The sequence below is a fragment of the Zea mays genome, chromosome 7 (assembly GCF_902167145.1).
Source record: "Zea mays cultivar B73 chromosome 7, Zm-B73-REFERENCE-NAM-5.0, whole genome shotgun sequence".
In the NCBI taxonomy this organism is placed as follows: Eukaryota; Viridiplantae; Streptophyta; class Magnoliopsida; order Poales; family Poaceae; genus Zea; species Zea mays.
Window position 1 is genome coordinate 145,151,044 of NC_050102.1, and position 72,089 is coordinate 145,223,132.

Here is a 72,089-nt window from a genome sequence, read left to right on the forward strand (position 1 = left end):
ATTCAAACTTTTCATTTGATTATTCTCGTATTCCGGTTAACTCCAATGCTCATTTACTTTCAATTCCACTTGGGAAACCTCTGCACTTTGATGGAGAAGACTACTCATTTTGGAGTCACAAAATATGTAGTCACCTATTCTCTCTCCATCCAAGTATCTGGGAGATCATTGAAAACGGAATGCTTTTTGATAGTACTGACAACCCCGTTTTCATTAATGAGCAAATCCATAAAAATGCACAAGCTACCACTGTTTTGCTAGCATCCTTGTGCAGGGACGAGTACCACAAGGTGAGCGGCTTGGATAACGCCAAGCAAATTTGGGACACCCTCAAGATTTCTCATGAGGGGAATGACGCCACCATGATCACCAAGATGGAGTTAGTGGAAGGCGAACTGGGAAGGTTCGTAATGATCAGGGGGAGGAGCCAACCCAAACGTACAACAGGCTCAAGACCCTGGTCAACAAGATCAGGAGCTATGGAAGCACGAGATGGACGGACCACGACGTCGTCCGACTTATGCTCAGGTCCTTCACTGTACTTGATCCTCATCTTGTGAACTCAATCCGTGAGAATCCTAGGTACACCAAGATGACACCCGAGGAAATACTCGGAAAGTTTGTAAGCGGGCGTATGATGATCAAGGAAGCAAGATACGTTGATGAGGCATTGAATGGTCCAATGCCCATCTACGAGCCTCAAACTGTTGCTCTCAAAGCAACAAGTAGCAGGGAGGCGCTACCTAGCAAGGTGGCGCAAGTTGAGGCGGCCGGGCTAAACGAGGATGAAATGGCCCTCATTATCAAGCGCTTCAAGACCGCATTGAAGGGACGCAAGGAGTACTCAAACAAGAACAAGGCAAAAGGAAAGCGTTCCTGCTTCAAGTGCGGTAAGACATGTCATTTTATTGCTCAATGTCCCGATAATGAAAATGACTAGGGAGACAAAAGACATGGGAAGAGGGAGAAAAATAAAGCCTACAAGAAGGCGAAGGGCGAGGCGCACCTTGGCAAAGAGTGGGACTCGGATTGTTCTTCGTCCGACTCCGACGACGAAGGACTCGTCGCCTCGGCCTTCAACAAATCGTCGCTCTTCCCCAACGAGCGCCATACTTGCCTAATGGCAAAGGAGAAGAAGGTAAACGCTCGAGAAACTCCTAAGTACTCTACTTCTAGTGATGAGGACTCTAGTGATGATGAAGTAGATTACACTAGCTTGTTCAAAGGATTAGATAGAGCTAAAGTAGAAAAGATTAATGAGTTGATTGATGCATTGAATGAAAAAGATAGACTGCTAGAGAGGCAAGAGGACATCTTATATGAGGAACATGACAAATTTGTTAGTGTTCAAAAGTCTCTTGCCTTAGAGATTAAAAGGAATGAATTACTATCTTCCGAGTTATCTATTTGCAATGAATCTATTTCTAGCTTGAAGATTTTGAATGATGATTTAAATGCTAAGCTAGAAGTAGTTAACAAATCTAGTCCTTGTGTAGAGCACGTTGTGATTTGTAATAGGTGTAAGGATTTCAATATTGATGCATGTGTTGAGCATCTTACTTCTATTGCAAAATTAAATGATGACGTGGCAAGTCTTAATGCCCAACTTAAGACTTGCAAAGATAACTTTGACAAATTAAAATTTGCTAGGGATGCCTACACCATTGGTAGACATCCCTCAATTAAGGATGGGCTTGGCTTTCGAAGGGAAGCCAAGAACTTAACAAGTCAAAGGGCTCCCATTCTCAACAAGGAGAAAGGGAAGGCTCCTATGGCTAATAGTAGTCAAAAGAATCATGCATTTATTTATGATAGAAATTTTTCTAGGAATGCTCATTATAATAGGAGTTATAATGCTTGTGATTCACATGCCATGATTGTTTCAAGTTATTCCTTTGTGCATGGTAGAAGTAGGCCTAGGAAGGAAAATGCTATTCATCATGTGCCTAATAAAATGCCTAATGAATCTGCTACTGTTTTTCATGCTTGCAACACTAATTTTGTACTTTCATGTAAAAATAGGAAAGTGGTTGCTAAGAAGTTGGGGGGCAAATGCAAGGGAGATAAGACTTGCATTTGGGTCCCAAAGGATATTGTAACTAACCTTGTAGGACCCAACAAGAGTTGGGTACCTAAGACCCAAGCCTAATTTGCCTTGCAGGTTTATGCATCCGGGGGCTCAAGCTGGATTATCGACAGTGGATGCACAAACCACATGACGGGGGAGAAGAAGATGTTCTCCTCCTACGTCAAGAGCAAAGATTCCCAAGATTCGATCATCTTTGGAGATGGGAACCGAGGCAAGGTTAAAGGTCTAGGAAAGATAGCTATTTCATCCGAGCATTCCATGTCTAATGTGTTCTTAGTTGAATCACTAGGATACAACTTATTGTTGGTTAGTCAACTATGTAATATGGGATATAATTGTCTGTTTACCAATATAGATGTGTCTGTCTTTAGATTGAGTGATGGTTCACTAGCTTTTAAGGGTGTACTAGACGGCAAACTCTACTTAGTTGATTTTTCGAAGGAGGAGGCCGATCTAGATGCATGCTTAATTGCTAAGACTAGCATGGGCTGGCTGTGGCATCGTCGTCTAGCACATGTTGGGATGAAGAACCTTCATAAACTTCTAAAGGGAGAACATGTGTTAGGTCTAACCAATGTAACTTTCGAAAAAGATAGACCTTGTGTAGCTTGTCAAGCAGGTAAACAGGTGGGAAGTTCTCATCATAGCAAGAATGTGATGACCACATCAAGACCTTTGGAGCTACTTCACATGGACCTCTTCGGACCCGTCGCCTACCTCAACATCGGGGGAAGTAAGTATGGTCTTGTTATTGTTGACGATTTTTCTCGCTTCACTTGGGTATTCTTTTTGCAGGATAAAACGGAAACCCAAGGGACCCTAAAGCGCTTCCTAAGGAGAGCTCAAAACGAATTTGAACTCAAGGTGAAAAAGGTAAGGAGCGACAACGGGTCCAAGTTCAAGAATCTTCAAGTGGAGGAGTACCTTGAGGAGGAAGGAATCAAGCACGAGTCCTCCGCTCCCTACACACCACAGCAAAAACGGTGTAGTAGAGAGGAAGAACATGACGCTTATAGACATGGCGAGGACGATGCTTGGTGAATTCAAGATGCCCGAACATTTTGGTCGGAAGCTGTGAACACAGCTTGCCACGCCATAAATCGAGTCTACCTTCATCGCCTCCTCAAGAAGACGTCGTATGAACTTCTAACTGGTAACAAACCCAACGTTTCATATTTTCATGTATTTGGGAGTAAATGTTACATTCTAGTGAAGAAAGGTAGGAATTCCAAATTTGCTCCCAAAGTTGTAGAAGGGTTTTTGTTAGGTTATGACTAAAATACAAAGGCGTATAGGGTCTTCAACAAATCATCGGGTTTGGTTGAAGTCTCTAGCGACATTGTATTTGATGAGACTAATGGCTCTCCAAGAGAGCAAGTTGATCTTGATGATGTAGATGAAGATGATGTTCCAACGGCCGCAATACGCACCATGGTGATTGGAGATGTGCGACCACAGGAACAAAAAGAGCAAGATCAACCTTCTTCCTCAACAATGGTGCACCCCCCAACTCAAGATGATGAACAGGTTCATCAAGAAGAGGCGTGTGATCAAGGGGGAGCACAAGATGATCAAGTTATGGAGGAAGAAGCACCACAGGCCCCTCCAACTCAAGTCCGAGCGACGATTCAAAGGAATCACCCCGTCGACCAGATTTTGGGTGATATAAGCAAGGGAGTAACTACTCGCTCTAGATTAGCTAATTTTTGTGAGCATTACTCGTTTGTCTCTTCTATTGAGCCTTTCAGGGTAGAAGAGGCCTTGCTAGATCCGGACTGGGTGTTGGCCATGCAGGAAAAGCTCAATAACTTCAAGCGAAATGAAGTTTGGACCCTGATGCCACGTCCAAAGCAAAACTTTGTGGGAACCAAGTGGGTGTTCCACAACAAGCAAGACGAGCACGGAGTGGTGACAAGAAACAAGGCTCGACTTGTGGCAAAAGGTTATGCCCAAGTCGCAGGTTTGGATTTTGAGGTGACTTTTGCTCCTGTGGCTAGGCTAGAGTCTATTCGCATTTTGTTAGCCTATGCCGCTCACCATTCTTTCAGGTTGTTTCAAATGGACGTGAAGAGCGCTTTCCTCAATGGGCCAATCAAGGAGGAGGTGTATGTGGAACAACCCCTTGGCTTTGAGGATGAACGGTACCCTGACCACGTGTGTAAGCTCTCTAAGGCGCTCTATGGACTTAAGCAAGCCCCAAGAGCATGGTATGAATGCCTTAGAGATTTTCTAATTGCTAATGCTTTCAAGGTTGGGAAAGCTGATCCAACTCTTTTCACTAAGACTTGTGATGGTGATCTATTTGTATGCCAAATTTATGTCGATGACATAATATTTGGTTCTACTAACCAAAAGTCTTGTGAAGAGTTTAGCAGGGTGATGACTCAGAAATTTGAGATGTCGATGATGGACGAGTTAAACTACTTCCTTGGGTTCCAAGTGAAGCAACTCAACGATGGCACCTTCATCTCACAAATGAAGTATACACAAGACTTGCTCAAGCGGTTCGGGATGAAGGATGCCAAGCCCGCAAAGACACCCATGGGAACCGACGGACATATCGACCTCAATAAAGGAGGTAAGTCCGTTGATCAAAAGGCATACCGGTCTATGATAGGTTCTTTGCTTTATTTATGTGCTAGTAGACCGGATATTATGCTAAGCGTATGCATGTGTGCTAGATTTCAATCCGACCCAAGGGAGTGTCACCTTGTGGCCGTTAAGCGAATACTTAGATATTTAGTTGCTACGCCTTGCTTCGGGATCTGGTATCTAAAGGGGTCAACCTTTGACTTGATTGGATACTCAGACTCCGATTATGCTGGATGTAAGGTTGATAGGAAGAGTACATCAGGGACGTGCCAATTCCTAGGAAGGTCCCTGGTGTCTTGGAATTCTAAGAAACAAACTTCTGTTGCCCTATCCACCGCTGAGGCCGAGTATGTTGTCGCAGGACAGTGTTGCACGCAACTACTTTAGATGAGGCAAACCCTCCGGGACTTTGGCTACAATTTGAGCAAAGTCCCACTCCTATGTGATAATGAGAGTGCAATCCGCATGTCGGACAATCCTGTTGAACATAGCCGTACAAAGCACATAGACATCCGGCATCACTTTTTGAGAGACCACCAGCAAAAGGGAGATATCGAAGTTTTTTATGTTAGCACCGAGAACCAGCTAGCCGATATCTTTACCAAGCCTTTAGATGAGAAGACCTTTTGCAGGCTGCGTAGTGAGCTAAATGTCTTAGATTCGCATAACTTGGATTGATCTATAGCATAATTGTGTGTTATGTTTTTGATCATGTTCCTTTATGCATATTATTGCTTACTTATGATGATCAAGTTGTGCAAGCAATCCCCGGATTTCAAGTCCATGTGTGAGTGATGCACATATTTAGGGGGAGATGTGCTACAACTTGATCCTTTGAAACTAACCGTGTGCTTGAGTTTACTCAATCTAGTCTCAAAGGTGGATTGGAAGGGAAAGGTGAACTTGGACCATGCAAGACTTCCACTGCACTCCGATGAGAGGGTAATTTACTCCAAGTTCATCTCCATGCTCTTATTGCCTTCTTACTAGTAATTGACGATTTTGGTGAGGCAATGGGGTTTAAAGGCCAAGATTGATCCCGTTTTGGTGCTTAATGCCAAAGGGGGAGAAAATAAGGCCAAAGCAAACGGATCAGGTACCACTTGTGAATGTTGAAAAATAGTAGAGTAGTGAATTTTGAAAAAAGATTAGAGTAGAACTTCTGATTTGTCAAAATAACTCTTATTATTAAAATTTGGTCTCTTGTGGGGAGAATGTTTGATTATGGGAAAAGGGGGAGTTTTTGGCTCTTAATCATTTTTACTCTTGGATTATCTCTCCTTGTGTCTAAACATGTGTGTTTAACTTAGAGATGGGATAATGAATTCGATTTGCAAAAACAAACCAAGTGGTGGCGAAGAACGATCCAAATATGTCAAATCTTGTCAAAGACTATTTTAGTTCTCAATTGCATTGATGTTGCACTTTCATTTGTTGTTTTTTGATGTGTTGGCATAAATCACCAAAAAGGGGGAGATTGAAAGGGAAATGTGCCCTTAGGCCATTTCGAGTATATTTTGGTGATTAAGTGCCCAACACATATTGAGTGAGTAATTATATGTCAAATGATGGATGAAGTGCAAATCGACAAGAAGGTATGGTTCTAGACTTAGTACATTGGTTTTTGTGTACTAATATATTTGTCTAAGTGCCAGAATCAGGAAAAGAAAAGGATTGGAAAAGAGTTGGCTGTGTACAGCCAACTGCAGCTCAGTCTGGCACACCGGACTGTCTGGTGGAGCACCGGACAGTGTCCGGTGCGCCAGGCTGGACTCCGGCGAACTGTCCACTCTCGGGAAATCTTCTGCGGCGTACGACTATAATTCACCGGACTGTCCGGTGGTGCACCGAACTGTCCGGTGAGCCAACGGTCGGCCGCGCAATCCGCGTGCGACGCGTGGCCCTAGCCAACGGTCGACTGGGGGCACCGGACTGTCCGGTGTGCACCGGACAGTGTCCGGTGCGCCAACGGCTACAATTCTGCAACGGTCGGTTGTGCCATTTTAGGAAGGAGATCCGCACCGGACCATGAACAGTGGATGTCCGGTGGTGCACCGGACTGCCCGGTGAGCCACCCAACAGAAGGCAAGAATTGCCTTCCAGGAATGCCTCCAACGACTCCTAGCTGCCTTGGGGCTATAAAAGGGACCCCTAGGCGCATGGAGGAGACACCCAAGCATACTTTGAGCATTCTAAATCTTCCACACTCCGTCTCCGTGCACTTAATTGACTTTCTTAGTGATTTGAGCTCTGTTCTAGTGGTGAACTTGTTGCGATTCATTCGATCTCAAGTCTTGGCTGTGTGTGTGTATTGCTGCTGATTTGTGTGTGTGCTTCCCTCCCTTACTATCGTTCTTTCACTTTGATCTTTGTTGTAAGGGCGAGAGAATCCAAGTTGTGGAGATTCCTCGCAAACGGGAAAGAGTATAAGAAAGAAAACAAACGTGGTATTCAAGTGGATCATTGGATCACTTGAGAGGGGTTGAGTGCAACCCTCGTCCATTGGGACGCCACAATGTGGAGTAGGCAAGTATTATACTTGGCCGAACCACAGGATAAATCTCCGTGTCTCTTGTTGTCGGCGTTTCGACCCCGGGGGGTCCCTGGACCGACGAGTAAAATTGTCACTGCGTGCCCCAGCCCAGATGGGTTGGCGCGAGATGAAACACAAGGGGGGAAACGTGGCTCGTGTTATCCTGCGCCAGGGGGATGCGCTTGTAGTAGGGGTTACAAGCGTTCGCGAGGGAGAGAGAGAGAGCCTGTTCGTCAGCCCGTCCTCTCGCGCGACCACCCTCCCGCATGAGGGCCCTGGATCTTCCTTTTATAGATGCAAGGAGAGGGTACATGTGTACAATGGGGGCGTAGCTATGCACTAACGTGTCCGGCAGAGAGGTGCCTGAGCCCTGTGTACATGCCAACGTGGCTGTCGGAGAGGTTCTAGAGCCCTGTGCACTCGGTGTCGTGGTCGTCGGAGGAGCGCTTGAGCCCTGTAGAAGCACAGCTGTCGGGGCTGTTGGGACCTTGCTGACGTCTCCTTGATTCCGTAGGGGGCTGAGAACCGCCGTCGTCATGGACGCACGCGGGGAGCCATCATTACTTGTTACCGGGGCGAGCCTGGATGGGACGCCGGTCTTGTTCCCCCGTAGTCTGAGCTAGCTAGGGGTAGGGTAATGATGCATCCCCCGTGGCGTGGTCGGTCCGAGCCCGAGGTCGGGCGAGGCGGAGACTCCTCCTGAGGCCGAGGCCGGGGTCGGGCGAGGGCGCGATTCCTCCCGAGGTCGAGGTTGAGGCTGAGCCCTGGGGTCGGGCGAGGCGAAGCTTCCTGTTGCGCCTGAGGCTGGACTCAGCTGCTGTCAGCCTCACCCTGGCGGGTGGCACAACAGTCGGAGAGGGGCAAGCAGCGCTGTCTTCCTGTCATGTCAGTCAGTGGAAGGGCGAAGTGACTGCGGTCACTTCGACCTTGCCGACTGAGGCACGCGTGTCAGGATAAGGTGTCAGGCGATCCTCGCATTGAATGCGCCTGCGATACGGTCGGTTGGTGAGGCGATTTGGCCAAGGTTGCTTCACAACGAAGCCTGCCCGAGCTGGGCTTCGGGCGAGTCGAGGGTGCGCTCGTTGCTTGAGGAGAACCTCGGGCGAGGCGAGAATTCGTCTGGGATTATTGTTCCTGTCCGAGGCTGGGCTTGGGCGGGGCGAGATCGCGTTCCTTGAGTAGACGAAGCCTTGACCTGAATTGCGCCCATCAGTCTCTGCAGCTTGTGCTAATGGTGGTTACCAGCCATGTTTAGGAGTGTTGGGGGTATGCCTAATTACAGTACCCGACACTTGTGCTTGCTTTCTTTGTGACCATTGTGTTTCACAAGGGCTCGGTCCTTATCCACTTAATTTCATTGTGCTAACACTTAACCAAGTTTTGTGGCTATAAGTTTAAGTTTTTACAGGATCACCTATTCACCCTCCCTCTAGGTGCTCTCAAATACCCCACAACCACCTCCACTCCAGCCATTCAAGCATTTATCACACTCCATTCAATACAAGAGCAAAACACAACACTCCAAGACACAAATCAAAGCCACCGATCCGATCAAAGTCCCCAATTCAATTCTAGTCTTTAGGACTTGTGAGAGGATCATTCCTATGTTTCTTTGTTGCTCTTGTTGCTTAGTTGACTTTCTTCTTCCTCATTCTTGTTCTCTAAGTGACTTGTAATCAAAGCAAGAGACACCAAGTGTGTGGTGGTCCTTGTGGGGTCTAAGTGACCCGTTTGATTAAGGAGAAAGCTCACTCGGTTTAAGTGACCGTTTGAGAGAGGGAAAGGGTTGAAAGAGACCCGGTCTTTGTGACCACCTCAACGGGAACTAGGTTCTTTAGAACCGAACCTCGGTAAAACAAATCACCGTGTCATCCGCTTCATTTTCTTGGTTGATTTGTTTTTCCCTCTCTCTCGAACTTGGATTTTATTCTAACGCTAACCCAGCTTGTAGTGTGTTTAAAGTTGTAAATTTTAGTTTCCGCCTATCCACCCCCTCTAGGCGACTTTCAATCCCGTTACCCATGTATTGGATGTGTCGGGTACCGTAATTAGGGGTCCCCCAACACTCATAAACATGGCTGGTAACCACCATCAGCACAAGCTGCAGAGACTGATGGGCGCAATTCAGGTCAAGGCTTCGTCTACTCAAGGGACGCGATCTCGCCGCGCCCGAGCCAAGCCTCGGGCGGGAATGGTAGTCCCAGGCGAATTCGCGCCTCGTCCGAGGGCCTTTTCAAGCAATGGGCGCACCCTCGACTCGCCCGAAGCCCAGCTCGGGCAGGCTTCGTTGTGAAGCAACCTTGGCCAAATCACCTCAGCAACCGGCCGTATCGCAGGCGCATTCAATGCAAGGATCGCCTGGCACCTTATCCTGACACGCGTGCCTCAGTCGGCAAGGTCGAAGTGACCGCAGTCACTTCGCCCTCCCACTGACTGACCTGACAGGAAAACAACGCCGCTCGCCCCTCTCCGACTGTTGTGCCACCCACCAGGGTGAGGCTGACAGCAGCTGAGTCCAGACTCAAGCGCAACAGGAAGCTCCACCTCGCCTGACCTTGGGCCTCGGCCTCAGGAGGAGGTCTCCGCCTCACCCGACCCTAGGGCTCGGCCCCCGCCTCGGCCTCGGAAGGTGGTCTCCGCCTCGCCCGACCCCAGGGCTCGGCCTCAACCTCAACCTTGGAAGGTGGTCACCGCCTCGCCCGACCCCAGGGCTCGGCCTCAACCTCGACCTTGGGAGGGATCGCGTCCTCGCCTGACCCCGACCTCGGCCTCAGGAGGAGTATCCGCCTCGCCCAACCTTGTGCTCGGACCGACCGCACCACGGAGGATGCATCATTACCCTACCCCTAGCTAGCTCAGGCTACGGGGGAACAAGACCGGCGTCCCATCCAGGCTCGCACCGGTAACAAGTAATGATGGCTCCCCGCGTGCGTCCATGACGACAGCAGTTCTTAGCCCCCTACGGAAGCAAGGAGACGTCAGCAAGGTCCCAACAGCCCCGACAGCTGTGTTTCTACAGGGCTTAAGCGCTCCTCCAACGGCCACGACACCGCGTGCACAGGGCTCTAGTGCCTCTCCGACAGCCACGTTGGCATGTACACAAGGCTCAGGCACCTCTCTGTCGGACACGTTAGCGTATAGCTACGCCCCCATTGTACACCAGGACCCTCTCCTTGCATCTATAAAAGGAAGGTCCAGGGCCCTCATGCGGGAGGGTCGTCACGCGAGAGGACGGGCTGACGAACAGGCTCTCTCTCTCCCTCGCAAACGCTTGTAACCCCTACTGCAAGCGCATCCCCCTGGCGCAGGATAACACGAGCCACGGTTTCCCCCCCCCCTTTGTGTTCCATCTCACGCCAGCCCATCTGTGCTGGGGCACGCAGCGACAATTTTACTCGTCGGTCCAAGGACCCCCCGGGGTCGAAACGCCGACAGTTGCTGCACCAGGTAGGGGCCTGCTGCGTGTTGACGAACAACTTCCCGTTGAGTTCCAGATGGGTAGTCTTTAGCAACCTCTTCAGCCCGAGACGCTGCTCCATTTCGGGAGTCTCGAGTTCATGTCCCTCGACGACAGCTACGACATGGTACTCCTTCCCCCGCAGCGCGACAGCAACAACAACGGCCGTCAGCTCGCCCGGCGGCGGCGAACTCGACGACGTCTTCCCCCCATGGCGGAAGAGCAGCATCCGGGTTTGTCCCACCGCCTTCCTCGTCGCAGGAGGAGGAGGCAGGGCAAACATGGCCAGGCAGGAGACGACACCTCGTCAGCTGTCGAGCGAGTCGACGACGCTGGCACCCTAGCGGGGGACATGTCGGGCATTGTCCTCGCGCCTGAGACAACGACGAGCGTCGTTTCCCCGCAACACGCCAACCCCAAGAGGACAGATGACGCCAACACACTCGCGGAGGGCTTGCTGGGCGTTAGCCTCATGCCTGAGATAACGGTGCAGTCTGTCCCCGACGCGACTTCGTCACCGTCCATCGATCGAGAGGTACCGTCCGTTTTCCATCTTGTGCCTTTTAGATTCAGCTTCAATCCACCAAGCGACCCGCTTCGGTGAGCGCTTTCATAAAGGCATACCCTAACCTTCCGGGGTACTGTATGTGGTCGACCTTCAACCTACGGGCCCCCGGGTTCCGAGGAAGAAGACGAGCCCGACTCTGGTTGGGATTTCTCCAGGCTCGGTAATCCTAGTGCCATGCGAGACTTCATGGCCGCATGTGACTACTGCCTCTCCGATTGCTCCGATGATGGCCACAGCCATGACGACGAGGGTTGTGGCCTAAGTCGCGAATGTTTCCACGTCGATCTAGGGGGGTCACGACGAAGGCAACCACTTTGGTATGCCGGAGGATGACGATCCCCCTGGGACTGCGCCTCGCGTTGACATCCTGCGGGAGCTAGCTGTGGTCCTAGTCCCTGCGGGGGGTCAGGACACACAGCTCGAGCAAATCCGCGAGATGCAGGCCAAGCTCGACGAGGAAGCAGGACAACTTGTGCAGCTCCGACAAAACATCGAGCAGGAGTGGGCAGGCCGAGCACTAGCCGGAGAAGCGTGTCATCAGGCCCAGGACATCCAGCGTTGTATCACTGACGATGCCAGGGCAAGGCTGCCCCCGGCGTCCAGTGGGGTCGGCCAGAACCTAGCTGCAGCAGCAATTCTACTCCGAGCGATGCCGAAGCCATCCACCACCGAGGGGCGGCGTATCCAGGGAGAACTCAAGAATCTCCTGGAGGATGCCGTGGTCCGACAGGCCGAGAGCTCTGCCTCCTGAAGGCAAGGGTGCCCCCGGAGCATCACGCAGCGACTCCCCGATTCATGCGGGAGGCCTCGGTCCACACCGGGCGCACGTGGGACGCGACGCCTGCAGCCCCGGGTCGCCTCGGCAACGAGCACCATCGCCGCGACCGTCGAGCCCGCCTCGACGAGAAGGTGCGCCGAGGCTACCACCCCAGGCGTGGGGGACGCTACGACAGTGGGGAGGATCGAAGCCCCTTGCCTGAACCACCTAGTCCGCAAGCCTTCAGCCGGGCCATACGACGGGCGTCGTTCCCGACCCAGTTCCGAGCCCCGACTACCATCACCAAGTACTCGGGGGAAACAAGGCCGGAATTGTGGCTTGCGGACTACCGGCTGGCCTGCCAGCTAGGTGGAACGGACGATGACAACCTCATCATCCGCAACCTCCCCCTGTTCCTCTCTGACGCCGCCCGAGCCTAGCTGGAGCATCTGCCTCCTGCGCAGATCTCCAACTGGGACGACCTGGTCAAAGCCTTCGCTGGAAACTTCCAGGGCACGTACGTGCGCCCTGGGAACTCTTGGGATCTCCGAAGCTGCCGCCAGCAGCTAGGGGAATCCCTACGGGAGTACATCCGACGATTTTCGAAGCAGCGCACCGAGCTGCCCAACATCACCGACTCGGATGTCATCGGGGCGTTCCTCGCCGGCACCACTTGTCGCGACCTAGTGAGCAAACTGGGTCACAAGACTCCCACCAGGGCAAGCGAGTTGATGAACATGGCCACCAAGTTCGCCTCTGGCCAGAAGGCGGTCGAGGCCATCTTCCGGAAGGACAAGCAGCCTCAGGGACGCCAGCAGGAAGACGTCCCCGAGGCGTCCGCCCTGCGCGGCACGAAGAAGAAAGGCAAGAAGAAGTCGCAAGCGAAACGCGACGCCGCCGACGCAGATCTTGTCGCTGCCGCCAAACACAGGAACCTTCGGAGGCCTCCCGGAGGGGCCAACCTGTTCGATAAGATGCTCAAGGAGTCGTGCCCCTACCACCAGGGTCCCGTCAAGCACACCCTTGAGGAATGTGTCATGCTTCGGCGCCACTTCCATAAGACCGGAACCCCGACGGAAGGTGGCAAAGGCCAAGACAACGACAAGAAGGGGGGCAACAAGGCAGAGGAGTTCCCCGAGGTCCACGGTTGTTTCATGATCTATGGTGGGCAAGTGGCGAACGCCTCGGCTCGGCGCCGCAAGCAGGAGCGCCGGGAGGTCTGCTCGGTAAAGGTGGCGGCGCCAGTCTACCTAGACTGGTTCGACAAGTCCATCACCTTCGACCTAGGCGACCACCCCGACTGCGTGTCGAGCCCAGGAAAGTACCCGCTCGTCGTCGACCCCGTCATCGGCAACACCAGGCTCACCAAGGTCCTCATGGACGGAGGCATCAGCCTCAACATCATCTACGCCGAGACCCTCGGGCTCTTGGAAATCGATCTGTCCACGATCCGGGCCGGTGCGGCGCCCTTTCACGGGATCATCCCCGGGAAGCGCGTCCAGCCCCTTGGACAACTCGATCTGCCTGTCTGCTTCGGAACTCCATCCAACTTCCGTAGGGAAACCCTCACGTTCGAGGTGGTCGGGTTCCGAGGAACCTACCACGCGGTGCTGGGGAGACCGTGCTACGCCAAGTTCATGGCCGTCCCCAACTACACCTACCTCAAGTTCAAGATGTCGGGCCCCAACGGGGTCATCACCGTCGGATCCACGTACCGACACGCGTACGAATGCGACGTGGAGTGCGTGGAGTATGCTAAGGCCCTCGCCGAATCCGGGGCCCTCATCGCCGACCTGGAGTGCCTCTCCAAGGAGGTGCCTGATGCAAAGCGCCACGCCGGCAACTTCGAGCCAGCAGAGGCGGTTAAGTCCATCCCTCTCGACCCCAGCAACGACGCCTGCAAGCAAGTCCGGATCGGCTCCGAGCTCGACCCCAAATAGGAAGCAGTGCTCGTCGACTTTCTCCGCGCGAACGCCGAGGTGTTTGCGTGGAGTACCTCGGACATGCCCGGCATACCGAGGGATGTCGCCGAGCACTCACTGGATATCCGAGCCGGTGCCCGACCCATGAAGCAGCCTCTGCGCCGTTTCGACGAAGAAAAGCACAGAGCCATAGGCGAGGAGATCCACAAGCTGATGGCTGCAGGGTTCATCAAAGAGGTATTCCATCCTGAATGGTTAGCCAACCATGTGCTTGTGAAAAAGAAAGGTGGGAAGTGGAGGATGTGTGTAGACTACACTGGTCTAAACAAAGCATGTCCGAAGGTTCCCTACCCTCTGCCTCGCATCGATCAAATTGTGGACCCCACTGCTGGGTGCGAAACCCTGTCATTCCTCGACGCCTACTCAGGGTATCACCAAATCAAGATGAAAGAGTCCGACCAGCTCGCGACTTCTTTCATCACACCTTTTGGCATGTACTGCTATACTACTATGTCATTTGGTTTGAGGAATGCAGGTGCGACATACCAAAGGTGCATGAACCACGTGTTCGGAGAGCACATCGGCCGAACGGTCGAGGCTTACGTCGATGACATCGTAGTCAAGACGAGGAAAGCCTCCGACCTCCTCTCTGACCTTGAAACGACATTCAAGTGTCTGAGAGCGAAGGGCGTGAAACTCAATCCCGAGAAGTGTGTCTTCGGAGTCCCCCTAGGCATGCTCCTGGGGTTCATCGTCTTCGAGCGAGGCATCGAGGCCAATCCGGAGAAAATCGCGGCCGTCACTAACATGGGGCCTATCAAAGACTTGAAAGGAGTACAAAGGGTCATGGGATGCCTTGCGGCTCTGAGCCGCTTCATCTCGCGCCTCGGCGAAAGAGGCCTACCCTTGTATCGCCTCTTAAGGAAGACCGAGCGCTTCTCTTGGACCCCCGAGGCCAAGGAAGCCCTCGAAAACTTAAAGGCACTCCTTACAAGTGCGCCCATCTTGGTGCCCCCCGCTGCAGGAGAAGCCCTCTTGATCTACATAGCCGCAACCACTCAGGTGGTCAGCATCACGATCATAGTCAAGAGACGAGAAGAAGGGCATGCACTGCTCGTCCAGAGGCCGATCTACTTCATCAGTGAAGTGTTGTCCGAGACTAAGATCCACTACCCGCAAATTCAGAAAGCTGTTATACGCAGTAATCCTGACATGGCGAAAGTTGCGACACTACTTCGAGTCTCATCCGGTGACTATGGTGTCATCCTTCCCCCTGGGGGAGATCATCCAGTGCCGAGAGGCCTCGGGTAGGATAGCAAAGTGGGCGGTGGAGATCATGGGCGAGACAATCTCGTTCGCTCCTTAGAAGGCCATCAAGTCCCAAGTCTTGGCGGACTTCGTGGCTGAATGGGTCGACACCCAGCTACCAATAGCTCCGATCCAACCGGAACTCTGTACCATGTACTTCGATGGGTCGCTCATGAAAACAGGAGCCGACGCGGGCCTGCTCTTCATCTCACCCCTCAGGAAGCACCTCCGCTACGTGCTGCGCCTCCATTTCCCGGTGTCAAACAACATGGCCGAGTACGAGGCTCTGTTTAACGGGTTGCGCATCGCCATCGAGCTAGGGGTTCGACGCCTCGACGCTCGTGGCGACTCGCAGCTTGTCATTGATCAAGTCATGAAGAACTCCCACTGCCGCGACCAGAAGATGGAGGCCTACTGCGACGAAGTTCGGCGCCTGGAAGACAAGTTCCACGGGCTCGAGCTCAACCACATCGCTCGATGGTACAACGAGACTGCGGATGAGCTGGCTAAAATAGCCTCGGGGCGGACAACGGTTTCCCCGGACGTCTTCTCCAGAGACATACATCAACCCTCCGTCAAGACCGATGACACGCCCGAGCCCGAGGAGGCCTCGGCCCAGCCCGAGGCACCCTCGACCGCTGAGGGTGAGGCACTGCGCGTCGAGGGAGAGCGGAATGGGGTCACGCCTAATCGAAACTAGCAGACCCCATACCTGCAATATCTCCACCGAGGAGAGCTCCCCCTCGACAAAGCCGAAGCTCGGCGACTGGCGTGGTGCGCCAAGTCGTTCGTCTTACTGGGTGACGAAAAGGAGCTCTACCACCACAGCCCCTCGGGCATTCTCCAACGATGCATATCCATCACCGAAGGACATGAGCTATTGCAAGAGATACACTCGGGGGCTTGCGGTCACCACGCAGCACCTCGAGCCCTCGTTGGGAACGCCTTCCGACAAGGCTTCTACTGGCCGACCGCGGTGGCCGACGCCACTAGGATTGTACGCTCCTGCCAAGGGTGTCAATTCTATGCGAGACAGACGCACCTGCCCGCTCAGGCCCTGCAGACAATACCCATCACCTGGCCATTTGCTGTGTGGGGTCTGGACCTCGTCGGTCCATTGCAGAAGGCACCCGGGGGCTTCTCGCACCTGCTGGTCGCCATCGACAAATTCTCCAAGTGGATCGAGGTCCGACCCCTAGCCAGCATCAGGTCCGAGCAGGCGGTGGCGTTCTTCACCAACATCATCCATCGCTTTGGGGTCCCGAACTCCATCATCACCGACAATGGCACCCAGTTCACTGGGAAGAAGTTCCTGGACTTCTGCGAGGACCACCACATCCATGTGGACTGGGCCGCCGTGGCTCACCCCATGACGAATGGGCAGGTGGAGCGTGCAAACGGTATCCTTCTGCAGGGACTTAAACCGAGGATCTACAACGACCTCAACAAGTTCAGCAAGCGATGGATGAAGGAACTACCCTCGGTGGTCTGGAGTCTGAGGACGACGCCAAGTCGGGCCACGGGTTTCTCGCCGTTCTTTCTAGTCTATGGGGCTAAGGCTATCTTGCCCACAGACTTAGAACACGGTTCCCCGAGGACAAGGGCGTACGACGACCAAAGCAACCAGACCAGTCGATAAGACTAACTGGACCAGCTGGAAGAGGCTCAGGACATGGCCTTACTACACTCGGCGCGGTATCAGCAGTCTTTGCGACGCTACCACGCCCGAGGGGTTCGGCCCCGAGACTTCCAGGTGGGAGACTTGATACTTCGGCTGCGGCAGGACGCTCGAGGGCGCCACAAGCTTACTCCTCCATGGGAAGGGTCGTTCATCATTGCCAAGATTTTGAAGCCCGGGACATACAAGCTGGCCAACGATCAAGGCGAGGTCTACAGCAACGCTTGGAACATCCGACAGCTACGTCGCTTTTACCCTTAAGATGTTTTCGAGTCGTTCATATGCCTCGTTTCTTTACATACACAAATAGAGTCTAACCGTCAAGGAAGGGTCAGCCTTGCCTCGGCGAAGCTCGACCCTCCCTCGGGGGCTAGAAGGGGGGAACCCCCTCTGCGTCAAAATTTTCCTCATAAAAAGTCTTTCTGCCAGAACGTCTTTCGCGCTTTTCGACTGCTTCGATAGCGAGGTCCTGAAAACGACGGAGTACACGTAAGCGGCAAGGCCGACCGAGCCGAGGGACTCCTACGCCTCCGGGATACGGATACCTCACTCATCCCCTTCCGCGATAAGTAACTCATGCTCGGATAAGCGGTTCTGCTAACCGAACAAGTCTTAACGCTCGAAAACTTTTTTGCCACAACGATTTTCGTGCCTTCTCGACTATATCGATAACAGAATCCTGCGAACGAGTAAGAGTACATGTAAGCGGCAAGGCCGACCGAGTCGAGGGACTCCTACGCCTCCGGGATACGGATACCTCAGTCATCACCTTCCGCGATAAGTAACTCTCGCTCGGATAAGTGATTCTGCTACCGACGAACAAGTCCTGATACTCGAAACAAGAGGAAAGGAAACACAACTTTATAACACGACAATAATATGTTTGGGCCTCGGCGGCCGCGAAAAACATACGCATACTACAGACAAACTGTTCCTGCAGGTTCAGACATCGATAGAGGGAGCAGCAGCACCCTCGGCGTTGTTTCCACCTTCGGCGGAATCTAGCTCGGCCTCGGACGACGACACGGGCGGAAGGATCTCCACCTCGAAGGAAGACGTCAGCACCGCGCTTGGGCCATCGCAGCCAGGGTCTCCTCCAGGGTCCCGGCCCGAGCAGACACCTCGACCGGCCGCCCTGTAGCCTCAGCCAGCTGTCCCCCGAGGACATCAACCCAGCTCACGGCCTCGGCAGCGTGACTTCGAAGTTGGTCCCGTTCACGGATGACCTGGCCAGGCTCCAGCCGCCGCTGCTGCGCCTCCTCGGCCAGGGAAGCCACATGCCCCCGGGGTGACGAAGCCTCTTCTCGAGCCGACTCCGCCTCTATCCACGCTGACACCGCTGCCTCCGGCTCCGGCTCATCACAGAGCAGCAGAGGGTTCCGTAACTGAGCAAGAGAAGCCTTGAGTGGTAAGGCCGACCAAGCCGAGGGACTCCTATGCCTCTGGGATACGGATACCTCACTCGTCACCTTCCGCACAAGGCAACTCACACTCGGTTAAGCGGTTCAGCCAGCCGACAGGCGAGTCCTAGTGCTCGAAATGAGGAAGAAGCACAGCTTCACGCCCGAATACCCAGATGTTCAGGCCCCGACAGTCGCAATGAACATACACCGGCACTCAAGGTGCCATTACAAACGGAACTCCGGTTCCACTCCCGCGGGTATGAACAACCTCCACATCGGAGGGCCTGCGGGACGACAAACTCCGGGTGGCTCGCCGGCCACCACTGCAGCAGCAACGACAACGACCTCCGCCTCGGGCGGCTAAACAGCAGCAGCAATGACCTCAGGGCAAATGCTGTTGTAGGAAGGCCCTCGCCCACGTCCCCACACGAAAGGCGAGGACAAGCCGTCAAAGCCGAAGAGCCGGAGGTATGTCCGCGGGTGGCGCCGACGGTCTCGTCGGCGGAGAAACCTTCTCCGGCTGCCACCACCTCAGCACCGACGACAGCAGCCACCTGTCCACCAACACCGCACCAACAAGCGGCGGCCGCCCCAAAGCGCACCGACAGGTCCTCACTCCCGTTCTCGACACGACAACGAGAACGGGACCATCCCAGAACACGAGTGCCGCCCTCGCGGCGTACGACGTGTTGTGCGACCCCCCCGGTGCAGCCGCCATAGTCGCCCGGATGGAGGACGGAATGCTGCACCCTGGCCAGGCAGCAGCAGTTCGCCTTCCCCCGCATGGCTGGAGGACGCCTCCTCCGCAGAGCTGGAGGATGGTTTCCTCCCCCGGATGCCAGAGGAAGAAGCGGGTCGCCAGCCCGTGCGGAGGCAGGCCCCGGCTCGCCTCGCCCTCCTCCCCAGCAAGGATGATGAAGATCCTTGAAGCTGAGGGCGGGGCAGAGACCACAACCTGACTTGCTTCTCCCCACCATCAAACTGGTGGTCACCATCCTGGGTGACCATTGGTGAGGGAATGCAGCAGGGCTACCTGATGAAAATCCTTGAAGCCGAGCGATGGCTGAAGGGTGCCAACCTCCATGAGGTTGCGCTCCTCCAACAACGAGACGAAGGCAACGCGGGCGCTCCCCATCTGGGGGCTCGGAAGGTGGAAGGGCGCGATGCATGAGGGGAGTGCGAAGGCATGGCTACCACCCGGGGGATCGATCCCTTTTTAAAGGCGGCTCTCCCCACTCGCATCCTCAAGCGTTGCGGGCAAAGTCTTCACCAACGTGCTCCAGGGTCCTCCCCCTACGACACGGGGGCTAGGTCCCACACGTCATGCAAGCTGGCTCGGAACGGAAGAAGCCAAAACCGCCGCACGCGGAGCATGTAACCGCCCCGCGGTTATAAGCACTTCTCCATCCTCGCCGAAACCAGCGGTCGAAAGGGCGGACCGCCATGCAGGTGGCATGCAACCGCACCGCGGAGGCGCACCCCTCCGGCTTCGTCGCGTCCAGCATGGAGGCCCAGGCCCACACGTCATGTAACCGGCGTGCCGGTTACTACGTGCGGGAAACTGCATCGCCACTTGCGCCAATACCGCGCCTCCTCGACTGTGGAACCGGTGCCGCGACTCGAGGCAACCCTCCGCATGGCCCAACAGCGCCAATCGTGTACATCGATCACGGGTCAATCAGCCGCGGGAGGAGGCGCGACGATTGATATGGCCAAAATTGGGCCGGCAGTAATGGCGGCAGCAGGCGAGCGGAAGCAGCAGTCAAATCGTCTGCAGGCTCACGTCCCCTCCTGGAGCAGCAGGGGAGCCCTCTCCCACGGCGTGAAGACGACGCGCCCGTGTTCCGTTCCTCGAACGGCTCACGCACGCGGCCGCCCCGCGAACCACCCGTCTCGTCACATTAACTCCTCGGTAGGGCAAGCGCCACCTTTGGCAGGCGAAGCGGGCGTCGTTTCACCCCCGCCATGATGACCGCGTCAAAAAGGTGCGCCACACCGGTTAAATTCATATCCTTTTCCTCTTCCCCTTTCTCTCTCTTGCTACAGGGACCGGGAAAGGGGAAATTTTGAAAGGGATCCTTCTCCGCGAAAGAAGCGGGCCCCGAGCCCTCCTACTAATTAGGGGTTCGAATGCTGGCCCCTTGGAAGGGTTCGACAGCCGCCCTAGAGCACTCGGGCTTCAGGCTCATTACTAATCAGGGTTCGAAGGCTGGCCCCTCGGAAGGGTTCGACAGCCGCCTCAGAGCACTCAGGCTCCGCGCCCACTACTGATCAGGGGTTCGAAGGCTGGCCCCTCGGAAGGGTTCGACAGTCGCCCCAGAGTACGCAGAGCGAGGGATGACTCTGGGTACGTCTGATACATGGCCGAGGCTCGGGCTACGCTCCCGAGGTACCCTAGGACATTTCCGAGACCAGCAGGAGCGATTTTGTAACGGAATCCCATCAGAGGGAGGCATCGAGCCCTCGGACCCTATTGAACGGGACCGGGTCCGGCAAATCACCTGCAGGTACTTTTGGAGCGCGCCTCTGGGCCACTAGCCGACCCTTATCGAATGGGGCACAGGCGTCCACTCGGATCACCCGTTAGCAACTCACTGGAGACACCATGTTCGGCACCCTCCAAGGGCAACATGGCGCTTTCCCCCCTTCCTCCTTGCGGAAAGGCGACGAAGGGGCGTATGATAAAAGTCGAGACAGTCCTTGATCGTCCTCTCGCTCCGTGCAGAGGCTCGGGGGCTGCTCTCGCAAACCCGGCTACGGCCAAACCGTTGACAGCGTCAACAAACCAGTCTGAAAACTTGAAACCTGACCATGCACCCGAGCTACAATCAGATCGCATGAGGGAACAACCAGACCGACCAAGGCATCACGAAAGGCATTAAGACCTTAGAGGAATCAAACCACTCCTCCGAGGCCTCGGGGGCTACACCTGGCGGGTGCGCTCGCGCGCACCCACCGGAACAAAGTGTAAACGAGAAAGGCCGGTCCCCTCGCAAAAAAGTGCGACAAAGCCTCCAAGCGAGTACCAACACTCCCTTTGAGGCTCGGGGGCTACTGTCGGGTACCGTAATTAGGGGTACCCCCAACACTCCTAAACATGGATGGTAACCACCATCAGCACAAGCTGTAGAGACTGATGGGCGCAATTCAGGTCAAGGCTGCGTCTACTCAAGGGACGCAATCTCGCCTCGCCCGAGCCCAGCCTCGGGCGGGAACGGTAGTCCCAGGCGAATTCACGCCTCGCCCGACGGCCTCCTCAAGCAACGGGCACACCCTCGACTCGCCCGAAGCCTAGCTCGGGCAGGCTTCGTTGTGAAGCAACCTTGGCCAAATCACCTCACCAACCGACCGTATCGCAGGCGCATTCAATGCAATGATCGCCTGGCACCTTATCCTGACACGCGTGCCTCAGTCGGCAAGGTCGAAGTGACCGCAGTCACTTCGCCCTCCCACTGACTGACCTGACAGGAAAACAGCGCCGCTCGCCCCTCTCCGACTGCTGTGCCACCCGCCAGGGTGAGGCTGACAGCAGCTGAGTCCAGCCTCAGGCGCAACAGGAAGCTTCGCCACTTCGACCTTGGGCCTCGGCCTCAGGAGGAGGTCTCCGCCTCGCCCGACCCCAGGGCTCGGCCCCCGCCTCGGCCTCGGAAGGTGGTCTCCGCCTCGCCCGACCCTAGGGCTCGGCCTCAACCTCGACCTCGGAAGGTGGTCACCGCCTCGCCCGACCCCAGGGCTCGGCCTCAACCTCGACCTTGGGAGGGATCGCGTCCTCGCCCGACCCCGACCTCGGCCTCAGGAGGAGTCTCCGCCTCGCCCAACCTTGGGCTCGGACCAACCGCACCACGGAGGATGCATCATTACCCTACCCCTAGCTAGCTCAAGCTATGAGGGAACAAGACTGGCGTCCCATCCAGGCTCGCCCCGGTAACAAGTAATGATGGCTCCCCGCGTGCGTCTATGACGACGGCGGTTCTCAGCCCCCTACGGAAACAAGGAGACGTCAGCAAGGTCCCAACAGCCCCGACAGCTGTGTTTCTACAGGGCTCAAGCGCTCCTCCGACGGCCACAACACCGCGTGCACAGGGCTCTAGCGCCTCTCCGACAGCCATGTTGGCATGTACACAGGGCTCAGGCACCTCTCTGCCGGACACGTTAGCACATAACTACGCCCCCATTGTACACCTGGACCCTCTCCTTGCATCTATAAAAGGAAGGTCCAGGGCCCTCATGCGGGAGGGTCGTCGCGCGGGAGGACGGGCTGACGAACAGGCTCTCTCTCTCCCTCGCGAACGCTTGTAACCCCTACTGCAAGCGCATCCCCCTGGCGCAGGATAACACGAGCCATGTTTTCACCCCTTGTGTTCCATCTCGTGCCAACCCATCTAGGCTGGGGCACGCAGCGACGATTTTAATCGTCGGTCCAGGGACCCCCCCAGGGGTCGAAACGCTGACAGGATGTAATTGGAAAAAAATTAAGAAAGAGTTTAACTTACTTGGGATTTAAACCACCCAATCACACTCAATTTATATGGATTGAGAGCTAACCGAATAAACCCTAACATGACATGGGGCTTTCCATGACTACCGGAAGACCTGAGCTTCCATTACCAACAATGTATATATATATATTATTGTTGCACTATTTTTTCAGTTGTAAGATATTTATTTAGTTATTATGATAAGGTGTTAAATCTTAAAAGCTATACAAATCGAATAGGGTCCCAAATATCAAAATCTTTCACTATCCTAACAGTGCCAAAAAAAAAAGGTTCACTCCAGGCTCTGGCATCCAGCGGCCCTGACCACTGCACCAGCCAGTCAGCCACCCAGCACCAGCAGGCAGCGCAGCTAGGTGGGGTGGGGCCGTGGGGGGCAGCCGGTGGGAACGCTTGCCCCGAACTCCCGATACCCACACCCGTCTTGACTCTGGCCGTCTCTATTCTCCAAGTCCCAATCCACCGACGAATTCCAAACCCTGCCTAGGACCTCGGCGCCACTCGCCGCACGTCGTCCACGTCCGCCTCCACCGTGAGTATCCCGGTGCCCAACCCCCGTCTATTCGCTTTCTCGCATGTCCTCCCATTTGGATTTGACGCCTCGGCACTCCCGGCGTCCACTTCCCTTCACCCCTCTCGGCGGAGGGCAGGATGGCGCCGCGGTACCCGCGCTCGCGCTGTTGCTTATGCGAGCTTGGTTGGTCCTGTGGCGGCTTCTCTGCTTGCTTAAATCTGGTTTTTTTTACCCCGCGCCCTCTCTCTCGCTCTCTCCCGAGTTCCATTGCAAAACCTCGGGCGATTTGTTAGTGTTGGCATAAGGAGAAGGTCTAGCTCTTTCCGGTTTGGACCATGCAACATGTAAGATCTCTTACAATTATGACGATTTACATTCGCTGGGATTGCGATGTGTTCGTGTCCTACTGTCCTATGTTATTCCACTTCCCTTCCTCAATTATACCCTACCGTAGGTAGTGTGGTGAGCAAATCAGGATGGTGCTTGTAATGTTGGTGTTGTGTTTTGTAGGTGTTTTCCAGTTGCCGTCTTGTTTTTTATCCTAGGAGTGGAGCTAGAGAATTATGGTGGGGGTGTGGCTTGCTGTCTAAAGACAGAACACTAATGCAACTTAATAGCACCATAGCCATAATTTTAGCATGAATAGCTTAAAACAAGCAATATTGATGTACATCAACAATGAAGTAGTGGTAATAGTATATTTGTGCTTGCAATTTATCAAATCACAGTAAAAGAATCCCACAATTATAACAACAGAAGATTGTCGTTGTCGGCAAAATGCATTCCTTAACCACAAAATCCTCACTGAAAAAAAATAAACCATTAATTGTGAGCAAACAATTTATATAATGTATCGTTGAAAAATTGAAAAGAGGTGCATTACCTCTTACAGATCAAATCTACGCCCTTTTCTTTCCATGTTCATGAAGCGATGAACCACAGCATCATTGGTATTTTTTAAAATTCTTCTTTCTCCACATAGCAAATAAGTCTATTACTCAAGTGTGGATCACCCATGCGGTCATTAAGAGTTGTTTTTACGATCTTCATCCCCTCAAATATTCTATCCACTGTTGCAGTATCAATTTACAATAGCAGCACAAGTTTCTAAAATCGATAAACCAATGGTTACTTGTCTCCACCATTCTTTGTGAAAGCTCACTGATAGTATTTATGTTGGAGAATTGATTGCCTTCTCTCACATCAGCAATGTTGCTAGCACCATCATATCCTTGGCTAAGATTTCTCAAATCTCCAGAACTAAACTCACCTCGCATGTTGCTAGCACCATCATATCCTTGGCCTCTAACTTGTTTTAAGCCCAGCTTAAATTCCGCAAGTATTTATGTAATCTCTCTTTCGCCATTCTACATTTTTCAATATACCTCAAGACCATGGCCATTTGATCTTTACAAGAAACATCCCTTGACTCATCAACTAAGCAAGCAAAAGACATCGTCCCCAAGTTCTTCAAGAATAAATTGTAGAATTTCATTTGCAAAACAGTCTATAATGTTGGTCTGAGTTTCATGAGCCACCATACAACTGTTACCTGCAAGACCCACTGCCTTTCCCAAATTTGAATCATGCTCTGCTAATCAATCAAAAACCTCCAAAAAATTCCATTTGTTCAAAGACTCCTTCGACTCATCATGGCCATGAAAAGGCAAGCCTTGCTCGAATAGTAGCCTAGCAGTATTAATGGATCCATTCAATCTAGTAAAATAAGCCCTTTTAGATGTTTCACTTTTCTTATGTAAAATAACATCAATGTGCTGATATCTCTATAACAAATCATCAGACTTCTTTATAGGAATAAAGTGTGATCCACCAACATTGCCAACATGTATCTTTAGCCGCTCTTTTCTGTGATAACCATTCCAGCACTCAACAACGAAATCCTTATATCATGTATCCTTCTTTTCTCTGAACAAGAAATAACAAAAAAATATGCTCTATCTTTTGATTCACTATATTCAAGCCAACTTCCAAAATCATCGAACCATTCTTGTTGAAACCTTCTTGGATTGCCTTTTCCCCCAATCTGTGTAGAGGGAAAATTGCAAGTGCGCAGTTGGCATGGCCCATTCTCCAAATATTTCCTTCTCACCCTCAAATTAGGATTAGGATGGTAAGAAATTAAGAATCAATTTCCTTTCTTAAGGTTGGGTCATATTTGATCTCCTCTTCCCAATTAGTAGCATCTGGATGACATGAATTCCTTGCACTACCACTGTCTGGTGCTTTTCTTTTATAAAATCTTTCCATTTCCTAGCACCCATAAAAATATTTAATAGATATCACAGAAAGAACAAAAAAATCGTAACCTAAAATCTGGACAAACAAACAAGAAGCACAAATTAAAATCATTGGACGATTAGGCTAATGGAATTTGAAAAAAGAATGATCAAGTTACTTTTTGAAGGATGACAGAGGAGCAGGCCTGGGAGGCGGGCGGACTTCACCTAGGGGTGGTAATGGGCTCTAAATTTTACACTATAAAATTTAAGGATTGGATTAGGATTGAGCTCTATTTCTAGGCTCAAACGAATTGTGAAGAAACATTTGGATCGTGATCCATTACCGCCTGCTGCCATGCTACTTGCTCTAGTGCGCTCAGCAGCAGCAGCAGCACCTGCTAGCCAGCCAGCAGGGCCGCCTGAATGCCTGATAGCTTTCGCTTGTGCGTAGAGCGGTGGAGGGGAACTGGAGAGACAAATCAATGAGCAGGACGCGGGAGCAGAAGAGATGAAGCCACCAAAGCGTGCAGTTGAAGAGTCGAGTCGAGGACTCTAAGAAGCGACTACAGGCCGGCTTTCCCATATGAGATTGTGGCTGTTTCCTTCATTCCTGCAGGGAGTTGTTGGCTGCTGTGGGCTCTCCGCGCCGGGCTGTGGGTGCTGCTGTTTAGGCCAGGGGAGTGCAAATAGGGTAAAAATGTATATACTATAAGGCTTTTGGTATTTGGGACTGGGTGCGGCCGCACCCAGTTGGCCTATATATGGTGGGTACTGAGATGAGTGAATCATGTTCGAGTTTCATGTGGTGTACTCTGTTTATACTTTTGCATCAAGTCGAGTGCTGACCTTGTTTGTGCGTGATTGTTCTTGTGTGCTTCAGAGATCCTAGCCCTTGTTTCTGATTTCACAGCAGTTGCCTGATGGCTGGTGTGTGACTTTTAGTGCCCTTGCAAATGCTAACAAGTTTTTCCCCTGGTGCAATAAATATCTGTGCTATGGATGGATGAAAATGAAGTGGGCTCATGTTTTAATGTCATTTTTTTGTTTTAAACTTTTAATAGCCAATCCGATGGGGTATGAAGAGAGCAAAAAACATCTCCTCAGTCTCAGCTACCCTGAGCTGCAATGTTTGTGCAAAAGGTATAACCTTCCTGCTAAGAAGACCCACTCTCAGTTAGCAAGTTCGCTCGCCTCGCTGCTTGAGGTAAGCATATATGTTATGTTTGGATTATAACTTTTACTTCAGAGTTCGCCACAAGTATGAGCTAGTTTCATCATCTATTTAAATTCAGAATCTGGAAGGATGTAACTGTTTTATTCTACACAGGCATCTCCATCTCCTGCTCCTCCTCCTGTCCAATTAGCAAATATGAAAGAAGCATCCACATGTATGTACAGAAACTTTTTATGTTAAACTTAGTTGGCTGATTGTTTATGCTTGCACAATGGCTTATTTTTTCAGACTCTTTTGCTTTGAAAGATGATGCTTTAGGAATAATTGGCAACCTAATTAACTGCAGGCAATCATGCTAACAACAAAAGAGGCCCATACAATGGCAGGGATGATGGTAAACCACTTGTGCATGCGAAACATCAAAAAGGAGATCAGACACCTGTTGATGAAACATCTAAAAAGGTAAGAAATTTCAACCATTGTTTTCTTTTATTGTTTCCCATGAAAAATTAATACCCGTTACTACTAATGGGCTCATCTGTTATCCATAACTTTTTGCATGAACCCTACAAGTATATTGTTCCTTATTGATTTATTATTTTCTACTCAAGTTGTCTGATATTGGAAAGTTAAGAGAATTATAACTACCCCCCCCCCCCCCCCCCCCCCCCAAAAAAAAAAACACATACACACAAAAGCACACAAACACAACCAAAAAACAAACAAAGAAGAAATAAAAAAGAATTCTTCCTAGTAAAACACAAGGATTCTAGTTTTAATATTTTTCCAGGATCCTTTCATATGATTTTATGCAAACTGCCAATGCCTATTTAGGAATCATTTACACACTTCCTGTTAATCTGGATTGCACCTGACCGTCCTAAATATGAGAGTGGCACTTCTTCTGCAGATGCCTTTTGGATTCTGTTTTTCTATTTGTACTCTGTTTTGTGCCACCCAATTGTTGCTATGGATTATACTAGTATTTTTTTCTGTTTGCCGCAGTAGTAATTTGTTGCTTTATTTTCACTTGAAATGTAAGTCTGTTTCATCATGTATCTGTGAATTGCTTTGCTCATTTGTATGTGTACTGGTTAAATGGATGTCTTTATAATCCATTTTTCATCTATCCTGTAGCAGGGGATTGACACTGGTACGAGTATACCTCCAGTTTCTATGAACCATGGAAGACCAGAATATCATGGCCATCTATCTTCTGACCTGAGAACTGCTCATAATTTACAGTCCCAATGTGACGTGGGAATTGCAACTAATACAACAAATCTAGAATTTGTTGGCAAACATGATTGTTCACCTGCTAACGTAATTGATCAAATCTGTCCCCCTATTATTCAAAAATATCCTTCTAATGGTAATGGTCAGGCTTCCACTAAGTTCGGCCGTATGAATGATAACACAGAAAAGGGTTGTCGGCTGTCTGATAAGATATCAGCAAATGCTGCTGCTGTTCAATTTTCTGTAATGTCAGATGAGGGCATTGATCTTCTTGTTGATCTGAACTCCAGTTCAGCAACATGGGCCAAGAACTTCATGGCAGAAATGCACATTACCCCTCCGTCTGAACATGGGAATTTCTCTAGCTTCATTAGCAGTTTGTCAACTAAGGATGATCATAGCACTGCGTCACCATCTGGAAATATCATTGTTGACATTCAGAACAAGGGAGCTGAGAACATTGTTCCTTCCACTGATTCATCACTTGCTTCAGATGTTGGTGAGAGCTCCCGTTCAGTGCTCTATCCAGTTGATACGACTACTGTGAACTCAGTGTCATCCACGTCTACAGTGGCTGGTACCCCAGTTGAACTTTCTGGGTATCAGGAGGGTGCTCCAGTGGTATGTTCTTCATGTTTAACAGCTGATGTTCAGAACAATGTGACATCTGATATGCCAGGTGCTTCGGATAACGAGGTGCTTCCTCCAGAACCTGCTGATGTCTTTTTGCAGTCTGAAAGAATCACTGCACCAGCTGTATGTGGTTCAGTGCAACCAATTGGCAATAAATGCACAATGAGTTCTGGTAAAACCAAAGTTTTTGCAAGATTTGTTGCACTCGAAAATTTTTAGTTGCTGATACAGACAATATATCTACCTTTTTGTCAGGGGATGAGGTTAGAAGTGGCTCCAATGAAGACTCCTGTCCAAAATCTTCAGGAAAACAAACTGGAGATGAAACCCTAATGGAAAATGAACCTGTGAAGGCAGTAGCAGTGGAAGAAAATATAGGTCGTGATGACAGTTTGTCCATTTCTTATCAACTAGCCTGTAAGACAGTAGCAGAACTGCCTGTTACAGATGCCCAGTCGCCTGCTAGTTCTTCTGGTCATTTTATTGCTGGAAATTTTGACAACACACATCCAACATCTTCCGCCACTTCGGTAATTTCTTATACTTGACTTGATATAGTTACATAATTTGATATGCCTCTTAATACTTTGGCTAAGGAAAATGTGTTTGTATTGGATGTTTCAAATGCTATGATGTGTTTCTTAACCAGCCATGCTTTAGCTTGTTCTCATGGTTTTCTGGGGGCATGTTATGTACTTACGTCTTCAGCTTCATGTCATGGAAATATTTTTGAAATAACCTTTTGACATATATCAGCAGATGATGCAGTGGAACCTGCTATTTTATTCTGCCAGTACTTCTTGCTTCTAGGTCTTCTATTCTACTTAGCAGTTCTTTTTGCATCTATCATTTGAGCTTGTTTTCTCTGTTACCGATCTTCACACAATATTGGTATTGGATGTAGTTTACCTGGATGGCTTATCAGTTCAACCTATATCCCTTATGGCTTCAGTCTGTTTCTAGTTTCTTCTGACAGCCATCAAGTGGCCAAGTTGGCGATTTTATATTGTTTCATAAGTTAAGGTTCAGTCATCGTATTTCACTGTATATATGGTTGGATGCAGGTCTCATGATTCTATTCTAGTACATATTTCAGTTCAGGTTCCCTGCTGTAATGTTTGAAGATGTTTTGGAGTTTGGACAAATAGCTATGGGCCATTGTTTGTTACGCTTGAATCAAATGCCAATATGCCATCCTTTGCACTGGGTCCTCTCAGATTTGACCCAACTGTGCAATTATGTGATCTCTGATGGACAACGTCAGATTGAAGACTATGGATGTCAGGGTACTGCTTCGTTGCAGGAAGATTGTAGCGAAGTTGGTAATAGGCTAGGGGAGGAATGTTGTCGGCAACCTGTTGTCGCCGACGAGGAAAGTGATGTCGTGCACAGACAGCAGGGAGGTGGCTGCACTAGGGAGAGAGATGGAGGAGCACAAGACCAGAAGAATGGGCAGCAGGCACAAAAAAAACTTGACCCTAAACAAGCCTATAGATGGAACCTTATGGATTGCCAATCCTTTCCTACACAAAACTCAACTTTATTGCTGATTTCCAAACCTGTCTTAAAGTTCCTAAACCAATCCCAATTTTTCTAAAACAAATCACCGGTCTACATGGCATGGGAGGGGGGAGGGGGGAGGGGGTCGGTACTAACTTGTGGCAATGTGGACATGACAGCACTGGGTTGGTTCTGCTGAGGTGGCCCATGCCCATTGGCCATAACACTACAGGACATGTTCGTTGCAGCAGGAAGTTTGTCTTATTTGAAAGGAAAAAAAATGGGGAAGAGTAATAGACAAATTTCCCATGTATAGGATTGAAAAAACTAATCTGGATGGTTTAATTAATAAAACAATAGTATTAACATTTCAGCAGACATTATATTTATAATCTCAAAGTACAAAAAAATAAGTGGGCTTCAAAGTACTAAAATAACATGGAATCCATAAGTAAGATTTGTTTGGATTCTGCCATGTGCCAGCCCTGCCAAGGAGCCGCCCGAACAAAATTTGGTGTTTGGTTTGCCTGGCCGAAAAAATGGTGTTTGATTTGGTCGCCCACGAATAGGCCAAGCTTTGGGGGGGGGGGATGCGACTGCTATCCAAATGACACCCTTACCCATCGCCAACCGCTGAATTTTGTCCCAACACCCATCCAAACGCACTTATGCTTGCTGATTATGGATTGGAGATCTACTGTCTTCCAAGATCCCGCATGTATGTTTAATTAGAAAGTAGGATGAAAGAGCAAAAAAGGTAAACTGGATTAAGCACCTTAGGCAAGCTTCCATCAGGGGATTTCATAAATTGGTAAATTGGTGATTAGTCAAAAGCTATGGGTCCGTTTGGTTGGGCTGTGGCTGTGAAAAAAGCTGCTGTGGGCTGTGAGCTGTGAAAAAAGCTGCTGTGGGCTGTGAGCTGTTAAAAAGCTAAAAACCGTTTGGTGGAAACCACTAAAAGCTGTTAAAATTTCTTCGATATATGTTTTCACAGTTCCATCCGAAAGCCACTAAAAGCAGGTCCAGAGGTGCTTTCAGTTTTGCACTGCGAGAAAGTCGGCTTTTAGAAAAAGCTGCTTCCTGGATCCATCCCTTTGGTTTGACTTTTGGCTTTTATGGGACAAAAGTCAAAGTCAAAAGCCAAACCAAACACACCCTATATTTGGTTGGGCTTTTTTCAGCTTTTGGCCACCAAAAGCTGTTGCGGACTGCCAAACGCCCCAACTTTTCAGCCTGTTTTTATAAGAATCGTTTTGGTAAAAACTTGTCCAAAATCAACATGAACACAAAATCGGTCGAGTCGTCACGATAGTAGAAATCCATCGCTTTCTAGATCCTGGACCCTTTGAACCACTTCATCTTCCTCCGCACGTAATCCCCACGATACTCAGATTCTTCCCATAGCCAGATTCTCTTCACAGCCAGATTTTTAGAAAAGCTGATCAGAAAAAAGCTGAATCAAACAACCTTAGATGGGATCAACTCTATGCTACCTTAGATCCCAAATGTAAGTACATTTAGGTTTTCTTTTAAGTCAACCTTTTGGGCTTTGATCATTATAACAGCCTAAAAACATTCTCTATAACTTGTCATAAGGTTGATGTTACTAAATTCATAATATGTAGTTCATTCTATTTGAGATAATCAGATAATAGATTTTTATGTATAATATTAGTCAAAGTGCCACATATGTTTGTTTTCCTCAAACAGTAAAAAAGTGTCGTATTGGAGGCCTGTCAATGTTCCTAATGTACTCTATATTTACAATTAGAGGTTTGGTTGCACAATTTATGAATAAAAATATGAATTCGAAAAATGAATGGACGGACTTCAAATATGTAACATAATTGAGCTCCAAGATTGACAATGTCCTTTTGTTAACTACATCAGCCTTGCATGCACTCTTATTTTGAGCCGTAATCTTTAACTTTGTTGACTTGTGGAAAATGACTGTCATCCGAGCACTCGGTGCAGTGAGTTCCTCCAGTTTAGCTAAATCACCTATGTCACATATGTAATTATTTCACTTTTCCCTATACCTTTTAGAAACAAATAGGTCACTATATGCTTGCTTATATTCAACTAACCTTAAGATGTTTTTGTCTGTTTTCTGTAGTCATGGACGCGAGGGTCACTTTCTACTAGTTATAGTGTCTGCTCTTACGAAAATAGTAAATGCATGGCTGACTAATTTTACTGGTTTGCACTTTGTAGTAAAAGGGGAAGAGAATGAAAGCTGCTAAACGTATTATTTTGGTCAATGGCAAAGTCTACGTGTCTCACTTTTAGCTCCGCAACTGCAAACCTGCTTATTTGGTAATTGATATTTCACTGACCTCCTTAGCTGGCATTTCTGGTACTAGTCACCAATGCCTTTGTGTACTCTGACTGGCAAAACTTACAGGTCATTATATATTCCAGTCACTAGGTGCGAGTGAGCTTCCCGATCCGTTAGATCATATTATCCAACCATAGATGCAACCGTGGTTTGTTAGGTTTTTTTAAGCTAGTCAAGCTGCTGGTGGAAGGATTTAAGTGTTAAATGTGATATACGACTAGATTATGATATAACGGACCAGGAGGTTCGCTTGCACCTAGTGACTGCTTGCATAGCCGTCGTTGCCAGATTTATGAGCCCCAAGTGCCGACTTTTATTTTGTTAAATTATCTTGTACTGACTAAAATAGGGTAGACTGAGTGCCGGTGCCGGAGGCTCCAACATGAGTGGGTCAGGCGAAGGGATAAACCAAGGCAAGTCTCCCCCGCAAATGCGGAGAGGCTGCTTTAAACCCGCGACCTAGTGTTGTACTATGTTTGGAAAACAATCTCCATTTTTGATTTGGCATTCGGTTTATGATGGCGTGATGCTTTCTGTGCATGATGAAAGGTGTTTTATTATCGGAATGCTTTGTTGTGCCTAGTTTATGGTGTTTTGGTTGATTTATCTTTGCCAGTTTATAATGATGTATAGATCTTGGTGTACCCAGAGCAGTTCACTAACTTACTTCTATCATTCTGAAGGACAATGCTATTAATTCTCTGACTTCAAAGTTCGGTGCAGAGTATGTTTCTATAAACACTGTTCATACTTCTGATCTCCAATACTAGCTGCATGCCTAAAGGGTTCCTTTCTTCTGTAGGCTAGCACAAAGTCATGATTCTACGGACAAAAAGGGACAGAATGATGCTGAGGAGGTTGAGGAGTTAGAGAGTATGACACCAGCAGCCTATAGTGAACCTCCCAGAAATATACAACTTAGCTTACGAAGTGCTTCCGCTAAGGTCAAGCCTTCTACACTACCAAGACGATCAGCGAGGCTTCTTCCTAAGGTTTGTGTTCATTGTCATTTACTGTAATCACCAATACTATAGTATAAGCTCATGCTACCATTCTCATTGAAAGGATGGTAGACTGATTAAGGAAATCAATGTGTGCTGAATAATGTGCTTATTTTGGCCTTTTTTAGGTTCATAGCTTTTGCTATGCACTTAGATACATGTTATGTCTAGATACATCTAAAAATCAAAATGACATATAATTTGGAATGTGGGTAGTATATAGTTTTAATTCCTGTAAATAACATAACATTTTCTGGGGTTTAATCAACATACTTTGTTTTCTTGACATGCAGTAACCGCCGTAAATGATACAGATGAGATCCAGTGTGAGAATAGCCTCACTACCGGCTTAGTCAGATTCCATGAGGATGAAGGGATAGAAAACAGTTAACAAGCTTAGATTCTAATTTTGTATGTTCTTGTTAATTCTTTTTTGTTCCAGCAACTGAGTAGAACTTGGTTTCTGAAGCTTAGGCTGCGTGACTTTTTATCTCCTCGTGTCCATCAACATCTGTTACAGTTACAGTCGTACTGTCGAGCTTTCATACACTATTGTACAAACGACTCCTACTTTTACAGCATCTGTTTCCTCTGGTCTGCGACTTGTTGGATGATGTCTTCTGTGTTTTATATCAATGCAATATAACTATTGGTGCAGGAGTAAGCTTGTTTAGAACGATTAAAATAAATGCTGTTTATGGTGCAGGCAATGATATTGTAAGTTGCTTCTCAAGAAGCAAGGTTCCATAAATATAAAAGAAAAAAAATCATGGAATTTTCCACACTAAAGAGACTCGAGTAGCCATGATTCTATTAGAGTTTCTGTTTGTAAATTCCTCACGGAGGATGAGCATAAGGGACCATTACAAACAATCTTTAATAGTTGTTCAACGATTCCACAAACTCTAGACTGACTAGGTGATGATTATCATCAAAAGCAATAAGGGAATAACTAGTCCAAGTCGTTCAACTAGTACCATAAGATGCACTAGAAGCTCTTTAATCTTATCCTGATGATTGAAAAGATGTAAATGAATAGTGTATGTTTCTCAGCACAAGTGTATGAGGTTCCAGGAGTGTGCTCAAAGCTCTTCATAATGTCTACTAGGTAGGTGCCCGTGCGATGCCACGGAACATAAATCTCGATTTGTATATCAGCTATGCTTCCTGTGGAGCAAGGAAGCGAACGCAAGCCAACCTTTTGTATTAGTGCATTCTGTTCAGTTCTTACTTGATCATCCCGTGTTCTCGTGTGTGCCATGGCCGAGTGGCAAGCTCAACACTGGTATTGTTGTCTTGTCTCAAATGAAGTCCGATTCCACAAGTTAACCGGAAATCTTCATGGGTGATAGCTGTGTCAGATTCTTTCGCGCATAGTGATAGCTGTGTCAGTTTACCCCCATTTTCTTGGGCATCACTTGTCTCAAATGAAGTTCATTGGAGGTTCGCAATTTATGTTCCGTGGCATCACACCGGCACCTACCTAGTATGTATATGAATGACAGAAGAAAAGGGTGAAAGGCACGACATCCAGAATTCATAGTTCAGTTCGCATTTCTGTGGCACAGTTTGCTGGTTATCTAATTTTACATACGGAGGACCTGGATTGCCACCTGCTAATTGCTATCGCGGTAAGAGTGCACATCAATCGCATCAAAGCCGCCAATATTGCAGCACGGCAGCTACAAGTGCATCCAATCACGCTCATAGCCACAATAAAATGTAAACAATAACTTAACAGACAGCATGCGAAATATAGAGAGAAAAATTATACTACCAACATGTGTTTCTTATTTTTGGACAGGCCTTGACCAAAAAGGTAAGAGCATCCCTTCTCAATCAGAGCCGTGGAACCATAGCCAAATTTGCCAAGTGTTAAAGAAGCAAAAGAAATACAGGAAGAAATTCACTAATCAGGTTTCATGAAGAGCTAGTTTCTGCAGAATGACAAAAGGGGAAAAGTAGCGATAACAACCATTGGAGTGAAAACATTTATTCTGTGTTGTCGATTGGAGTGATAACAACCATTTCTTCTGCTGCACCAGAATCAAGTCGATTATCACAGTTCCCTCTGCCACAAACACATATTCTTTATTTTCTGAACTGTATGAGCTTTGTTCCAGCAAACGCTTTCCGACTGGCCACACTTGGTGATCGGTACCCTGCTTTGGTGGGCTTTCCCCAGGGAGAAACTGAAGGCCTGCCTCCTTTAGTACGCCCCTCGCCTCCACCATGGGGATGATCCAAAGGATTCATAGCAACACCACGGACAACAGGGCGTCTGCCTAACCACCTGCTGTGCCCTGCCTTTCTTAGCTTGCGTGTACCATGGCTTGGGTTGGAGACTATACCAATTGTAGCATGGCATCTTGAATCAACAGCCTTCTCAGCACCTGAGGGAAGGCGCAGGACACACTTGGCGCCTGGCTCCTGGACTACCTTAGCATATGTACCAGCTGCTCGAACCATCTTCCCACCCTGACCAGGACGACATTCAATATTATGCACCCAGGTTCCAATTCGTGCATTGGCTAATGGTATACAATTTCCAACCTTTGAGTTGAGATCAATTATATCGAACTGATTTTCCAAGGAATATGGTGAAGAGGCTGAACTCTTAGAAGACTTCGAGGAATGATAGTTCATCACAAGATTTAGCTGTTATTAAAACTGATTATGATGGTTTCTTTGTTGCTATTAAAGATTACAATCTTCTTTGCCTGACATCAATTTTATAGTTTTATACGTATCACTTTCTTTCTTTCTTTCCATCATCGTTAACGGCATGCAGCCACATTCTGTTATCGATCCCTCAATTTCTTGCATGCCACACCGATCTCCAAGCTAGAAGCATGTATCCGCCGTATAAAAGATGACAACAACATAAAGACGACTGGAACATGGTAGATAATGCTAGAGCAGCATTTTAAACATTGCTAATATAACATTAGGCATATACAATATATTGATATTCGTTGGTTCAAGTATCTACTGAGCAACATATCAATTGAATGGTTCATAGGCAACAGCTAGCAAATGAGCAGCTTCTACCACCAACCATCGGTGTTCATGTATTTCTCAACTTGGCTCATACTTGCTTAGCCAAATACGGCATCAGGCTACAAGCGAGGTACACCTAGTGCTCAACGATGTCGTATTTCCTTCGCAGCTTGTACAGATACCCGCTGAATCTCTTGTTCAGACAAGAAACAAAAGGGTGGTCCGATCTACTTGCCCAGGCAAGACAGTCTTGTGATAGGTCATCATGAAGGCCTGGGAAGTAGCAATCGTTTGATCTGTTGCCACTTGAATCGCCTCCCAACTGAGCCTTCAGAACAGGTTTCTGCTCCTTCAGTTCAAGTTCTTCGCTATCCGAATCTGTAGCATATGGAAAGAAATCTAATTATGAGATATCATAGAACACATCTGAGTGTTTCTTCGACTCCCCTGAGAAGTAGCCCTTCCTGACCAACAGAAAATAAGCTATTCAACTAATTTACTAAGTTTTAAAATATATGACGTTTAGGACAAGCTAAGTAATTAGTAAAAAACGTCATATATTTTAATCTACTCCTGTTGATGAAATATGTGTCAGAATTTCAATAGTTTTCATATGCAGATTCTGAAATTTAACTTACTCAAAAAATAGATCTATAATGTCATCCCACCTCACCTGGATAACATGAAACCACATCACAATAATGTTCACATAACAAGCTTTGATTTTAAGATCTTTCTTTGTTCCGTCCTTTCTCAGCTCGGTGCATTCATTCCGCTGCAAACAAGATTACAAGGAATCATCACTTGCTAATCACAAAAGTTATCTAAAAACAATCCCCACAGACCGATAAAAGAGAGTTCATCAACAGCAACAATTTTAATAGATCAGGCCTCATCTCAATTTAGATAGATCTGCTTTGAGTACAATTCTAATGTTAGTTATGCAGCGCATCATCGATGTGCTTCAATCACATGCCCAGGAGCTGAGCAGCAGCAACAGAAGAAGAAAAAATCTAGCTGCATCAGTGGCCACCAGTTCATCATTACTCATACTTGCCACATCAGCAACAACACCCATGTTGTTGTGCGACTCTTAGTTTGAGGGAGAATTATATTCAGTGTCAGTTTTGGGTAATGCACAACTATCATCAATGTAGTTAAACTGCTACTAAGGTGACAGTGTGACAGATAAAATGGAAAGAGTTTTATTTGTTTATGACAAAACTATAAGAAACGTTTTAGCAAATCAATAGTTAAGACAACGTAATTTACACAAGAAGGAGTGCAATAGGGAATTCATTGTAGTATATCATTGACATTAAACTGTAATCATTGTAAAAGCTGCTCTATAAACTAAAAGATGGAGAAAATGGAATGCAGAAAAAAGCACATCAAGCAACCTATATTATTATTAGTGCTATTAAACTGGACTCATTGTAAAAACTGCTTTACAAACTAAAAGTTGGAGAAAATATCAAAACTATTGAAATTCTGACACATATTTCATCTACTCCTGTTCTATTTGAAAAGCTCAAAATTAGCCATTTCAGTTGAAAACATACCAAAGCAATGGTTTTCAACTGAAGTAGTAAACTATTTGTAAAATTGCACCCTAAACACAAGCATTCATATTATCTCCTCTCCATGGAAGGCCATGGGAGGCGCGATCCCAAATGAGGAGAGGAATATACCAAGCATAGGAGATCGTAGCATCATGAAGCAAAGAAGACATACCAAGCAAAGAAGACATACCAAGCATAGGAGATCGTAGCATCTGGAAGCAATACACCAAGCTCAAGAAGTGAAGCATGAATAACCCAACCTATCAAACAGAACAATTACAAACAGATCAATATTATTTTATAAAGCTCCTTAACATTTCCTCATCATGTAATTTTTTCGGATTACATTTGAGTGTTAGCCTTGTGTCAGTGTCTTTTTATTGAAACAAACAATTGAGTTTTAACAGACTTACTGTAGGTCTAGTTTGTTAGGACCTCCTTGTAGACGATGTTCTTAGTATATGTCCCACAATCTTCTGTAGGGTTCTTTCTTACACCCTTCCTCGACGTTTTCTTCCCATCGACGGGTGGGATTGCAAGAATCTTTATGTTTTATCGGGCTGTCGCTCTAGATAGAGCAACATATAGTTGGCCATGAGAGAACACTGGTTCGGGCAAGTATACACCAACATTGGGAATAGTCTGACCTTGTGCTTTGTTAACCGTCATTGCAAAGCTAAGCCGTACAGGAAATTGCTTTCTTTTGAACTGGAAAGGGAACATCTCTTCATCGGAGGGACACAAAGGTATACGCGGCAGGAAAATCCGTTTTCCAGCGTGTTGACCCAGTACAATTTCTGCGTCAATGCTATTTCTTTGAAAACCACGAACGACCAGCCTGGTGCCATTGCAAAGTCCATTTGCAGGGTCTATATTCCGAAGCAATATAACAGGGAATCCAATCTTGAGCTTCAAAACATGTGGTGGCAATCCATTTGGCGTCAGTGTGTTTAGGAACTCGGGTGGGTAGTAGTTATGGGGATCATCCATGGCGCTATCGAAACTATGTTACACCATATGCTCCCCTTGAAAACGATCAATCATCTTAACATTTATCATATCCACCCAGTCATTCCGTGTTGACAGTATCGCTCTTGAAGTGATGTAGGTCGAATCAGACATATTTTTGTTGAGATTTGGGAAAACGAAGTCTATTAGGTTGTCAAGATCGTTGTCACTCCCACTATAAGGCACACATACCTCGTCAGGAAGACGGATTTCGTCGTCACTATTTGTGTCCTCAGTTCCACCGCCTACGCGCAGCAAATACTCCGCAAACCAAGGGTCGTTTTTTGCCCTCATATTGTTAACAAGCTTTAAGTGGGACATGGACTCCCATAGGTAAGACATTCGTAGAGAAGAAGCGACCACTTGAGCCCTTGACCCTTTACGAACAACAGGCAAGACCTGTCTGAAATCACCACCGAAGACAATGGTTTTACCACCAAATGGCAGTCCGGGTCGACCCATTATATCGCGCATGCTATTGTCCAGTGCCTCCACGGCTTGTCTCTTAGTCATAGAAGCCTCGTCCCAGATAATGAGGGATGCTTTCCGTAGCAACTCTGCGGTTCCACTCTGCTTCGTGAAGCTACATACAGCGCCATCGTCAATAGTGAGAGGTATCTTGAAGCGTGAATGGGCGGTTCTTCCTCCAGGCATTATGGAAGCCGCAACGCCAGATGTAGCTGTTGCCACTGCAATCTTGCCCTGGCTGCGTAGCGTCGTGAGCAGCACTCTATATAGATAAGTCTTCCCGGTGCCACCAGGTCCATCCACAAAGAACAATCCACCCTGATCAGTGTCAATGGCAGACAAAATCTTATCATAGGCAGCCCTCTGTTCCTTGTTAAGGGAGTCTTTGAGAGCCACATCTCCTGCTGTCGGTTCGATAATTTCCTCCTCGTAAACCTCTCTAGCAGTACCAATAGCATCGTCATACGCGTCCATGATAGGAGGAAGAGGGAATGTCTTTATGTCCTTTCCCATTGACTGCAGCATGTTCCTAATGTCAATCAATACCATCTGCTCAACATGAGTTTTGCACTGAGTCATGTGTTGATAGTCCTCAGACATAGAATCTAGGTGTTTCTGCCAAAGTACAGCCACATCGCTTGGCTCACAGTACACCAGTATTGTGGCAAAAAGCCGTCGCAGCACCGATGGCATCTGGAAAAGAGCACGTTCAGTGAGACACGCATCCAGTGTATTGTCCGACTCTAGCAGTCCCCTTCTCTCTGCTGCCTCACGAAAAGTCGGTAGCGTGACACCATCTATTGTCCTTAGATCCACATAGGAGGTGGCGCCAGTCACATGGTTTAGGAGAACACGAAGATAGTAGCGCTCCCCCTCGGCCGGATGAGCAGAGACTATTCTACCGACTTGTCCACCCGTATCTCGTTTCCTCCGTTGCCATACTTTGCCCTTACCACTCTGCCAAGTGTACCATTCAGGAAAGTCACGATACAGGATGCCACGAGCCTCCTCCTGTAGCCTATTTGCCTCAAAATATGTTGTGAGCATTGACCTATCAGCACCTGGACGGTTGACGACTCGCTCGACCATTTGCCGCTCGTGAAACGCCACCATGTGCATGTTTGGAAGATGGAGCTGCAGCTGCATCACAGGTGGAGATATCTGACTAAGCTCAAAGCCGTATATCCTCCATAAGGCTTCTGGAGGAGTCACCCACCTTGCATCTCTGTACTGCTTGATCTCATCTACATCATCATCTGCCTTGCTCGCATCTCTCATAACAACAGACGCACGATCATGGCCTTTGTATATGTACTTGAACAGGTATTTAACAGCCTTGATGCTCCCGCACGCCTCAACATTGATGTGACAGTTGAAGAGCCGAAGGAGGTAAGGGTTGTAAGGGACAACCCATCTATTGTCCAATTCGAACCCTCGAACCTTTTCCTTACGCCCATCGTCACGACGTCTATAAACAGGATATGAATCCTTCCCTTGCAAAGTTGCATCACAGAAAGGCCGGGGATAATGATTCTTGCACGATGCACGACCCTTAGTGCATGGGCAGTTAGGATTTAGCGACCCGCACGGGCCATGCATCATATGTTTGATAACCATCTTTCGTAGTTCAGGGTACTTTTTGTCTGGGATCTCGGCTGAGATCAAAAGGTCATACTACTCAGGGCACGTGAGCTTGTACTTCCTCTGCATGATTAGTAGAAAATGGGCATGGGGCAAACCCCGCTTCTGAAACTCCACGACATAGACGTAGGCCCGGACCTTACCGAGAATATCATGTTTAGTCAGCCTATGCTTTAACTCTTGTAGCTTCGCGTGAAAGACACGCACTACAAGATCCGGACGATCTTGCGGTGTCTGCCCAAGGAGAAGCTCCGTCCTTATCTCATCCCAGTTGGGGTTACATGTCATGGTAAGAAAGATGTCTGGTTTCCCAAACTTCCGCACCAGAGCCATAGCATCCATATATCGACGTCTCATGTCACGAGGACCGCCAATAAACGATGGTGACAGCACAGTGCGCTTCCCAACCTTTTCTGCTCTTATGTCTCCATCTAACATACTATCCACCAAGCCCTGGTACAGGTCAGCTCGTAACCGGTCCTGGTTTTTACGTATGAAATCTAAACGGGAGCTCTCAATCTTGATGTACGTGTCGACTGCGAACTGCTGGAAAAGTCGCTTACCATGAAGTATTGGATTGAATATCCCTGGACGAATCTGGAATTTGTAGCAGTAATAGTCACGTACGGACACACATAGATGGTTAGGAGATTCTGCATACGTAAGGATTGATTATTTTGTGATGCCGAAAGGATAGTTAACAATGTGTTATGTAAGAAATATCAAAGAAACAACTAACCTGCATCTTCATCGTTTGCATTACTTGCCCTATGCGTCACACGGTATGCATCCACTTCGCCCATGGATACACCGACCTTTGGTATGTTTGCATGCCATCCAAGTTCACCTCTAGGGAAGAACAGTGGATATGATAGTGCATCATAGCATCCATGGTATGAGCGGATGCCGTGGCTTGACCTATCCTTCCCATGTAGCATAACACTCTTGCTGAACTGGCCTCACTGTTCGCTCCCCTCGATCCAGACAGCAGCGACCTCTGAAGTGAGAGGCGTGTTATATGTCTTCTGGTTCAACGTCTGGTCAAGGTTCAATGTGATACGATAGTCATCAAGGTTCTCAACATGGCCCATGCTCCTAAGGTGCTCAGAGTACGGGTTTCCATGGAGTATGCCAACTAATTGTTTAATAACATCTTTGTCTTTCTGTTGACATTCTTCGCGGCACTTACGATACCGATGCTCGAGATTGGGATCATCATCGTAAAAGTAAAGCTCAAGGTGTTTATGCTCCGCCCCACCTTCCCTACCAAATGACTTGATATTGTGGTACATCATGCCTTGTGCTCGGAACGTGTATATACCAGAATCTCTCACATTAGTTGTCATACTATCGAGGCAACAATACAGTGAAGTGAAAGAGAAATGGCCATTAAAAAACCTAATGTTATCACGAAAGTGTCTAGCATCAGAGTATGTACTATCCCACAACCTCTGGAGCTCGGGAGGGGTCTCCAGTGGGGCTAGCTCAACCTTTCCACTATGACAACAAAACCCAGGTGGCTCATACTCAAACTTCTTCGCAGTGCAATAACCACAGTTGGGAACAGACTTCAGCATATGTGTTTCTTCAGGCACGTTACTGTACACTTTGTCATACGGGTCAGGCAAACCAGTGGCAGTAGATTCATCTTGAGTACCATCAATCTCGATGTCCTCGTCGGTCTCATCATCTAATATGTTTTTTGGAAAACAACGATTAAGACATGTGTAGTTATATAAGTCGTGGTATCATAATAAAAATTGAGGTACGCACATTGCCCAGCAAATAGGTATCCATCGTTCTCATCATCATCCTCATCCTCTTCAAATATGACACCCTCATCATCATCACCTGAATCGTGAAAATATGAGCCACGTAAAAGACAAGGGCATCTAGGGTGGGGGGAAAATGTAACGTGAAGAAAGATTTTTAACAAGTACCATTGGAAATGAACTTTGGTTTCGTATGTGTATGGTCCACTCCTTGTTCAACCATGCCTGCACTCACACGTTTAGTTGGACTACATGCTATCGTCATCGTGCAATATTCATTTAAAATTGGTTGTAATTACCATTGGTGTGGATCTCTGCAGTCGGATGGGGCTGTGTCCAATCGTCTCCTTCCATAGCGTCACAAATAGTATCCTCGGTCACTGTAGCCACATTCCTTCCAATGTCGTCTTCAAATTGTTGGTTTCGACGGCCTAAGGTAGCTGGTCTTGTCCCAGATAGCACATGATGTCTACGTCTTAGTGGCTCAGTAGACATATCGAGTGAACCAACATCCTTAGTCTGTGTTGAAGTTGGCAGGAAGGGTGTCACGGTGAATTCAGGGATAACCCAGTCGCAAGTGGTAACTGAGGATCCATATGGTTCAATTCCATATGTTGTAGGACATACAACCTCAGGGGTATATACTGGGTCCTCCATGGCGATGGACTCCTGATTCAAAGTGTCACCCTGCAGTGCTCTACGTTTTCTGCTACACTCTTTGTTAGCATCTTTCCGTCTTGGTGTCTTATTATACAACCTAAGGCGTACACGTCTAGACTCCCTCTCGACGGGGGTCATGTTTTTGTACCGCTCACTAAAGTAGGCGGCCCTTTTCATAGTATGCTTAGGTATGTTATCAACAGTTTCATGCACACAACCTGGAATAAGGCATGTCTACGTTTAACGATTTGAAACCTGCAATTTTTTTTTGCATATTTAGCCAAGCGAACAATCATGTACCTGGTGTCAGAAGGTCTTTACTTGAGACAATGTTGTTTGCCTGGAATGTCTCATTCCTATGCAATCAATCGCTGTCATCATATGCATCCAGATTTACTTGTTCGTCTCCACCTACATTTAGCATTTTAGCATAAGTAAAGAGTTAACATAATAGATAGTGCAAATGTGACAAAAAAATTGTGATTGTTATACCTGCAATGTCTTGTGTTGACAAATTTGTGAAATCAATGGTGCTACAGCCATCTGGAAAGCTAACCACCTCACATGCCTGGTCCGTATTAATGTCTTCTTCATATATCACCCATTTACAAAAGCTACACATCAACTTTGTATAGTACAAACATGTAGGTATAACAATAAAAAAATTAACTTTTCATCACCTCTGGATGAGAGTGGCTCTATCGATAGTCCTTTGTTTCGTTGACGTGCTTCACGACGCTTCCTATTTTTCTCATTCTTTTCTTCAACAGTCATCGCAGCATATCTTTCCCTATCCCTTTGCCTCTTACGTTCCTTAGCATCGACAATTGGTCCAAGCGAGTTCGATTCATTTTGATTACCTACAATGCAACTTTGTATTAGTGTCTGTACTTAATACGTTTTGACACGCATGTAATAACAGATATACCTGTAATGATGGTGTTTGAGATGTCTGTGAATGGTGTGCGACCAGCATTGTATCCTATCTGATCCATAACAAGAAGAGTGCCCTACAAAACATCAGCACATAAACAACACTAAAAGAGGGTAGACAATCAGTAGTCCTTTTATATGTACTCATCCAGTTAACCAGATATAGCTCTATCAAACAAAACAAACAAGGGTAACAAATATATAGAACACACATAATAGAATCTGAAACGAACAACCAACTGCAATGATTAATAAGCTTTCTTGGTATGATAAAAAGCAAATATAAATGACTGGAATGGACTACCAAACTGTCGTTGGACATAATATAGAAAAAACTATAGACAACAACTATTAGATAATTCACCATAATAGATAAATTTTGTTTGGACATTGTAAATCTAACCAATTATCTTGAAAACCCTAATTCCAAATAGGTTATTAATGTAAAGCTCCAACTAAATTATCTAAAACTAAAACATAAAATTACATTATGTTTCCTGTTTATAGATTGAAATAAAAGTCTTTTAAAAATGACTTTTTAGATTCATTTATATTTCCTGTTTATATAGATTTAAACAGCAACCTTTGGAGTGACACATTGATTCTTAGATGATTTCAACCAGAAAAGGCACTCTAATGCAATAATAGACCACACTCTATGATGACAAGAACATTGATCCATAAAACAAATAAAAAATAGAAAATGCAGATATCAAGGAGAGACAATCGGTATGGACCTATTTGGGCTATATGGGAGAGACCAACATCCAATGAAAATAGACCTATTTGGGCTATCTGGGAGAGACCAACACAACCAGTTGACAATATAAACAAAGGTAGAAAAATAGACTTTGGCTGAACTTGCAGAAGAAAAGGACCGGTATGGATCTGTCTTTGTTTATGATCACAAAATAATTAATAGATGACCATCTCTCTCTTATAACGACACCAAAGAGGACTATCTGTTTGATGAATCAAGGGCAAGCAACAAATACATACATCCTAGATCAACAAATACACTACTCTGGTTCCACCATGATGCCAAAGGTAGCTTACAGTGAGACACAACGAAAGGAATTATTTAGTCCAGATAAATTAATGTACATATATACATAGCAAGGAATATAAACAACCATTGTTTTACATTTGTCGATCGGGTGTTAGTATTAATTTGGTACAAGAATCATATAATACAAGGAACTTTAAAAGGAATCAAATAACTGTAGCCATTAATATGCTATCTAGTCCTAAAAAATACACAAGACGCTAACTGGGTAGTTAAAAAAAGGCATGTATGTACCTTGTCAAACGAAATGGATTAAGTTGCTTCTATCGACGTGGAGGCTTGTCCTTCTGTTACCCGGTGAAACAAACTATAATATCAGTGCAGTTAAAGTATAATCTTAAAAATACAAGATGATACAAGGCTCCTCACAGGAATGGAAAAGGGCTATGCTGACTTATTAAACAGCAGTCAGCACTTATTTTCTTTCATCCAAATTACTCAAGGATCATATAATCTAAGGAACTTTGAAAGGATTCAAATATGTGTAGCCAGTAATAAGGTATCTAGTTCAAACGAAATGGGGATGACAAAAAAATAAGCATGACGGTACCTTGTCAAACGAAATGGAGATGCCTTCCTTGCTATGTGGTGACAAGATATGATTCTATCGACGTGTGCAATTAGTACTGGAAAAGTATAATATCAGTGCAGTTAGTCCTGGAGTTGAACAGAACCTAAAAATACAAGATGATACAAGACTCCTCACAGGAATGGAAAAGGGCTATGCTGACTTATTAAACAGCAGTCAACACTTATTTTCTTTCATCTAAATTACTCTTTGCCAGGGAAAGTTAGGATGAAAAGTAGCCTTGCACATAGCCAAGAAATTTTACACTGCGCTAACAAATTGTGATATGACCGGCCTTGATATAGCCAAGAAATTTTATACTGTGCTAACTTAACTCAACTGAATTGTCATGATTCTATAAAAAGAATGCAGCTCATCTCTTTGCATTGTTGAATAAAACTAAGTTATTTACAAGTCACTGTAATGCAATAATAGACCACACTCTATGATGACAAGAACATTGATCCATAAAACAAATAAAAATTAGAAAATGCAGATATCAAGGAGAGACAATCGGTATGGACCTATTTGGGCTATCTGGGAGAGACCAACACAACCATTTCATAGTATAAACAAAGGTATAAAAATAGACTTTGGCTGAACTTGCAGAAGAAAAGGACAGGTATGGATCTATCTTTGTTTATGGTCACAAAATGATTAACAGATGACCATCTCTCTTATAACGACACCAAAGAGGACTATCTCTTTGATGAATCAAGGGCAAGCAACAAATACATACATCCTAGATCAACAAATACACTACTCTGGTTCCACCATGATGCAAACCATGATGCAAAAGGTAGCTTACAGTGAGACACAGTGAAAGGAATTATTTAGTCTAGATAAATTAATGTACATATACATAGCAAGGAATATAAACAACCATTGTTTTACATTTCTCGATCGTGTGTTAGTATTAATTTGGTACAAGAATCATATAATACAAGGAACTTTAAAAGGAATCAAATATCTGTAGCCATTAATATGCTATCTAGTCCTAAAAATACATAAGATGCTAACTGGGTAGTTAAAAAAGGCATGTATGTACCTTGTCAAACGAAATGGGTTGATTTGCTTGTATCGACGTGGAGGCTTGTCCTTCTGTTAACCGGTGAAACAAACTATAATATCAGTGCAGTTAAAGTATAATCTTAAAAATACAAGATGATACAAGACTCCTCACAGGAATGGAAAAGGGCTATGCTGACTTATTAAACAGCAGTCAACACTTATTTTCTTTTATCTAAATTACTCTTTGCCAGGGAAAGGATGAAAAGTAGCCTTGCACATAGCCAAGAAATTTTACACTGCGCTAACAAATTGTGATATGACCGGCCTTGCACATAGCCAAGAAATTTTATATTGTGCTAACTTAACTCAACTGAACTGTCATGATTCTATAAAAAGAATGCAGCTTATCTGTTAATAGATAATTTTGGATTCTCCAACTCTTAAACCAGAGGAATAGAGGAAGAATATAGAATCATGACAGCAAGGGTCTAGCCATACTGTCCCTGAGTCATGCACTATTGCACCTGAAAGAAGGTCATCTAGAGCAGGAACCTGTGCTCCAATTTCGTATCCCACCAGCAGTGGGGCAAAACTTTCAGATAAAAGTAGCTCCTCACCAAGAAACATGACAAAGGTCTGGTAGTCATTTGTACGCTCCTTTCAACTGTGCCCTTTGGGCTTCATCTACTTCTCTTTGTCTCTCATAGCGTCTTCTATTTGCCTTACGATGCCAAATTAACTTTTGAACATCAAAGCAGGCAACTTTAGTGACAAACTCTACTGTTTGTGGATTTGCAGAGTCCATCAGTCACATGCAGGAAGCCTCTCCAATCTGACAATACTTCTCACAGTCATGTAGAGGACTCATATTCTGTCACTTCTTTGTATCCTTTTTTCTTTTCAAATATTTATCATGTTAATTTTCCAGTGGATCTTATTGTTGTCTGTTTAGAGTCTCCTTTTTGTTTTAATATTTTAGGCATATGAACTCCATAACATTTTGCCTGGAACCCGTTTCTATGCCTAAATAGCTGACTGCTAGTAAAAAGATAGCTTCGTTTGTATCCCCCAATTTTCTTTGTATCCCTCAATTTCCTGAGCTGTGTACAGAACTGTAACTTCAGTGAGAGCTGGAAAAACTAAGAAGACAACTATTGTTGTTGCACCTACTTTGTTGATTCTCCAGTTTTATACAAAATTAAAAGAAAAGCGCAAGGCTTTGGAAGAGGAGAAACTCCAAGCAGAGGCCAAAAAGTGGGTAAGTCTGCTATGGTTTATTTTATGGTATTGCCTGAATATTGGTGTTTGTTTTGTGGCATCATGAAGAGCACCCGTTTTTGCAAAATCACTATATTCCTAATACATTGGAAATTATAATTGCATTCTTATAAGCACTGGAAATATAATTTTGGAGCAACTTTGTTTAACCTACCATTTTCCTCCACATTTTGTGGTATAAATATTTTGAACTTCATCGAGGTCACTTTTTTACATGACTCATGTCTCGTCTTTGACTTATCAAAATTCTATCTGTTTGAGGTTTTGGAAACAATCATTACGACAATTTTTATCATTTCCATATTGCTTAGTTAGTGCTGTAAAATGCAAGAAACAAAAAAGAAGTTAGGATATGCTTGATGCCTTGAAAAAGAATGCAGCTTATCTGTTAACAGATAATTTTGGATTCTCCAGCTCTTAAACCAGAGGAACAGAGGAAGAATATAGATAAGAACAATACATCCATGACTAACTTAGTTTTATTCAACAATGCAAAGAGATGAGAACCATTTGGTGTGAATTTGGAAGGCACTATTAAAAAGAGTTGTGTACTGGATTTTAATAGCTTTGCCACCACCTTTGAAAATAGGTATGAGCTGGCAAAGAGTAATTTGGACTCCACAAATATGGTGGGAAATGAATTACAAGAACAAGATTTAGCATGTTTGTTAAATGGCTGATGCAAGGATTTCTGTGATGATATTCTCAACTTTTGCCTGACGTTTTTGCTAGACATGAGAAGGGAATTGTTTGCATCATAACAATGTCATCATCATGTAAATTAAAGATGCAAACAAACATTAAACAATCACAGTGACTTTGTGTGTTCTGTTTGAACATTATAGTGTTTCAAGATTCCGCGGACTCAGGATTGTGTCACCATATATGAGAGTTGGAGGACGTACCATATGAGTTGAATAGAAACTCGTCGAATCGGTGTGGGAGTTGAACAGAACCTCGCCGGGCTTCGTCCTTTTAACAGCAGGCGGGCGAGGGCAAGGCGGAGAGATCCGCGGGCGTGACCATCGATTTTGCAATGGTGGCCTTGATGCAGCACTGTTGGGGAATGGAGAGATCCGTGGACGCAGACACAGCGGAGGAAGGGAGAGAGCCTGCTTAATGTGGTTGATGTTTCTTATGGTGGCGAGAATTTATTCAACCAAGCTATCGAGTTATCTGCTGAAATTCTAGCAAATGTGAAGTTCATTCAAGTGAAGAAGTTAATTGGCAAGAATTTTGAAGAGATCAGCCAGGATACTGGGAAATATGTCTTTGGTGTTGATGACACTCTGAAGGCTCTTGAAATGGGTGCTGTTGAGACCTGGTAGTGTGGGAAAATTTGGATATCAACAGATATATCCTCAAGAACAGTTCTAATGGGGAAATTACTATAAAACATATGAACAAAGAGCAGGAAGCTAATCAGAGCAATTTCCGTGACCCAATTACCAATATTGTCCTAGAAGTTCAGGAAAAAATGTCTCTCTTTGAATGGTTTACCAATGAATACAAGAAATTTGGTACACATCACTGGAGTTTGTAACCAACAAGTCTCAGGAGGGATCACAGTTCTGTAGAGGATTTGGTGGCATTGGTGGTTTGCCAATGATGTGTATGAAGATTCTGATTAGCAATCAGCCAACCTCATGGCTGTGCTGGCCCATGGAAGGACGCAACAGCTCGATCTCGCTATACTTTTGCAGGAACACAAGAAAAGCAACTGTATGAATCTATCTGTGTTAAGATATATTTTCAGCATTGTAATGGAAAGAGGGATAGGAAAATTCTGCAGAAGCTAGAAAGCACAACCGGAGCAAATTGTGCCTCTCATAACCAATTTTTCTGTTGATATTTTGCATGCAAATTCTGCAGTAGCTCGTCGGCTGGGTGGCAACTACAGCCTACATGTTCTTTTAGAATAGTGTGGACAAGAGCAGATACCTTTCGATACTCATTTGGGGCACATCGACACACTTTGAATCTTTTCTTGACAATAACGGTAAGTATGTATTCTCCAAATCGTGCAGGAACCAGCTTCTTTTGTTTTGACTGTCCCCATCTTGCCAGAAATCATTGTTGTAAAGGGCTATTGAGGTCAACCGAGAGAGAATTATTTCTTTGTCGAAAATTGGAGGAATAATCGAGAGAAGTGGCCATAGTTGGAAAGATACTTTTATCTACTTATTATAGATTATTAGGCAACTGGTGTTTCTATGTCAGTTACTTTAAGGCCCAATGGTTTCGTTGTCTCAGGTATATATTTATCTCTCTTTCTCTTGTCTTTTATTAGCTACTAACTGGGCAGCTGCAAGAAAGGTGCAAGGAAGGTGATGATATGCTGAGGCATCGATACATGCATTGTAATAAAGTTCAAAGAGTAGCAGATGGATCATGAGGTCATTGGTTTTGTTTTTTTTTTGAAATTTCATCTCCATAACGTGATGATGGTTGTCAGCATTAGGATTATGTTTGATCACTCATCCGCCTCACTGTTTCAGATCGGAAGATCATAGGCCAGTGTCATCCTCTTCAGGAGGAGCTTGAGATTAAGATAATTAAGTCATAACCATGACTGAGTAATTATATGTCAGTTCTAATTACTAAATGGAGAAGGCAGATTGGCTTGAGCGCAGTATAATGCAATAAGCACATGCTCTAACAAGTCATTGGCGTTGGGTTTCTGCTCTAACATTAATTACTCAGTAAAAATTACTCAGTCTAACAAATACAACAACCAATTAAAACTGGAAATTGTAACGCACAGGCATCACGCAACAACTATGAAAGAATAAGCACACCTCTTGCGGCACTGCTCCGGAGTGAGCCTGTCCTAGAGCCCTTGGCGTTGGGTTTCTGCGCCGCCGCCCGCTCAGACTCGCGGTGACGCTAGCTGTTGAGAGCGGCGTAAATCTCGGAGGGGAAGGTGGCCGAGACGCACGACGATGGGGGCGGGGGTTGTTGAGCGGGGGGAGCGGAGGGAGAGGGAGGACGACGGTCGCAACGGGGGCGGGGGGAGTGGGGGTGCGGATCACGGCGGGGGGCATTGGGGCGGGGGACGTCGAGGGCGGAGGGAGGCATGCATGGGGGGCACGGCGGGGGCAAGATCCGCGATAACTGCTCAGTCGACGAGATCCATGGTTGTTTGCTCGGGCGTGGGGCAGGATCCAGCGGGAGCCGCGGCTAACTGCTCGAGCGTGGGCAGGGGCACTGTGTGCGTTGGACCACAGTGGTGACGGAGGCACGCGAGCGGGCTACGGAGTGTGGACGCTGACGTTACTAAATTAATAGAGTAGTATAGATTATAGATTCCAAAGAAATCTAACTCTTACTCCCTTATGCGAGGACTATAGGGGGAAGGGCATTAGATATATTTGGTGCACATTCGTAGTCTGCACCGGACATATTTGCAATGGCTCAAAACTAGTTATTATGTGTTAGACATTCGGTGCTTACATTAGACATGTCACTAGACATGCCTAATGCTTATTAAAGCTGAAATACTTGATTTTCATGTTATCTGAGTTCCATGTCCCAGACATGCCCAATGCTTGTTAAAGCTGAAATACTTGATTTTCATGTTATCTGAGTTCCATATCCGATGTGATTTCCAGTGTCAGCATCGAACACATTAATGTTAGAGTTGAATAACTTGTTTTACGAAGAGGGACATCTAACGTACACCAAATAGCTCGGTGCTCGACTGCTCGGATAAAACCTATAGTGATTGTGAGAATAAGTCATGTGTCTGGTGTGCGTAAAATAGCTACACCAAGAACACACATTATTATCTCATCGTAAGCATGCAACTCTTAAATGTTTAGCCACACGAGTCAGAGAAAAGTTAGTATTATCGAAGTATTTTTTTCATAAACATTTTTGCTTGCTTTTTGAGTGTGTCACTAATGGCACTAGATGATTGAGCGTGTGCACCAAACTTTCTACACTGCAGGTCCTGTGCACCACCGGGTATTACTGCGAAATCAGTTACCCTTCTGACGGAAGGTTGCCATGTCAGTGCCACTGGATTGGTCTGGTGCACCTTCGGACACCGCCATGTGTGCCGCCACGTCATCTAGTCGTTGGATCTAGAAACTAACCGTCAAGTCTTGACTGGTTCGGTGCGCTAGGATCTTCTACTCTTCAAAACAACCATTCTGCACAAGTGTTTTGGTGTACCAACCCCACAAGCCCGAGAAAAATACTTCTCTGTGTAACCGGTCCGATGACCCACTGGACTGGTGGATGCACACCAGACTCATTTCTTATTTTATGAGGCTATTTTTAATAGGTCCATGAAAAGACCTTAATATTTTTTGTCCCTAATTCATTTTTTATCTTCTGAGGCTAAATTTTTTATTAGAGAAAACTAACACTATTACTAAACTACTTAAGTTTTTGTTGATTTTATTAAGCAAGTTAATTGACGTTTCTTCTAATTACTAACTAAATCAATTTTACATATGTTTTTATAAACACTTAGCAACAGTAGTAAATCAATCTCCAGTTTTTACATGGCCCTTATCTTAGCTAAAATAACTTACACAAGTACTTATAAAATTTTCTGAAAACTTTAAATGTGGACCCATAATTTACAAAATTACTCGCTTCGTCCCAGGATATAAGGTGTAACCATCTCTGGTTCAAAGACCAAGAAAATGTATCTAAACGAGTTCAATCAAAGTTCTTCTCAATTCACGACCAAGAATGACACTATTTGGGCGTATGCAGTGATCCAAGAAATGTAACTCACCACCAATCAACCTCCAAACCAAATCCTCACACAAGAACGCAAGATTTCTCAACAAATCAAGGGAGGTGGGAAGGGATGAACTTAAGAATGAAAAAGACTCCAAATTTCAGCAGCGAGGAACAAAACTGAGATTGTGAAGCCAACACAAAGCTATGGGTCGGTTCGACGACCCTTACTTAGATTAATCAATACAACTTTCAAGCACAGTCGATAGAACAAAATCGTTGTGGATCTCCTAGCTCAAACAATGCCTACCTAGAGAGGGAAACTAGGAGTTCTAAACAAGTGTTCTAAACAAAATGGTAGCCAAGAGATGCTGAACTAACCAACCCTCCCCTCCATTTATAGAGGGTTATTTCCATTTCCTAAACTACCCCTATTTACATAGAGCCTATCCACTCCATCAGGGGCAAAATGGACCAACTCCTAGGGTTTTAATTTGACGACCACACCCTTCACATTGAGTTGCTTGGCGTACCCTCCATGACCATGCCATGTGCCGCCTCTAGTTTCCACCAAAACTGCCAACACCGTGTTTTGAGGCCAAACCTAGTCGAAAAACCCGCCATCCATAGCGTTGGGTGGGTTTGAGGCTCAACCACCAAACCATCGTGAGTGTCGCACCGTGTGCGTGTCCCCCCACATCCTAGACACATGTTCCGCCAATACTCGACCACTCCAGCAACACGGCTCGCTCTGTCCCATCCTCGCATGAGTGTATGTCCGAGGTGTTAGCCACCACGGCTGGTAACCCAGCGGCTCCGGTTCGTCATCCAATACCTAGCACTCGTTCTTTACTGCTCCCGGTCCATTAGCATGAGCCTGCATGATCTTCACCTCAGCCATCGACTATCGTCCCTGTGCTCCACACCTGCACACCACAAGCCAACCGACATGATTGCACAACATAATCTCACACTCTTATCAATCCACAGACTACCCTAGAGTGTTATCCGTTGACAATCACTCATCGTCAACCTGAACCATAAGGGACAAGTAAACCTTGTGTTCGCAATCTCCCCCTTGATGAGTGCATTGTCAACACCACCACATGAACATATATAAGCAGAAAGAGGAAGAAGAAGAGAAACTCACTCGAACGATCAAAAGCCAGATGAAAGCCAAACAAGTCATCCACAACGAGCAAAACTTGGTCCCTAAAGAAATGGGTAACAACTCAACATGACCAAGTAGAAAACGTCTAGTCCTCAATAAGAGGCAAAAGTAGGGCTCAATACTACTAGCCAGCAATCAAAAGCACATCAGAGCACAAAATCAGCACAAAAGCTGAAAGTAAAGCTAGTTCCTCCAGTAAGAGGCACATGGCTCAACACAACTCGCAAAAGCTCCAAAATCCAGAGTCTCTCTCACTTAAGAATCTCTTCCCTTGTGAAAACACTCTATCAAAGAAAAAATATACACCTTTGATGATGGGAATAGCAAAAGCCCAAAATGCACAAAATCTCTCCCCCTTGCTAGGAGGCCAAAAATTTTCAATGTCTCTCTCCCTTGTTGACAAGTGGACTCATCAAGCACAAAATAGGGTAGAAACATAAACCCCCTTGACAAGAGAACTCCTCCCTAAGAAAATACAGAATGGCAAAATAGAGGAAAATGGAGAAAATGCATGAGCTTCAGGACTAGACGAGACATAGTGTGAAAATGCTCTAAGTGGTGGTGTGCTATGTGTGCAGCAATAAATGCACGTGCTAGCAAATTCTCAAACTAATCATATGCACAAGATATGAAAAGTGTAAGGATTTTGATTCAGTTTTAAGCAGTTCAAAAGAGAAGTTCACCACTAAATACAACACTCGATATATAGTAAGCAAGAAATAAACTAAGTGTCAGTCAAGGTAAACCAGGTGAATTTCCCCAAACAATGGTCACTCATCATGCTAGAAACATATCTTAAAATGATAACAAATAAAATTCTCAAGATTTATCGGATTTTGTAGCGGATGACAAGTTTTAATGAAAAGCATGTGAGTGAGAGAGGTTGTAAGCATTATCATTGTCTAACTTTTCAACCGGGTGTAGTCTATGCAGAAAAGCAATCAGAAGCTTAAGACACCGGTTTCAATCATCCACTACCCTGGTCAAGTTCATCCAAAAGTGCAAATGGAAGCATTCTCGATACAGAGAGGTGGTGACAAATGCAAACACATCTCAATGTTTCTAGATTTTTCACTTATCTTGATTTTGATTTTAATCACGTCATTTATGATTCAAGACAGTGAATGACTCAGAGCATGAGACATAGCCACCTAGCATACTAGATACAACACAAAGGATTTCAAACACGTCCTACACATGCTAGGTGCCAATCTCAAATGGTGAACATGTTTTGGATTCAACAAGTAATAGTCAAGTTCATAAATATGAAAACAAGTTTACCTTAACACAATTGTATCAATATGAGCAAAAAGAGCGTAAGCCTGCCATAGCATCATCATGTACACACAAAATATACTACTAGGAGCATAGTTACAATATAGCAGTTATACAAGTGAAGCTCAAAATACTACTTGAGATGTAGATATAATACATGAATCAAGAAAGGAGGACTAAAATCTACATGAAAAAGCAGAAGAAAAGAGAAAAATAAAAAAGGGATCCCTTGATAAAAAGGGAAGCAAACACCCAATTCCCCTCGTAAATGTACAAAAGAAGACTAATCAAGGGGTTTGGTGAAAATGTCTGCCAACTGTCGATGGGTATCAACATGATGCAAATCGATGTCGCCTTTCTAGAATGGTCACAAAGAAAGTGAAAACGAACATCAATGTGCTTGTTCCTTGAATGCAACACATGATTCTTGGCAACACTTATGCCACTCGTGCTAACACAAAGCAGAGGCACAAGATGAAAATCCAAGACAAAATCCCATAAAGTAGCCATCATCCATAATGTCGGAGGGTGAATCCTCTAGTCGGGTGGCGGATTGCACCCGCCCTGGTCCTTAGATGAGGAGTAGGCTTAGGTATTTGCTTGGCCTTATAGATGCACATGAGAACACAAGGGTTTAGAGTGGTTTAGGCCGCCGAAGCGTAATACCCTACATCCACTGAGAGTTGTATTGCTTGAGAACTTGGGAGTCGTTGGTCTGAGTGTGAAATTGACCTCCCCTACTACGGAGCAAGTGCTCTCCCTTTTATAATCCAAGGGAGACACGTTACAAGGGAGTTTTAGTCCCTTACAGGTGGGCCTAAGAGAGTTTACATTGTGGAACGGGAAACACCGGATAGAGCTGATGAAAGGGAAATAGGGTCAAACCTTTTTCTAAATGATTTTGGTGGTTCAATTGCCCAACACAAATAATTGGACTAACTAGTTTGCTCTAGATTATAAGTTCTACAGGTACCAAAGGTTCAACACAAACCAATAAAAAGTCCAAGATAGGGTTCAAAAAGAAAGGACCAAAAGAAACCGAAGGCTGCCCTGGTCTGGCGCACCAAACTGTCTGGTGTGCCACCGAACAGTGTCCGGTGCACCAGGGTGGATCAACTCCAACTCGCTACCTTCGGGTTTCTGGAAAATGCCCTCCTCTATAATTCACCGGACTGTCCGGTGTAGCACCGGACTGTCCGGTGTGCCAAGCGGAGCAACGGTCGCCAGCGCAACGGTCGAGTTCAACGGTCGGCTGACACAACTACAGTGCACGAATAGTTCGCGCGGATTTAGAGCAGGCACCAGAAGGCGCACCGGATAGTGAATAGTGACTGTCCGGTGCAACACCGGACTGTCCGGTGGACCAGGCTGTCAGAGCTCCAACGGTCGAACCGTAACGGTTGGGTGACATGGCTGGTGCACCGGACAGTGTCCGGTGGCGCACCGGACTGTCCGGTGCGCCCATCGACAGACAGCCTCCCCAACGACCATTTTGGTGGTTGGGGCATAAATACCCCAACCACCACACTTCAAGGCATCCAAGTTTTCAGCCATTGCATTCAATACATGAGCTCTATACTTCACTCCAAGACACAAAACAAAAGATCAAATCCTCTCCAAGTCCCAAACTCATTCCAAAGACTTAGTGACTAGTGAGAGAGAGATATTTGTGTTTATTTGAGTTCTTGTCGCTTGGATTGCTTTTCTTCTTCCTCCATTCTTGTTCTCAAGCAACTTGTAATCAAGCAAGAGACACCAAGTTGTGGTGGTCCTTGTAAGGGGTCTAAGTGACCCGTTGATTAAGGAGAAAAGCTCACTCGGTCTAGGTGACCGTTTGAGAGAGGGAAAGGGTTGAAAGAGACCCGGTAAAACAAATCATCGTGTCATCCTCTTTCATTTGCTTGTGATTTGTTTTCACCCTCTCTTTCGGACTCGACTTTATTTCTAACGCTAACCCCGACTTGTAGTTGCTCTTAAAGTTTATAAATTTCATATTTGCCTATTCACCCCCCTCTAGGCGTCTTTCAATTGGTATCAGAGCCCGGTACTTCATTAGAGCCTAACCGCTCGAAGTGATGTCGGGAGATCACACCAAGAAGGAGATGGTGACCGACGAGAAGCCCGCCACAAGCCACAGGAAAGCTCCATCGCGAGAGTCCAGCAACAAGGTGAAGGGATCCCCTTCACACAACAAGTCGCATCAGAGCGGCGAGAAGAAAAAGAAGATGAAGAAAGTGGTCTACCACGAGACTGACTCTTCGTCGCCATCCACCTCCGGCTCCGACGTGCTGTCCATCACTTCTAAGCGCCATGAGCGCAAGAAGTTTAGTAAGATCCCCCTACGCTACCCTCGCATTTCTAAACATACTCCTTTACTTTCCGTCCCATTAGGCAAACCACCAGTCTTTAATGGTGAAGATTATAGTAGGTGGAGTGATATGATGAGATATCACCTAACCTCACTCCACACAAGCATATGGGACATTGTTGAATTTGGAGCACAGGTACAATCTGTAGGGGATGAAGATTATGATGCGGACGAAGTCGCCCAAATCCGGCACTTCAATTCCCAAGCAACTACTATACTCCTCACCTCTCTAAGTCGATAGGAGTATAATAAGGTGCAAGGGTTGAAGAGTGCCAAAGAGATTTGGGACGTACTAAAGACCGCACACGAAGGAGACGAGGTGACCAAGATCACCAAGAGGGAAACGATTGAGGGGGAGCTCGGTCGGTTCATGCTCAACCAAGGAGAGGAGCCACAAGCTATGTACAACCGGCTCAAGATCTTGGTCAACCAAGTGCGCAACCTCGAGAGCACAAAATGAGATGACCATGAAATGGTTAAGGTTATTCTAAGATCACTTGTTTTTCTTAATCCTACACAAGTACAATTAATTTGTGGTGATTCTAGATACAAGCTAATGTCTCCCGAGGAGGTTATAGGAAAGTTTGTGAGCTTAGAGTTGATGATCAAAGGCTCCAAACAAATCATCGAGCGAGGCGCCACCTCCACACCCGAGGTGCAACTCGTCGCATTCAAAGCGACGGAGGAGAAGAAAGAAGAGTCTACATCAAGTAGGCTCCCCATCGACGCCTCCAAGCTCGACAGCGAGGAGATGGCGCTCATCATCAAGAGCTTTCACCAAATCCTCAAGCAAAGGAAGGGGAGAGACTACAAACCCCGTTCCAAGAAGGTTTGCTACAAGTGTGGTAAGCCCGGTCACTTTATTGCTAAATGTCCATTATCTAGTGACAGTGACAGGGGCGACGACAAGAAGGGAAAGAGGAGAGAAAAGAAGAGATACTACAAGAAGAAAGGCGACGATCCCATGTATGCCGGGAGTGGGACTCCGATGAGAGCTCCACCGACTCCTCCGACAAGGACGCCGCCAACATCGCCGTCAACAAAGGTCTCCTCTTCCCCAACGTCGGCCACAAGTGCCTCATGGCAAAGGACGACAAAAAGAAAAGGTAAAATCTAGAGCTTCTACTAAATATGCAACATCTAGTGATGAGGCTAGCTCTAGTGATAATGAGGATGATTTACTTACTCTTTTTGCCAACCTAAACATGCAACACAAGGAAAAATTGAATGAATTAATTAGTGCTATTCATGAGAAGGATGAACTCTTGGATAGCCAAGAGGACTTCCTTATTAAGGAAAACAAGAAGCATGTTAAGGTTAAAAATGCTTATGCTCAGGAAGTAGAAAAATGTGAAAATTTAACTAGTGAGCTTAGCATTTGCCATGATACTATCTCCAACCTTAGAAATGAGAATGTTAAATTAATTGCTAAGGTTGAGAAGTTAAATGTTTGTGATGATTCTCTTGTCAACCTAAAAAATGATAATGCTAGTTTGATTGCTAAAATTGACAAGTTGAATGAATCACTTTTTAGCCTTAGGATTGAGAATGATAAATTAATATCTAAGGCTAAAGATTTAAATGTTTGCAATGTTTCTATTTCCAATCTTAGAAATGAGAATGCCATTTTACATGCTAGGATTGATGAATTAAATGTGTCGGTACCCTGGAAATGGGGTACCCGTTACTACAGTATGAAGGTGCTCTGTCCATGCGGCTATCTTTAGTCGCGCGGCGAACAACACATGACCCCACCACGTGGGCGGCTCCGGGGCCGCCACGTGGCCAGAAGAGACGACATACTCCATGGTGGCGACAGTGGGTTCGGACCCCCACGGGAAAGTGTCGGACCCCTAGATGCACAGCCCGGACCTCCGGGCGAGGTTCAAGACCTCCACAGGTACGAACCAGACCCTTGGAACGGGTCCCAGACCCCTCAGGAGAGGTTCGGCTGTAGCATCCCAAAAATTTAAATCTTGAAATTTTCTCAAACTTGCTCTAAATTCAAAATGAATTTCAAATTTCATTTCAAAATGTTTGTTTGCGAGTTGATACCAGCAAATAAAATATAGTGGTCTATATTCTCTCTAAAATCCTCCTCAAATATCCTACAAATATTTCCTGAGTGATCCTCCTCAAATTATTTCCAGAAATACTGCCCAGATATTTCCCTAGCGATCCACTTCAAGTTCTTTCCAGAAATATTGCCCAAATATTCCACCGATATATCTCCAAGTATTTTTCCTCCTAAGAAATACCTTTAGAATCATTTTTCAAGTCCCTACAAATATTTTCTTCATAACTTTCCTCATGCTCATACGTATACACGTACGCCCCCGGTGTCATACGGTGAGCTCTACAAGCTAATCTCACTTATACAAGACAAATACATGCTAATCTCCAACTAATCCTCTCATCCTCCCACTAATCCTCTCATCCTCCCACTAATCCTCTCATCCCTCCCCCTAATCCCCCACCATGGCTATAAATAGAGGGGCAAGGGCCTCCTCTCATCCCACCCCAAGCCATTTCATGGCAACTCTCTCCCCCCCCCACACCCACTCCATGTTCCACACAAGCACACACTAGCACAAGGATCGTTCGGTCGTTCTTCGATCGTTCGTCCCCCTGTTCTTAGTTTGTTCGTTCGATCGTACGATCGTTCATGGTTCGTTCGTCCGTTCGTTCGATCGTACGTCCGTTCGTTCGTCCAAATAATCTTTTTCCTGCCGTTATGCTGCCGAAATTCCGATCGTTCGTTCGTTCGATCATTCGATCGTTCATCATTCGTTCATAGTTCCTATTCATCGTTCGTTCATAGTCCCTATTCATCGTTCTTCCAGATAATCTTTGTCCTGCCGTTAAGCTGCCGAAATTTCGATCGTTCGTTCATCCGATCATTCGATCGTTCGTCCGTTCGTTCATAGTTCCTATTCATCGTTCATCGTTCGTTCATCATCACTATTCATCGTTCATCGTTCGTTCATACGAACTATTCACCATTACTATTCATCGTTACTATTTATCATTACTATTCACCATCGTTACTATTCATCGATCATCTGATCACCCCAAATTTCAACTACTCATCCATCATGCTGTCCAGTCCACCTAAGACCAGCCTGACCCATATTCCAGTCATACGAACTCCGGTGACTGTGATTTTCCTTCCAGTGGGAACTTCCCATCTGGTCACCCATCCCAGGTTTCTCCAAGTTGAGCACGCTTAACTTTGAGATTCCTTCGAACCAGGCTTCCAAACTCCGATTCCAATAATTCTTGTTTCTAAATTCTTATCAAACTATTCCCTATCCAACCATGTCATCCCTTAAGCATGGTCCATATTCCAGAAAACTCCCAAAATACTCTTGTCCCATATTCTGCCTATAACTCTTCTGTTCATACTAAGTCAGACGATTCATTCGTCACTATTCTTACCAACAGTGAACTTCACTGTGCTACACCACATACACTCAGCTATAAATACACCCAGCTATCCTCTCCCTCTCCACACACACTCAACACCCTCAACCAAGGCAAACACCCCACCCACTCAGTTACTCCGCTCTGCCGGCTACACGCATAGTGTCGCTTCGCCTCCAGTCCACCCTCCTGGTAAGCACCTCCGCTCCACCACCAGTAATATCACAACACCACATGACACAGATTCTACTCAAGACTCTACCCATCCATATATCGCTATTCTGACCACTATACTAAATATTTGTTGGTATACTTGTTGGTTTGTATGTTTGCTTGTTCATGTTGCATAGCTATCGAAGCGTTCATGTCGTCTCGTGGAGGCCAGATCTGCAAAGTCTACGCCAGGCGGTGGAGCCAGAAGCCAGTTCTGCGAGCTCCCCTTCCCCCTTTGCCGGATAAGCATGACAAGCTCACTGGATCCTTTTGATGCATAAATTACCTATGTTTTACAACCACAACCCTCAGCCTGTTATTTTATGCATGATATGATTTTGAGACAAGTTATTATGGCCACCCAGCCGCTTGCCGCAATCAATCCTTAATATATTTGTTACAAATGATTTGAGAAAAGGTGTGAGTTTTCAAAAGGAAATGCTTTTCAAAATGTGTATGATGAAGGGTTTTTACCCTTATCACCTTGTGAGTGGGATGATCAGGGACTCCCTGGTTAGGGGAGGGCCTAAGGTGATGGCTCAGCTGGTTTAGGTGTGAGCAGAAGGATTGTCCCCTCATATAAGAACCGGTTTGTCATCCTTCACTACCTGTACTCATGATAAGTACAACCACTCGAGACTGTATGGGTAGTCACTCAATCTGAATACGTACGGTCCAACCCCAGGGTTATGAAGGCTAGGGAGCACCGGGAGGATAAGGAGGGGGAATGTTTTGTCCGGTTTGGACATGGCGGTGGCCTGACTCCTTCCGGTATAACCGTTAAGGTTAGGACGTGCGAGGAAGTAAAGAGATTCGGATTCGGATCTCATTGGTCATGAGATCGCAGAGCCGGACTAGTGGGTAAAGTGTACCCCTCTACGCAGAGTTTGAAAACCTATTCGAATAGTCTGTGTCCACAGGAATGGACGAGTCTGGTGTGGTATGACAATTAATGTTTTGTTTTCAAAAAAAGGTGCGTTTGAGAAAAGTGGTTTTTAAAAGGTCCAGCGGTTGAGCCGTGAGCTATGGTGGACGGGAAGTCCAGTAGCTGTTTTTGAAAATGAAAACCAGTGGGAAACTGCTGAGATACCTAGATGGTTTAGTCCAGGGGATTTTGTTCTAATATTGAAAAACTTCCTGCTCCTTTGGGAGAGGATGCGCTTTGCAAAATACAAAATGTTTTACAAAACAACCCTGCATAAAATATTGTTGTTTCTGCAAAATATCCTGAGCTCCACATATTCCATGCATTATATCTGATTTCCCCATTCCGCGGGTGAAGGTGGGCTGCTGAGTACGTTTGTACTCACCCTTGCTTATTTGTTTTTTTTCAGAAAAGGAGATCGGGTAAGAGTTACGACTGTTCCCAACCTTGCCTGTGGCTGTTGGACCGCTGATTTGCTTCGATGTGTATATCGGGCTGCTTCAGCCCCACTCTGATGATATGTCCCGAGTTGTAGACCAACTCTTAAAGTTGTTCGCCACCTTTATAGGTTTGTCTCGTTTAAGCAAATCTGGAATCATCTGATGTATAAATGTGTTTACTAGCCTCCTAGGACTAGTAATTGTATCACATTTGAGTCCCAGAGGATCTGGGGCGCTTCACCGGCCTACTCACAGTAGGGTCCCGAGATTCCAAGGCAAAGAGTACCCAGGCCTTAATCTAGGCCAGGCGGGGGTCTGGTGCTGACACGTGTCCGGACCATACCTTGAGCGCTCCCACTCCCCGCTCAGGCGGAGACCCGATGCTGCCACGTGGCCTACTACCCGTGACGTGAGCCAGTGGGTGGAGCCTGACGTAAGGCCTCTGGGCCGTGATGTCTCTACATTTATTGCGGAGAAGACGCGCCGCCTGTCTATCCCGCTGACAGATGATGTGCCCCTTCAGCCTTTAATGCGCCCTACCGCTCCGCTGACGGATGGTGACCAGACCATCCCGCAGGCGGCGTGCCTGTCCACTCCCGAGGCAGGCAGCATGACCATACTGTTGCATGCGCCACGATCATCATCACTCGTACGTAGCCAGTGAAGCTTCCACTGCACGCCGATACTACGCAGGCTGCGGATATCAGGGCGCAAGGAGATGGCCCTGGCAACTAGCGTTAGTTGCTCCAAGTATTCCCTCCGTTTTGCCCCTGGGCCCACATGTCGGGGCTCAGCACCCTTGTATGTGCCCCCCTTCAGCTATAAAAGGGGAGGCACACAACGTTACAAAACAGACTCACTTAGGCACACTTAGACCCAGCTCAGGCTCACAAGTTCATACAAGCTCAATATATCACACAGTGGAGTAGGGTGTTACGCTCCGGCGGCCCGAACCACTCTAAATCCTTGTGTGTTCTTGTGTTCTCCCCATTTTCCAACTAATGAGCAAAACACTTAGGTCCCTCCTCATCTAAGGACTTAGGGCGGGTGCATTCCGCCACTCGGCCGGAGATTTCCTCTCCGACATTTGGCGCGCCAGGTAGGGGGCCAAGGCTTTAGGTTTTTGCTCGTTTTCTTGCTCAGCATGATGGTGCAAATCGTTGAGCACCGCGCCGACACCTCGGAGGATTTCGTGGTGGAGGAAGAAGTTGCATCCTCCGTGCCACGAGTATCCAGCCGCCCGGTGGCTGGGGCTGCTGCTGTGCACGCTGCGCGGCAGCACACGCCTGCACAGGCGTCCTGGACTCCATCAAGGGCAGCGCCCGGGGCGTTGTCCGCGGCCAGATAGTTGCTACGCCACCCTCCAAGCTCCACGGCCTCATTAGGGGCCATGAAGCAGTGGCGTGACATCGTCGACCGGCTGCTCGGCATGGCACATTCTACCTCGACCAGGTCGAGGCCACGGTCATCCCAGCGCCAACATGAGGCGATGGCATCTGTGCGCTCACCCTCTATGAGGGGCGCGCAGACCGACGACCTCTGGGCAGAGCTCAACCGCAGGCGTGCGGGAGAAGATGCCCAGGTCTTCCTGGAGAGGGCACGGGAGCGCCGACAAAACATCGAGGGTCGCGAAGACGCTCGAGTCTCTCTAGAAAGGGCGCGTGAGCGCCGGCAAAACATCAAGGGTCACAACCTTGATCAAGACTTCGCTACGGTAGCACCGCAAACACCAGTGGGCGCCCGGTTCCAGACGGGTGCCCCTTAGCTGGCGTGGGCTGCGTCGCTCTCGCAAATCATCTCCGCGCAGCGTCCTGGCCATCCAAGTTCCGACCGCACCTGCCGGAAAAGTACGATGGTACATCAAATCCATCGGAATTTCTGCAGGTGTAAGTCACCGCTATCACAGTAGCAGGAGGAAACACCGCTGTGATGGCAACATATTTTCATGTTGCCTTGTCTAGGCCTACCCGGACTTGGCTCATGAATCTTGCCCCGGGATCAATCTATTCCTGGGAAGAGCTCTGTGCGTGGTTCACAGCAAACTACGCCAGCGCTTACCAATAGCACGGCGTGGAGGCCCACCTCCACGTAGTGAGGCAGGAACCCGGGGAGACTCTCCGGATATTTATCTCTCGCTTCACCAAGGTGCGAGGTACTATACCTCACATTTCCGATGCTTCCATCATCACGGCCTTCCGTCAGGGAGTGCGTGATGAAAAAATGTTGGAGAAGTTAGCCACGCATGACGTGGAGACTGTCTCCACATTCTTCGCTCTGGCCGACAAATGCGCCAGAGCCACCGAGGGCCGAGCATGGCACTCGGCCCCACAAACCGGGGTTACCCATACGGGTGGCTCGGGTGCCGTCCCCTAGGATGGTAAAAAGAAAAAGAAGGGTCGTGGCCACGAGAGGCCGCAGTCTACCGCGCTGGTCATCGCAGCTGCGACTGGGGGCCGGGGTGACCGCAACAAGCGCCCACAGCCGCAGAAGGGTAACAGCGGCTCATGCCCTGTGCACCCCAACAGTCTCCACGGCGCCGCGGAGTGTCGCGAGATCATCGACCTCGCGAAACGTGTCAGCGAGCGGCGCGAGTGGTCTTCCAAGGACAGCTCCCCGCCTTGTCGCCGACGTGGCAAGGAAAGTGTCGACGACGGCGAGGTGGCCGTGGCTGAACAGGACCTTGGGTATCAATCACCGGAGACACCTACTCCGGTGGCGATAGCTAGACGGGCCGCCAGGGGGACCCCGTACTGCCCGGTCTACGGGGCTGAAGCCTGCCTTCCCCCGAAAACCCTTCTGGACTCCCCACGGGTCCAGTCTTCTAATGGGTCCATACAGAAACGACTACATCGTAGGGACATGGACTCTATCATTCCTAAGTTCGGTAAAGGTTTTCTCATCTAATGGTTTGGTAAAGATATCGGCTAATTGTTCTTTGGTGCTAACATAAGCAATCTCGATATCCCCCCTTTGTTGGTGATCTCTCAAAAAGTGATACCGAATGGCTATGTGCTTAGTGCGGCTGTGTTCAACGGGATTATCCGCCATGCGGATTGCACTCTCAATATCACATAGGGGAGGGACTTCACTAAATTTGTAGCCATAGTCCCTAAGGGTTTGCCTCATCCAAAGCAATTGCGCGCAACAATGGCCTACAGCAATGTACTCGGCTTCAGTGGTAGAAAGAGCTACTGAATTTTGTTTCTTTGAAGCCCAAGACACCAGGGATCTTCCCAAGAACTGACAAGTCCATGATGTGCTCTTTCTATCAATTTTACACCCTGCCCAATCAGCATCTAAATATCCTATTAAATCAAAGGTGGATCCCTTGGGGTACCAAAGACCAAACTTAGGTGTGTGAACTAAATATCTCAAGATTCTTTTCACGGCCCTAAGGTGAACTTCCTTAGGATCGGCTTGGAACCTTGCACACATGCATACAGAAAACATAATATCCGATCGAGATGCACATAAATAGAGTAGAGATCCTATCATTGACCGATATACCTTTTGGTCTACGGATTTACCTCCCGTGTCGAGGTCGAGATGCCCATTGGTTCCCATGGGTGTCTTGATGGGCTTAGCATCCTTCATTCCAAACTTGGTAAGTATTTCTTGGATGTACTTGGTTTGGCTGATGAAGGTGCCCTCTTGGAGTTGCTTCACTTGAAATCCTAGGAAATAATTCAACTCCCCCATCATAGACATCTCAAATTTTTGAATCATTATCCTACTAAACTCTTCACAAGTAGATTTGTTAGTAGACCCAAATATGATATCATCAACGTAAATTTGGCATACAAACAAATCATTTTCAATGGTTTTAGTAAAGAGTGTAGGATCGGCTTTACCGACTTTGAAGCCATTAGTGATAAGGAAATCTCTTAGGCATTCATACCATGCTCTTGGGGCTTGCTTGAGCCCATAAAGCGCCTTAGGGAGTTTGTAAACATGATTAGGGTACTCACTATCTTCAAAGCCGGGAGGTTGCTCAACATAGACCTCTTCCTTTATTGGTCTATTGAGGAAGGCACTCTTCACGTCCATTTGATAAAGCTTGAAGCCATGGTAAGTAGCATAGGCAAGTAATATGCGAATTGACTCAAGCCTAGCTACGGGTGCATAGGTTTCACCGAAATCCAAACCTTTGACTTGTGAATATCCCTTGGCCACAAGTCAGGCTTTGTTCCTTGCCACCACACCATGCTCATCTTGCTTGTTGCGGAATACCCACTTGGTTCCTACAACATTTTGGTTAGGACGTGGAACAAGATGCCATACCTCATTCCACATGAAGTTGTTGAGCTCCTCTTGCATTGCCAACACCTAATCTGAATCTCTTAATGCATCTTCCACCCTGTATGGCTCAATAGAAGACACAAAAGAGTAATGTTCACAAAAATGAGCGACACGAGATCGAGTGGTTACCCCCTTATGAATATCGCCGAGGATGGAGTTCACAGGGTGATCTCTTTGTATCGCTTGGTGGACTCTAGGGTGAGGCGGTCTTTGACCCTGTTCTTCTTGATCATCTTCTTTGTCTTTGTCATGGTCATCTCCCCCTTGATCATTGCTCTCCTCTTGAGGTGGCTCATCTTCTTGATCATCTTCTTCATTGTCTTAACCCTGATTCTCATCTTGGGTTGGTGGCGATGCTTGATTTGAATATGATGGTTGATCTTGTGCTTGTGGAGGCTCTTTGGATTCCTTAGGGCACACATCCCCAATGGACATGTTCCTTAGCGTGGTGCACAGAGCCTCTTCATCATCTAGCTCATCAAGATCAACTTGCTCTACTTGAGAGCCATTAGTCTCATCAAACACAATGTCACAAGAAACTTCAACTAATCCAGTGGATTTGTTGAAGACTCTATATGCCCTTGTGTTTGAGTCATAACTAAGTAAAAACCTTCTACAACCTTATTAGCAAATTTAGATTTTCTACCTTTTTTAACAAGAATAAAACATTTGCTACCAAAGACTTTAAAATATTAAACATTGGGCTTTTTACCGGTGAGGAGTTCGTATGATGTCTTCTTGAGGATTCAGTGAAGGTAGAGCCGGTTGATGGAGTAGCAAGCAGTATTGATTGCTTCCGCCCAAAACCGGTCCGGAGTCTTGTACTCATCAAGCATGGTCTTTGCCATGTCCAGTAGAGTTCTATTCTTCTTCTCCACTACACCATTTTGTTGAGGTGTGTAGGGAGAAGAGAGCCATGCTTGATGCCCTCTTCCTCAAGAAAACCTTCAATTTCAGAGTTCTTGAACTCCGTCCCATTGTCGCTTCTTATCTTTTTGATTCTCAATCCGAACTCATTTTGAGCCCGTCTCAAGAATCCCTTTAAAGTCTCATGGGTTTGAGATTTTTCCTGCAAAAAGAATACCCAAGTGAAGCGAGAATAATCATCCTCAATTACAAGACAATACTTACTCCTGCCGATGCTTATGTAAGCGATCAGGCCGAATAGATCCATGTGGAGTAGTTCAAGCGGCCTGTCGGTCGTCATGATGTTCTTGTGTGGATGGTGGGTACCAACTTGCTTCCCTGCTTGACATGCGCTACAAACTCTGTCTTTCTCAAAATGAACATTGGTTAGTCCCAAAATGTGTTCTCCCTTTAGAAGTTTGTGAAGATTCTTCGTCCCAACATGGGCTAGTCGGCGATGCCAGAGCCAACCCATATTAGTCTTATCAATTAAGCAAGTATCGAGTTCAGCTCTATTAAAATCAACTAAGTATAGCTGACCCTCGAGTACTACCTTAAATGCTATTTGAAAGTCGCCTAGAGGGGGGTGAATAGGGCGAATCTAAAATTTACAAACTTTAAGCACAACTACAAGCCAGGGTTAGTGTTAGAATTAAATTCGAGTCCGGAAGAGAGGGTGAAAACAAATCACAAGCAAATAAGGTGGATGACACGGTGATTTGTTTTACCAAGGTTCGGTTCTTGTAAACCTACTCCCCGTTGAGGTGGTCACAAAGACCGGGTCTCTTTCAACCCTTTCCCTCTCTCAAACGGTCACTTAGACCGAGTGAGCTTCTCTTCTCAATCAAATGAGACACTAAGTCCCCACAAGGACCACCACACAATTGGTGTCTCTTGTCTTGATTACAATTGAGTTGAACACAAGAAAGAAGGAAGAAGAAAAGCAATCCAAGCGCAAGAGCTCAAATGAACACAGGTCTCTCTCTCACTAGTCGTTATTTGATTGGAATGATCTTTGGACTTGGGAGAGGATTTGATCTCTTTGGTTGTGTCTTGTATTGAATGTTATAAATCTTGTAAGGTGTTTGAAGGCTGAAAACTTGGATGCATTGAAGTGTGGTGGTTGGGGGGTATTTATAGCCCCAACCACCAAAAGAACATTTGGTGAGGGCTTCTGTCGCATGGCGCACCGGACAGTCCGGTGCGCCAGCCACGTCACTCGGCCGTTGGATTCTGGCCGTTGGAGCTTCTAACGTCTGGGTCACTGGACAGGTCCTGTAGACTGTCCGGTGCGCCTTCTGGCTCTGCTCTGACTTCTGCGCGCACTGTAGCGCATTAACTGCCGTTGCAGACGACCGTTGGCGCTGTAGTAGCCGTTACTCCGATGGCACACCGGACAGTCCGGTGCTACACCGGACAGTCCGGTAAATTATAGCGAAGCGGCTCCCAGAATTTCCGAAGGTGAGCAGTTCAGATTTGGGTTCCCTGGTGCACCGGACAGTCCGGTGCGCCAGACCAGGGCACACTTCGGTTGTCTTTTGCTCTCTTTGTTTGAACCCTTTCTTGGTCTTTTTATTGGTTTATTGTGAACCTTTAGCACCTGTAAAACTTATAGTCTAGAGCAAACTAGTTAGTTCAATTATTTGTGTTGGGCAATTCAACCACCAAAATCAATTAGGAAAAGGTGTAAGCCTATTTACCTTTCAATCTCCCCCTTTTTGGTGATTGATGCCAACATAAACTAAAGCAAATATAAAAGTGCAGAATTGAACTAGTTTGCATAATGTAAGTGCAAAGGTTGCTTGGAATGAAACCAATAATTATTTCTACTAGATATGCATGGATGGCTTTCTTCTAATTTAAAATTTTGGACCACGCTTGCACCACATGTTTTGTTTTGCAAATGTTTTGGAAATTCTTTTCAAAGTCTTTTGCAAAGTAATCAAAGGTAAATGAATAGGATTTTGAAATTTTCTTCCCCCTGTTTCAAATGCTTTTCCTTTGACTAAACAAAACTCCCCCTTAATGAAATCCTCCTCTTAGTGTTCAAGAGGGTTTTAGATATTAATTTTGAAGAGGGTATTTCAATTATATCAATAATAAGATACCAATTTGAAAACACTACTTTAAAAACAAATTGTGAGACTAAAATTTTGAATTTGGTGGTGGTGCGGTCCTTTTGCTTTGGGCTAATACTTCCCCCCCTTTGGCATGAATCGCCAAAAACGAATACTTGTGAGTGAAATATAAGCTCTTTTAACTACTTTCTCCCCTTATGGTAAATAGCATATGAGTGAAGATTATACTAAATTGGAGAGCGTGTGTGGAGCGACGGCGAAGGATGAATAATTCGATGGAGTGGAGTGGAAGCCTTGTCTTTGCCGAAGACTCCATTTCCCTTTCAATCTATGACTTAGCTTGAAATACACTTGAAAACCACATTAGTCATAGCAAAGAAAGAGATATGATCAAAGGTATATAAATGAGCTATGTGTGCAAAATATCAATCAAAATTCCTAGAATCAAGAATATTTAGCTCATGCCTAAGTTTGGTAAATGTTTGCTCATCTAATGGCTTGGTAAAGATATCGGCTAATTGTTCTTTGGTATTAACATATGCAATCTCGATATCCCCCTTTTGTTGGTGATCCCTTAAGAAATGATACCGAATGGCTATGTGTTTAGTGCGGCTATGCTCAACGGGATTATCCGCCATGCGGATTGCACTCTCATTATCACATAGAAGAGGAACTTTGGTTAATTTGTAACCGTAGTCCCTAAGGGTTTGCCTCATCCAAAGCAATTGCGCGCAACAATGACCTGCGACAATATACTCGGCTTCGGCGGTAGAAAGAGCCACAGAATTTTGCTTCTTTGAAGCCCAAGACACCAGAGATCTTCCCAAGAACTGGCAAGTCCCTGATGTACTCTTTCTATTAATTTTACACCCTGCCCAATCAGCATCGGAATAACCAATTAAATCAAATGTGGATCCTCTGGGGTACCAAAGGCCAAACTTAGGAGTATAAACTAAATATCTCAAGATTTGTTTCACGGCCCTAAGGTGAACTTCCTTAGGATCGGCTTGGAATCTTGCACACATGCATACGGAAAGCATAATATCTGGTCGTGAAGCACATAAATAGAGTAAAGAACCTATCATCGACCGGTATACCTTTTGATCTACGGATTTACCTCCCGTGTCGAGGTCGAGATGCCCATTAGTTCCCATGGGTGTCTTGATGGGCTTGGCATCCTTCATCCCAAACTTGGTGAGTATGTCTTGAATGTACTTCGTTTGGCTAATGAAGGTGCCCTCTTGGAGTTGCTTCACTTGAAATCCTAAGAAATACTTCAACTCCCCCATCATAGACATCTCGAATTTTTGAGTCATGATCCTACTAAACTCTTCACATGTAGATTCGTTAGTAGACCCAAATATGATATCATCAACATAAATTTGGCATACAAACAAATCATTTGCAAGTGTTTTAGTAAAGAGAGTAGGATCGGCTTTTCCGACTTTGAATCCATTAGCAATAAGAAAATCTCTTAGGCATGCATACCATGCTCTTGGGGCTTGCTTGAGCCCATAAAGCGCCTTAGAGAGTTTGTAAACATGGTTAGGGTACTTACTATCTTCAAAGCCGGGAGGTTGCTCAACATAGACCTCCTCCTTGATTGGTCCATTGAGGAAGGCACTTTTCACGTCCATTTGATATAACTTAAAGCCATGGTAAGTAGCATAGGCAAGTAAAATGCGAATTGACTCAAGCCTAGCTACGGGTGCATAGGTTTCACCGAAATCCAAACCTTCGACTTGTGAATATCCCTTGGCCACAAGTCGGGCTTTGTTCCTTGTCACCACACCATGCTCATCTTGCTTGTTGCGGAAGACCCACTTGGTTCCTACAACATTTTGGTTAGAACATGGAACTAAATGCCATACCTCATTCCTCGTGAAATTG

The 72,089-nt window shown here is 46.6% G+C and overlaps 1 protein-coding gene and 1 long non-coding RNA gene across 17 annotated transcripts; one reads left to right on the plus strand and one right to left on the minus strand.

The window, feature by feature from the left end:
• Positions 1-23,098: 23,098 nt before the first annotated feature.
• Positions 23,099-34,096, plus strand: LOC100274675 (uncharacterized). Of its 16 annotated transcripts, none has more exons than XR_004851211.1 (10): positions 23,099-23,335; positions 26,619-26,761; positions 26,885-26,945; positions 27,078-27,193; positions 27,872-28,772; positions 28,856-29,130; positions 32,315-32,416; positions 33,122-33,162; positions 33,241-33,430; positions 33,733-34,043. XR_004851211.1 is itself a non-coding variant. In XM_035960441.1 (9 exons), exons 2-9 carry the CDS (start codon positions 26,561-26,563, stop codon positions 33,733-33,735), a joined length of 1,791 nt encoding a protein of 596 aa, XP_035816334.1. In that variant the 5' UTR covers positions 23,102-23,335; positions 26,009-26,560; the 3' UTR covers positions 33,736-34,096. The 16 variants fall into 16 exon arrangements, 8 of the variants coding, with proteins under 8 accessions (XP_035816334.1, XP_035816335.1, XP_020395970.1 ...); XR_004851206.1 differs by having other exon boundaries at positions 23,102-23,335; positions 26,009-26,761; positions 27,869-28,772; positions 33,733-34,096; XR_004851207.1 differs by having other exon boundaries at positions 23,102-23,335; positions 26,009-26,761.
• A 2,290-nt stretch (positions 34,097-36,386) lies between these two features.
• LOC109940860 (uncharacterized) lies at positions 36,387-37,290 on the minus strand. Its single transcript, XR_002263573.1, has 2 exons — positions 37,113-37,290; positions 36,387-36,817 (listed from the first exon to the last, which is right to left on the minus strand). It is a non-coding gene; the product is annotated as an uncharacterized lncRNA (long non-coding RNA).
• Positions 37,291-72,089: the final 34,799 nt, after the last annotated feature.

Bases quoted from the DNA above. Each gene is read 5' to 3' on its own strand.
- LOC100274675 (XM_035960441.1), top strand. From the start codon at position 26,561: ATGAAAATGAAGTGGGCTCATGTTTTAATGTCATTTTTTTGTTTTAAA. The intron at 26,762-26,884 runs GTAAGCATATAT...TATTCTACACAG, and splicing joins CGCTCGCCTCGCTGCTTGAG to GCATCTCCATCTCCTGCTCC. The intron at 33,163-33,240 runs GTATGTTTCTAT...TTTCTTCTGTAG, and splicing joins ACTTCAAAGTTCGGTGCAGA to GCTAGCACAAAGTCATGATT.